The sequence below is a fragment of the Saccoglossus kowalevskii genome, chromosome 18 (assembly GCF_978046115.1).
Source record: "Saccoglossus kowalevskii chromosome 18, keSacKowa6.1, whole genome shotgun sequence".
In the NCBI taxonomy this organism is placed as follows: domain Eukaryota; kingdom Metazoa; phylum Hemichordata; class Enteropneusta; family Harrimaniidae; genus Saccoglossus; species Saccoglossus kowalevskii.
In genome coordinates, this window is record NC_140658.1 from 12,019,975 (window position 1) to 12,092,063 (window position 72,089).

General features: G+C 35.4%; 3 protein-coding genes across 3 annotated transcripts in view; 1 reads left to right on the plus strand and 2 right to left on the minus strand.

Annotated features, from left to right (window-relative positions):
* Nucleotides 1-19,231: 19,231 nt before the first annotated feature.
* On the minus strand, nucleotides 19,232-31,821 carry LOC100368876 (cilia- and flagella-associated protein 95-like). Its single transcript, XM_085493346.1, has 5 exons — nucleotides 31,611-31,821; nucleotides 26,930-27,035; nucleotides 21,632-21,756; nucleotides 21,011-21,131; nucleotides 19,232-19,642 (listed from the first exon to the last, which is right to left on the minus strand). The coding sequence occupies exons 1-5, from the start codon at nucleotides 31,712-31,714 to the stop codon at nucleotides 19,427-19,429; spliced, it is 672 nt and encodes a 223-aa protein (XP_085349472.1). The 5' UTR covers nucleotides 31,715-31,821; the 3' UTR covers nucleotides 19,232-19,426.
* A 443-nt stretch (nucleotides 31,822-32,264) lies between these two features.
* Nucleotides 32,265-50,454, plus strand: LOC100377256 (syntaxin-7-like). Its single transcript, XM_085492839.1, has 10 exons — nucleotides 32,265-32,410; nucleotides 37,256-37,386; nucleotides 37,923-37,985; nucleotides 38,176-38,248; nucleotides 38,570-38,660; nucleotides 38,847-38,921; nucleotides 39,899-39,973; nucleotides 40,996-41,151; nucleotides 46,625-46,780; nucleotides 48,555-50,454. Exons 2-10 carry the CDS (start codon nucleotides 37,269-37,271, stop codon nucleotides 48,648-48,650), a joined length of 903 nt encoding a protein of 300 aa, XP_085348965.1. The 5' UTR covers nucleotides 32,265-32,410; nucleotides 37,256-37,268; the 3' UTR covers nucleotides 48,651-50,454.
* Nucleotides 50,455-67,330: 16,876 nt separating this feature from the next.
* The window catches only part of LOC100377105 (aspartate aminotransferase, mitochondrial-like), an 8,513-nt gene continuing 3,754 nt past the window's right edge, over nucleotides 67,331-72,089 (minus strand). The window contains exons 6-11 of the mRNA XM_002730462.4: nucleotides 71,669-71,737; nucleotides 71,256-71,291; nucleotides 70,700-70,850; nucleotides 70,281-70,446; nucleotides 69,578-69,728; nucleotides 67,331-68,950 (exon numbers count right to left, since the gene is read on the minus strand). Coding sequence (XP_002730508.1) covers nucleotides 68,759-68,950; nucleotides 69,578-69,728; nucleotides 70,281-70,446; nucleotides 70,700-70,850; nucleotides 71,256-71,291; nucleotides 71,669-71,737 — 765 coding nt within the window. The 3' untranslated portion in view covers nucleotides 67,331-68,758. The remainder of the gene's footprint in view (nucleotides 68,951-69,577; nucleotides 69,729-70,280; nucleotides 70,447-70,699; nucleotides 70,851-71,255; nucleotides 71,292-71,668; nucleotides 71,738-72,089) is intronic.

The following is a 72,089-nucleotide window of genomic DNA, read 5'->3' on the forward strand; positions in this document are numbered from 1 at the left end:
TATTGACAATAATGTACCTAAGAGAGCTTAGCTCCTATTATAATAGTGCTAATAAGACAACTTTAATACGACACTGCATCTTAATTTACATCGTTTACAATCATATAAAATCACTGACAATCTTATAACATGGGTGACAATCGTATAACGTCGCCGACACGCGTATACCATCGCTGACAATCTTATAATATCGCCAACGATGTATCATGTGTCGTGTGTAGTCGCCACCATTTGTATAATATCATGGAGACAAACGTACGACATCACAGACATTTAAATGACATATCCCCGATAATTGTATCTGGTCAGCAACATTAGTGTACCCTGGGACATTTGAACAATTTGCCTTTATTAGCATTAATAAACGATTTTTTTCCTCATCAATAGAATTGAATAGTTTCAACAACTTCAGCATTTATGTCTCATTGTGCCTAAAAGATATTGTCTCTGTTGAATTCGCAGGTGCAAGTGTCACTTGAGACAGTCACTGCGATTCAACCAGACCATGTCAAACACAATTCACTGCGATTCAACCACACCAGGTCGAACAAAAGCCACTGTGATTCAAGCAGACCAGGTCGAACACAAGTCACTGCGATTCAACCAGATCAGGTCGAACACAATTCACTGCGATTCAACCACACCAGGTCAAACACAGGCCACTGTGATTCAACCAGACCAGGTCGAACACAATTCACTGCGATTCAACCACACCAGGTCGAACAAAAGCCACTGTGATTCAAGCAGACCAGGTCGAACACAGGCCACTGTGATTCAACCAGACCAGGTCAAACGCAAGCCACTGTGATTCAACTGGTTCAGGTCAAACACAAGTCACTGTGATTCAACCAGACCAGGTCGAACACAAGACACTACGATTCAACCAGACCAGGTCGAACACAAGACACTGCGATTCAACCACACCAGGTCGAACACAAGTCACTGCGATTCAACCAGACCAGGTCAAACGCAAGCCACTGTGATTCAACTGGTTCAGGTCAAACACAAGTCACTGTGATTCAAGCAGACCAGGTCGAACACAAGACACTGCGATTCAACCAGACCAGGTCGAACACAAGTCACTGCGATTCAACCAGACCAGGTCAAACGCAAGCCACTGTGATTCAAGCAGACCAGGTCGAACACAAGACACTGCGATTCAACCAGTTCACGTCGAACACAAGCCACTGTGTTTCAACCAGACCAGGTCGAACACAAGACACTGCGATTCAACCAGACCAGGTCAAACGCAAGCCACTGTGATTCAACTGGTTCAGGTCAAACACAAGCCACTGTGATTCAAGCAGACCAGGTCGAACACAAATCACTGTGATTCAAGCAGACCAGGTCGAACACAGGCCACTGTGTTTCAACCAGACCAGGTCGAACACAAGACACTGTGATTCAACCACATCAGGTCAAACACAAGTCACTGTGTTTCAACCAGACCAGGTCGAACACAAGTCACTGTGATTCAACCAGACCAGGTCGAACACAAATCACTGTGATTCAAGCAGACCAGGTCGAACACAGGCCACTGTGTTTCAACCAGACCAGGTCGAACACAAGACACTGTGATTCAACCACATCAGGTCAAACACAAGTCACTGTGTTTCAACCAGACCAGGTCGAACACAAATCACTGTGATTCAAGCAGACCAGGTCGAACACAGGCCACTGTGTTTCAACCAGACCAGGTCGAACACAGGCCACTGTGATTCAACCACATCAGGTCAAACACAAGTCACTGTGTTTCAACCAGACCAGGTCGAACACAAGACACTGCGATTCAACCACACCAGGTCAAACGCAAGCCACTGTGATTCAACCGGTTCAGGTCAAACACAAGTCACTGCGATTCAACCAGACCAGGTCGAACACAAGTCACTGCGATTCAACCAGAGCAGGTCGAACACAAATCACTGCGATTCAACCAGACCAGGTCGAACACAAGTCACTACGATTCAACCAGACCAGGTCGAACACAAGTCACTGGCGATTCAACCAGACCAGGTCCAATTCAAGTCACTGCAATTCAATCAAACCCGATCGGACACAAGTCAATGCGATTCAATTAGACTAGGTCGACCCCAAACACTAGACAATCCATACTATGCATGTTCATGTTGCAGCATGCTCAAGTACAAGTGTCCCTACTGGGAACACAGCTTCCCCGAATAGTGAATGGATGAATCTCGCGACTGACGCTGGATTTGCCATTGCGTCTCTGGCAGACTCACACACAATATTGGTTTTCAACTCCGTCAAGTATTTCAGCTTGTTTGTGTGGACAACGGACCGATGAAACCAACCTTTCCGTTACTGGCGAACGATATATCCATAAGGTTAATCATTACTTTGCACTGTGTGTTCCCTAATAAATCGTCGACCGTTCATCAATTTGACTGTCCATCGCCGTAGTTTAAAATCAGGCGTAATTGAGTTCTTGATAATTTAACAGTTTATGTACATCTATATTTAAACGCTGTTACTTTACTTGCTTTCTCTGGTGTAAAACGTTCCAATTGCGACTGCGTAGCGGCAGGGGGGAGGGGGGCATTTCGCCGCGTAGACGTTCGATAGCTTATCAGAACGCCGGGAATCAAGGAAAAAAAACAAATAAATTGCGGGAGCTAGAAATCGCACCCCCCAAATTCTGATAGCGATATAACTCGAAACTTGTCTATTGAACGTTTGCGGTCCATGTGAGACAAGTTTAATATCCGATTACGTCATCGACTTATATGTCCAAATATCCAAACTCATGAAGTGCGGCAATGCATTTCATGAATTAAATTTATAGCTGTGATGCGAGGTCATGGTGATTGTAGAAAAAAAACAAGCTACGAACCAGGATTGACAAAATTGACTTTTAATGAAATGCATAATATTGTGACAAAAAAGAAACATTATATACGTCATAAGCCTGTCACGGTTGATCGATAAGATACAAAACAAATTTGAAAAATGTAACCACATTGAAATAAAAAATAGGTAGCACGATATACATGTTAAAGTAGCAACTAAAAACAGGGAAACAAAAATTCACGTCTTTGCTTTAACTTGGAGTGATACCATACAACTTATCGGAATATCGTCGCACGTTAATGGAAATGGACACAAGGCGGATATGTGTCAATAAAGAACACATTAAAAACGATGGTTGGCGAATTATTATTAACTATTTATTAACTGTTTAAGTGCACGACTGATTCTCAAATCAATCGGAGGTGATATTTGAATTCACAAAAAACCCAGCACGACTTTGAGTATTTGCACACAGTGACAATCAGTCGTTAGCGCCTAGTTGTCTTAATTACCCCCATTGATAATAAGTGGTTATTCACAGTTTTTAAGAGATTACCAAGTGTTAATTTATAAACTACATATGTGTTATACTTTTATGTTCAACACTGACAGCTCTCAGTTTCGTAATCGCAGTAATGGAAATCGTATCGCGAATAGTGAATTGAAACACTAAGCGTCGATATGCAAATATTAAACACTGATTATTCTTACTACAATTGTCGATGACACAGTTATTTTGTGTTCTCGTATATAATAAGAGTCCTTTCTATTGCTATTGACAGCATATAAGTCTGTTTTAAAATAATTCAATAACTTTATATATTTATGATTATATTTATTTTGTCTTTCTCGCAATTGTGATTTTCGTAAGCACGATTTTACAGTGTATTGTAATAATATTTCATTAAATTACTATTTTGATTTAACCCAACTTCGTTGCCAGTTCCGGCAGTTCTCTAATTTAATGTACATACGTACATCAATAAATATACGAAAATTGATGTTATCGTCATATAAGCTTCATGGGTTACGTAATAACAGGTTGCACTGATTATTTTTGATTATGATGATGAAAACAAACTACTGAGAAATGTACAATCAATCGAAAGAACAATTATGTGAATAATCAAGCATACATGTAACACGTTTTGGAACATTATTAATATTAAATATAGAATATGTTTTGTAAATCAGGCTAATGCGTTAACATTGAAGGCAAAAATGATTGGCTTGTTGCGTTACTGACGTCAGTCACGGACTGTGTCAAGGTCATACTTTGCTAGTTGAGTGGATTGTGTATAACGTGTTATTAATGTAATATATATCGTGCGCATATCTATTTTATTTTATCTTTATTTTTATTGTTATATAACCATAGAACAACTCACTGTAGTTCGTTTCAGTGTTGAATAAATATATAAATATATATATATTGCAATCGCAGTCACGTGAAACTTACGCGTTGAACCGTCGTTTTTTTTCATCTAAAAATCCATTTCATTATATAAACAAACGTTCTTTTAAGCCATTCGTCATTCGCGGAAACACTTAAGCGTCCGAGTTGACGCTAAATATATCTATACGATTGTGGCAAAGAATTGAAATTGCATATGACGTAAGTCTGTTACGGTTGATTTTGCAGGGCCAAACTAAGAGCATTGTATATACTGAAACAAAATAAGTCAAGGTCAATAAAGGGACTTGTAAAAACGCTGTGAAATACTACATACACATCAGAGACAATGGTTTCGTATATAATAAAGCGTTTACAAAATGATCAAATATAGATGAGATTTAGAACAAACCCAGCATGGTTTTAAAAATTCACACAATCAGTCATTTGTAATCAGACTTGTTTTAATTATCCTAATTAACAACAAAGACTATCGCATTTTAATTAGTTATTCACAGTTTTACGAAAACAATAAGTGTTAATTTATGGAGATACATATTTTGTTTATTTCCGATTTTAGATAAGAATAGATCAGCATTCGACTTGTACACTACACTTACAGTACTTATCAGTAATGTTCGCTTGATTCTAGAAATTGATATTAGTTTAAAGCTGTTCATTATGTGTGATTTTTTTTTTTACTTTTTACTTGTTTAAAATCAATAGCATATATCTCAGTATAATTACATTATGTATGAGAGTCGTTCATAAGAACTCCTGAATTTTGCATAAGCAAAACTCTTTAATATCTAGAATTTGTTTAATGTGAACCCGTTAAGATTTATATAATTTCAAATCTATTTGGGGTAACCCTCGACAAATCTCAAACCAAAACATACACGCACACAACAAGTAGTATATCCACTATTTGGATTACGTAATTCTCATGTCGTGCTGTGCTGATTACTCACAATAAAACACATAATATTACTGTGTATTCATTCATCGGTTACAATGTGAGGTTTATCACATTTCTGATACTGCGCATGCACCCATTCAAGCTGAGTGGCGAACGAACAAGCTTATAAATATTATAAAATGAGATATATATATTTATAAACTTAGACGAAAATGAAGAACATCATTAAAAATAATTTTGAAACTATCCTGGGGCACCGGTTTAGATAGACGAATTAGTAAGTATATGATTAGAGACATGTTAAACAATTAAAAAAAACACGTTTTGAACAATAGTAATAAAATAAGGGTGTCGGCACAAACGGTAATTGATTTTCTCGTTCTCATCCGGGTTTTGTAAGTACTACCTCTAGTGTTCACTTTACTCATCCTCATCAACGTCTGTGCTTACGCAAGTATCCGGTGACATGGCTCGACGGGAATCAATTTCAAGTGCAATACAATATAAACATCACTAAATAGCTAGTATAATTATTATGCATTAGTTATTGTTAACTAACCCAACGCACCTAATACTTACCCAACTTAACCAAACTCAACCTAAATTCAAACCCACTACAACCAGATTCACCAAACCAAACCTATCCTCGTCACGCAGACCCAAATCTACGCCTACTGTCAGCGCTCCGATCCAATCCTATATCTTATCTTATCACCCAAATGCAATCTTCCCATAGTCCCAACACCCACATTCAGTCTCGCCCATACTCCCGAAGCCGACCAATCCGTTCTATTTTTATCCCCGATATCATTCTAAATACCCCGTCCCAATCTCATCAACCAAATCCAGCCCATCTAAATCTCATAACCAAAATCCAACCCATCAACTTGAAAATCTCATAACCAAAATCCAACCCATCAAAATCTCATTTCCCAAATCTTAACACATAGATCCAACCCATCACAATCTCATCATTAAGTTTAATCTGTTCTAGCCTCGTTACCAAGATCCAATCCATCCTAATAATATTAGCCAACTAAATCCGCCATGGTTTACCATTTCAACATTAATTGAATAATATTTATTGCAATACCTTTCTCGCGTTTGTTGCTCAATCTACTCAAAACGTTGAATTCCATCACCATCGAAATTTATGATTAATCACTAACATTATCAATACGCTTGATAATTGGGCAGTTTGCCTACTTACTTAATGACTAATGAACAGAAAATAGGCTACACGGTTCCGGTGCACGCGATATCATCTCCGATCAACTTGCAGCCTCGTTCGCGACTTTTTCATGCAGGGCCACCGTCTAAAAGACACAGACAAATATATTTCTAGCAGTTATTAACATTTTTACGAAATTACTAAGTGTTAATTTGTGGAAAAACATAAGTTTTAGTTGACGATAAATTATTAAATTTTAAGCGCTTATTATCAAATGTAAATACAGAACAAACAGTACTTAGGCGTGCGACCTATTTAAATTAAACCAATAGCTATGTTTTAAAGGATTGATTATTATCTAATTAATAATTTATTAAACCAAACTTCACGTTTTTATATCAGACAATTCAAATAATATAGCCAGATTGTTAGTAACATAAAATATGTGAAAGTTTTTTAAAATAATATTTAGTCAGGTAGCACCCCAAATATAAAAAATGTGAAGTTGTGTTGGTGCATTTTTGTGCTATATACATACATATAAATAACACTTATGTTGTACAACTGATAGTCTAAGTTCAATATTTGGTCGTGTTGGTTATAAAGAAATAACGTAAAAAGTACAGACATTGATGACTGACATTAACTATTGTGGAACAGAGGATCGCGTGTAGAGATTTATTTCAAGTCGCATGTTATTTGTTGTTGTTATTTGTTTAATAGTTGTTTTCGAGTACAGCTCCTTGACACAGGCAAAAAAGTCAAAAACTTTAGCCCTTTCTATGAAAACGTGCAAGAACGCTTAGCACGGGCTAAGAAACGATAAGTACGAATTAAATCCCATCTGTTTTTAAGACCCGGTTCAGATCCTTAGCACGGGCTAACGAAATGTGCGTGAACGCTTAGACATGCCAAGCACCCAAAGCATGATTGTATTCAGTGTTTATTTGGAAGAATTACTATTATATTTATAACTATTCATTTCTGTATGCCATTTCCGACATGACAATCTGTACGAACATACCAAGGGACTTTGTTTTCGAGCGAAAAAAATGAATTGTCTCTGTACTACTTTCATTATGCACTTTCTGAATTTGCATTGGTATTGTTTTACTACTCTGACTGCTTGTACTGTAGAACTAATATGTATACCTTGTGATTGAGTAATCATAGTTAAAATTACTGAAAATGTGTATATTCATAACGAGTTATTCACTATTTGACATATGTCTGTTCTAAATAGAAGGGGGGCAAGGGTTATTTTCGTTCAACGTAATTGCAATATTTTTTTGTTCGTACAACCATGGAACTATAAACCCCAGGAAGAACAACGACTTCGTTTCCTTTGAACTATGATAGTTGCCGCGACGTCGAATGTTTATTTTGACTGTTTATTTTGTCGCATTAAAAAATAAGCCGATTTACGCAAATGAACGTTTATCTCCGACTATCGGTCATTTTCGGAGTCAATCGGGCGACTTCGGGAGATCACGTGATCGAGTTGTTTTGGTTATAGCAAACATGGCGTTCGTTTATAGTTCCATGGTACAACGTAAATTGAAAAAAATAAATTCCGTAATTCTGTAATCCTAGGCTAGACGTACAACGTAATCAATCAAATATTTGTTTTGTACACTGTAAGAATGTGTCATTTTTCTCGGTACGTACAAGAATTTATATCCAAATAAAAAAAGTCGTAAAGAATAATCCAGGGAAATTACATTTTCGAAACTGTAAAACGACTAGATGACACAATTCACTGCAAAATTCAATTTTCACTGTAAATTGTAAAAAGCCCTTTTTATTTCCCGTAAAACTGTACAAGCTATCCCCTTCCCCCCCCCTCTAAATAGCATAGAAACCCGGACGAAAAGAAAAACATATCAGAAGATGCGACAAGGCGGTAATCTGATAATTTTTTTTTCTGGAATAGTACTGCTCATGCGTACATTCAAGTTGGAATTGAGACGCTGATCAAATCTACTTATTATGTAAATGAGAATTAATACATATACTGTATAGTTCAATGAATAATGGAAATTATAATTAGAAAATTACGCAGTGGCCGTCAATTAAATTCTACTCTAGGGCACACAAAAGAGAAATTACCCCCCTCCCCTCCCACGATAACCTGAGATAAGAGTGTTAACACGTGTTAGTAACGATTACATAATCGGTTCATTGAAAACTACAATTGTTAACTTTGTCGTGATTAGAGACATATCACACACAGTATTGTTTATAGTAACATGTTGCCATAGGGGGTGCTAATACAAAGAGTGATTGATTTTTAACGAACCCTTCGAGATAGTGGTATATACCTTGGTGGATACGTTTTATCTCTACGTATTTCGCGATGAAGAATAAAGAGGAATTAGTTGTACGTGAAATACTGAACTAATATTAAGACAAATATGGATTGCGACAAAAAAACAAACTTGCATTAGACATAAAGCATGTTATGATTTTATAATAATAAAGAATAAATTGGAACATTTTATTCGAAGTGGGGCAAAACAATAGATATAACTAAGAGAAGTATGAGATAATAACTAATGTGTTCATCTACGGAAACATGCATAGTACGCCGAATCATTATAATTGGTCACCTGAAGATCGTCGCACGGTGGAGGAAACGAGGTAATGAATGAATGAAATATGGCGGATATGCGTCAATACACAACGTATTAAAAACGATGGTTGCACCATTAATAATAAATCAATAAATTCACAGTCAATTCGCAAATCAATCGGAGGTGTGAGTCGAATTCTAAACAAAACCAGCATGACTTAAAGTGTTCACGTACACTAACAATCGGTCATTAGCGCCGACTTGTTTTAATTACCCTGTTAATAACAAAGAGTGTCACATTTGAAGTGGTTATTCACAGTTTTAGGGGATTAATATGAACCGCGTTTGTGTTAGATTTGCTTGTTCACCACGGGTTTTAATTTTTATAAGATATCGCTCTTAAACCCTGTGAAACGAGACAGTACTATTTTACATAACGATAAATCATATACCTGACCAGTTTTAAGCAGTCAATGCCGAATGCTAGCACCAAACTCCGCTTATTCCATATTACCGTTTAAACAATAACCTATTTATTTTCTTAGCCGCTATTTAAAAATTGTGTGTCATAACAGCACTTTACTTTGATTTTAAACTTTAATAATAATCGCATTATGCTCCGAAAAATACAATATTAATTATTTAAGATATCTTTAATTGTATGTTGATATCTGTGATCAAATAATAATCAAAATATCACTAATTATTAGTTATTTATCATATATTGTCATGACTACGGATTACTAATATTCATATTGTGCCGCACTGTTTATTTCCAAGGCTTGATGATAAAATTGAAAAATACAAACTCCAAAAAAATGCTAAATTCATTAACAGGTCGATTTGTAGAAATACACGGTACTTCAATCGTAGCCAGGAATTTCTCAAATTTTAAGGCGTGTTTTCGGATACGCACTGTACAGATTTGTTATTATCTCGAAATCTACACTAATCTAGAGTAAATTACACGGCTTGTTGTTTATATTATATTTAACAAACATCACGCTATAGCACTTTTTTTTTTAAATACAAAGATGCTCTCCCTGGCGTGGGATATATTATTATCGACACTGACTTCGAATAATTCTCCAAAAAATGTGACAAAAAGCAATATAAAGATTTTACAGGAACAGAATAAATTGAAATATTACACGGAGACAACTACATTCAATAAGAAACTTCAATGTGTAAGAACGCATCTATGAAGTGCGCGTGTGAACCACTAAAGCATTCGACCAAAAAAAAAAAAGGCACGGATACTATAAGATCGCCGTACTGCCAACAATTTAGAAAAAGACACCGGGCGGATATGTATCAATAAACAACACGTTAGAAACAATAGTCACTCAATTAATATTGGCTGTTTAAATTCACGGTCAATTCGCAAATCAATCGGAGGTGTGATTCTAATCAAACCCCGTAATGCTTTCTTGAATGTTCGTGTGCGTGAGCGACAATCAGTCATTAGCACAGAATTGTTTTAATTGGTCTAATTAGCAATAACAATTAACACGATATTTAAAGAAATTATTGACGAGTTTCTGAGATCAATAGGTGTTAATTTCTAGAAATATATGATACTCTTTTTTTGTTTCAGTTTCATTCGTTATCCTGCATGTTTAAGCATTCAGTTTCGAATGCACAACAACTGATATCCATTTTGCCACTTTTAATTTAAACAAAGACAAACTGTTGTTTTTTTTTAGTTTTTTTTTTATAATGCTAAGTATGATGTAATATTTTTCAAAATTCAATACTTTCATACGGTAGTTTTTCCAGGGTTTAGTATTTTAAAATCTTGTATTCGAGACGTGAATTTTTATGATTTTTAAAAAAAAAATGTTTTCTGATCTAAAATATGCAATCAAATAAATACTAAAACCACTGATAGTTATCATATTACCCTGGGTAAAATTTGGATTGCGTAACACACATGTTATGCTATTGTGATTAGTCTCTGGGCGCCATAGCAACCATGGTCGCTAAAAGCTTTAAAACGATAAGGAAAGGGATAACCTATTAAGAAAACGATTTGATGAAGCATCAAGCAATTATTATTGGTGATGTCAAATTACCAATATTTAATTTAGAATGTGTTAAATAAATGAGGTAAAAAATGCAGAAAATTGATTATTCAGGTTCCTGGTGACAAAGAAATGTATTTCGTCTACAATTTCATCTTCCGATTGTCCATGTTTTTGTACACCGCCCTCTGGAGGCAGCGAGCTGGAACAATACAACTTCAACATTGAAAATGGTACTACTTAGCCGGAAGTCGGTACATTGTATTTAGAGAGAATAAATGGTAGGGGTGCACTGGTGTAGCTATTTAAGATTTGTGTCCGAAATCCTAATCTAATAAGCAGGGATTGCCATGGTGACAAATTGAGTGAATTTTGTGGTGAATATCATGTTAGGAATTCTCTGTCAATATTTAAACATACACGAAGTTGTTCTAGAGATTAAATAAAATTTAACTTGAGTTGTTCTATTCTATGGAACTTTGTTATAAAGGAATGATCACATTCTATCCATGAATGTACGCGTATCATATCTATAACTTCAATCCCTAATATTAATAGAAAACATGTTTACAGAATCACGGGACCAGTCACTAATAGTCAATTTCGTTACCTAGGAAACATATCTTGAGTACTGGTAAAATTGACTTCAAACGGAACGGAACGCCAAATAAAAGCTGAACACCAACAAAATCCACTTAAGATGGTTAAATTTATACTCAACTAAATAATCAGATACTAAGTGTTAAATTTAACAAATACAGATTCAATAATATGTTTATTATACTTTAAATGAATTTCCCCGGCCGATGGCTGGCCTTCATCGCGAGATACGTAAATCCGGATGAAATCTAATAAAACGCACTGACTATAGAAGGACACACATGATCTTATGATCCGGATATATAGTTCTTGATTTTCCTGAAGTTGTTATTAATTAATTACCGTTTATGATTGCAGCCCCTGTGGCAAAATCTAACTGTTAGCATCTCTAAGTGTGTGATTTGTCTCTAATTAAGGCTTCACCGCTCAAAACAATTCGTTCAATAAACTGATTACGTAACGCGTTAAAGCACGTTCTCAAATGCTCCGGGCATTTTAGGTGAACTTCCGACGTTTAATTTCGTTTTTTTATATTCCCTCGAGTGGGTTAAAATGATTGGCGGCCACTGAATAAATTGTAATTATAATCTCAATTTCAAGTAATGCGTGTATTTTACCCCCTCTATCTTAATGCATTATTTTGTTTTCTTTTGCCGAAAATTATGGAACGATTTATGGAGATATTAAAATATTATTACCATATATGGCGAGATTAATAAAGTGACAGATTTGGCAATGAACATGGACATGAACATGAACATGGACTCGGAGCTAAACAGCGAACATATAATGTACTTGATATCGAATTTATTTCTTATCGCAAATCATATACTATGCTGCAAAGTCAGATTTCTGGGCAGATTATTTTTTAAATCGAAGGTATTCAATTTCGTTTGATAAAGAAAATGCATTAAAAAAACACAAAAAAACCCGACTGCGCCAGTCTAGCCCTCACCGTCCAGCGAGGTATAACACGTCTCTGACATTATTAAATTGTCAAATAAATTGTCACTATTAAAGAAACTAATTTGTTAAATATTGTTAATTTACTATCACAAATGGTACGTGCATACCCGGTATTTCATGAAATCAGTTCGATAACGGATTGCACCATTTGTCGCTTATCGTTTTTTTAGTCGCCTCGTTTGCTATAACGCCTGGGGTATAATCACTACGACACGTTATGTCTATTACGTAATCCGAATACTGCATAGGAAAATAGGCCAGACTTTTTTTATTCCTTGTTTCGCGAGTTTTTATAAGGCAATTTTTTTGAGGAGGGCGGAAAAAAAATTAAATTAATTCTTTTTTTCCATTAGATTTGTGTGATTCTCAAAGAATTGTAAGTGAGATCATTGTTTGGAGAAAGGAAATGAAATACAATGTTATTCCATGTATAATCTTGTTTCTCATCTGCGCGAGACTTCGGTACTTTGATCATGATACTCCCACGAAAATGCAACTTGGATTTGTTATGCGGCGGGCGGTAAAAAAAATGAAGATAAAAATCATATTTTTTTAGCCTTTTTGTTGCGCTTACAAGTCGGCGGGCGCGAGAAATTACGCTGAAATAAAATTATATTTTTATTTCATATTTCATTTTCGGCTCCTGTTCATTCGGCGGGTTCGCGAAACAAGGGATAATAAAAGTCTGGCCATATGATGAATAAAATTAGTTACATTGCTTGTTGATGTATACACTTTTTAAAGTAAATACTACGCATGCGAAATTCAGAAAATACTACACAATTTAACGTGCGTCGGTCTTCGCGCAGCGCGTGTTCGATTTTCATGGAAACAATGTATTTTACACGCGTTGTATGTAGTACGTCGTTATTGGACCCATTTAGAACAGATTTTCCCACAATCCAATGCGCTAAAGTATGAGGTTCGACCTGGGCGCGACGCTAAACACCTAATAAAATACGTTAAAGCTTGGTAACGTCTCAGTTTGTACTCGTTGATCTGCGCAACAATCAAAGTCGCCATCTTTGTTTATATGAGTCCCATATATCTCGCGCATGCGTGGCGCGACGACTACCGCCCTTTTATTCTAAATATATGTTATGGCTCGTTGTAAATGCAAATTCACGTGCTGGTACCAGCCCCAACTACTGAATAATCTAAACAAAACAAAACAAAACAAAACAAAACACGTGGATCATTGGTTGAGGTTTATCAACTAGTATTAATCATGTTTTAAACAGGTCGGCATGTCCGCAATTCGAATGTTGAGGGCGATATCTAATGAAAGTGTTAGCTGATCAAACATCGAAAAAGAAAATATGTATTTTTGTTAATTTATTCACTCGCTTAGTGATTGACAGCACGAGTAGCCAACGTTTTACTAGTTATTTTAAGCAGTGAAGTCTTAAAGCAGGTGTGATCTTGTCTTCTGAGTAGTCAGTGTCAACATATGATGGAAATTAGAGAACGATTTATAGATGGAACAGTTACGTTGAACTTGCCTAGTACTAGTAAAGCAACCAGCGTATAAGTAACTACGCCCTCACAGTTCCTCTACACTATCACTGGTAATCCTGGCATGCTGTGAATAACTACTGTAAACATACTAGCGTTTTATGAACGTGCAAAGTGGACTCGCGGGGGTGGGGCTAGTAGAGACACATCAACGGGTCTGTAAATTATGTTTTAAATGGGTAAGAGGTTTATTTATTGTATTTTCAAGAGTTAAGGGTTCACTTTTTAAAATTTTCAGGAATGAAAGCTGTGTCGATATATTACCATGATTTCTGATGTTGCACACATATTTAAACAACTTTAAGAGGTGGATTGTCCTTGATTTTTTTTCAAGGGGTGATGAATTTGGCCTACAGGCTGTGATTTTCATCTAAAGTTTGTACATCGCATACCCGTATATAACTAATACAAGTGAGCTACCGAGGATTTCCATGTGTAGTAATATTATGTGTATCTAAAATAAATGTACCGTGACCACATTTTACCATATAAGAACTTACTAGTACACGGAAATAAACAATCTATTCTGCGAATATCAACAATTGTTAAATACGTTTATTAAGCTGTATTGATTAGCTTCATTTTAGGTTAATTAAACAAGTCGGTGCTAATGACAGATTGTCACTGTACACGAATACTTCGTGTCATGCTGGTTTTGTTTAGAATTCGAATCACACGTCCGATTGATCTACGAATTGAACAGTCATTATTAATTGGGCAGCCAGTGTCTATGCTGTGTTGTTTATTGACGCATATTAGTCCGTCACACGTTGTTCATTTCTATTATGTTCGGTGGTTTTCTGTCTACCATAATCAAGACGTGTCACTCCAAAACGCGCCTTTTGTTTTTTGTGTTGTAATTGAATGTAGTACCAGTGAAATGAAACTTCATATTGTTTTACCACGTTTTAATTGAACTTGACTTTTATTGTCCCATTGTGCTTACGATTTATTCTGTCAAAGTCAAAAATAAAAAGTATTAAGTCTTATTAAATGTTCTTTCTTTGTCGTAATCTTAAGTACTTAAAGTCACAATGGCCGCGATTAGGTTAATATACGATTAACGTCGCACCACGACCTTAAAGTGCCTGTAAAATTTCTGCTATTTTCTAGTCTAGAATCATTTATTGGTATCATTAAGTTAAAAATATTTTTTTAAAGTAAAAACATGGGTTTCAAACTTAATCCACGCCAATTTTACTTTGATGTATTTAAAAACGACGGATCAAACTGAAAACAACGGGTGACGTGACCCAGAAGAGCGTGTACCAGAAGTTGTTCACAACAGGCGTATTCGCTGATTGTTGTACAGTGGCCTCTCGCTAAGTCGCGGGTGTCGGGATACAAGCAAAAACCGCGACTTGTCGAGGGTCGCGACTTACCGAGGGCCTCATTTTTTTATATCATTCATTAAAAATATTTTTTCAGAGTAAAAACATGGGTTTCAAACTTAATCTACGCCAATTTTACTTTGATGTATTTTAAAACGATGCTCCCCATTAGCTGAGCCCTGGTGACGTATTTAGGGGTACTTGCTGGTCAGCGTGCATTTGCCGGTAATGTATATACATATATATATCGAGCGCCGGTTCGAATCACGCACGCAGTACGTGTTTACTATTATTTGACGTAGTATTTACCTTGCCGTTTATTCGGTGTTATTTGCTTACTTTACCTTCTATGTCAACAGCAACTATGAGTTTAAAATTATTTCTCAGTACTTATTCACTGTTATAATGCTGTACCATTACTTTCACCATCCTACTACAGCCAGATCTGAAGGCCTTTGCCGCATTCTGGCCACGCTGTGTGGCGCGGATCGCGTGGACGGGTTGCATGTTCTCTGCACGTAATAACTCGGTTATTAAGCATCCTTTATTGGGGATGCCCGGTGGCCGAGGGAAAGACGTGTAGTGGCGTGAAGCTAGGTGATTTGGTGCCGTACGCGAGCGCCGGTTCAAGTCACGCACGCAGTACGTGTTTACTATAATTTGACGTTGTATTAACTTGCCGTTTATTCGGTGTTATTTGATCACTATATCGAGGATTGGTGGGCGTGGCAAAAAACGAAAAATTTACTCGGACGCAAAAAATCATTTAAAAAAAACAAACAATGACTACTATTTCAGAAGAACACAAATTCAAAATAGGATTAGGAAATGTGTTGGTGGGCATTTCACAGACACTATTTAAATGGACGATCAAAAACAACGGGTGACTTGACCCAGAAGAGCGTGTACCAGAAGCTGTTCACAACAGATGTATTCGCTTATTGCTGTCTGTGTCAGCTCGAAAAGTAAACCCGACAAAATAATATATGTATGTAGACATAGACCCTAGGGTCTACGATGCAGACTTGCGTTATCTGGTCATTGACCTTCGATTCATTCTTTTCTGTTTACAATGTCGGTGAGGGCGCTGTTTACGTTTCATAAAAACTACAGGTATTAGTTTTACTTGAAGATCGTTGTACCATGAAACGAATGCTGATGGTTTCAGGCAGATTGATAGGTGATTTTCCGTTGCGTGATCTCGCGTATTACGTGAATGATTTGATTTTGAGTTTTTTTGTTATAGCTCAATATCGCAATGCCGATCTTTGAGAGAGGATTATGTAATAATGGCATTGATATTTCCTTACTTTATGAAAATTTACCATCATTAAATGCAGATAGCACATTAATAAGCAAGGAAATACCCCAAAATTCTTTCGTGTTTGTCAAATCAAATGATTTTTTTTAAACAATGTTAAAAAGGAAAATAAGATAAATACATGGCATTTTGAATAACAAAAATCGATAACTCATTATTTTTTGGAAATACTAATTTAACCTGCATATACATAAATTGAATTAAAATCAATCAACAAATTATTATTGGTATCGACAATTATTTTTTTATTTTATTCCGGTTGTCCAGACAACTATCATAACATGCTTAATCCCTGACCATATTTACACTTAATAACAATTATGTATTTTGAACTGTCAATCACTCACGGTAAAACCATCTTTCACTCGTAAAACTTAATTCTTTATGTTCAGGAGAAACCCTTTCAAAACAGAAACCAAAATAAAATCAGAAAAATGAATTGATGCCCAACAAAATTACTGTGCATAAAAAAAGTATTTTGGTGCATTGAGGTTATGCCCCCCCCAAACTTGTGCTTCTAGCTAGCTTTGTACAAAACTCAATCTCTAGCACATTGTAGAATCTGTTTCACTTTTTTATTCTCCTATCTGTATCAGACATGTATCCTTCATCTACGGTGGCTTGTTAGGGCCATTCACTGTTTTTCGAAGTTCTCACATTTTCACCTGTATTTTTCGGCTTCATTTCAAGGTGTACATATTTACACTGTGGAGCAAATTATTCTCATCGTGGTTTAAATATTTCCATCGAGGTGCAAATATTTACAACGCGGAGAAAATTATTCTCACCGCGGCTTAAATATTTTCACTGAGGTGTAAATTGAAATTGTCGGAAATTCAAAATCAAGCTGAAAAATACAGGTGAAAATATGAGAAATTCGAAAAACCAGCCACCGTATTCATCAGCTATAAATTTTTTAGCCTGATAATTTATCAAATTCTGAATCAATAGAAACTGTATGTACTGTAGAAACTGTATCAATAGAAACTGTAAAGTGTCAAATTTAACGATAACAAATTTCTTCATGATTTGATGAATAAGTTTTCACAAATACAATATTTCTCTGCTTCAGACTTGAGGACCCTTCTATTCACTGCTAATAATATTCTCTGCTTTTTTTAATGCCTTATTAATGTTAAATTTGTTATAGTTTCTTTTACAGAGGTATTCAGTATACAAGGCCATTGAAGCAGGTGAGTCAACTTTTGTTTTAAGGTTGTCATTTGCGAGAACCTTACAGTAAAGTCATGTGATTTGTTTGTGCAAATACAAAAAAAAAAAACATGAGATGGCAGGTATGAGCGTCTCTGGTGAAGAGGACTTTTTTTTTTAGTCCTACCTAAGGTAATGGTCTTTTATTCAAGGAAATCTTGCAAAATCAGATCAGACAGATTTAATTTAGTGTTTGGTATGAACAGATTTTAATGTTAAATTTCTGTAAAATCTCCCAAATACACCGGGATTGTGTATTTATTTCTATTAAGTATACAATTTCCAGCATTCGTTTGATATTTGATTTAGTTTAAACAGGTTTCAATGTATGATATCAGTAATTTCTGTCATCATTTCATAAACTGTTTACATGTACTTATCAAAAGAGCAAGACATCTTTGTGTACATTTTCAATATGGCTTTTTTTTTACTGAAATATTGTGAGGTTCTTGGAAACGTGACATTTTTTTTTAAATGTAATTTTTCTGGCGACAACATGTTTCATGCTTCAACTGTATACACACTTAATTTTCCGACTTAACACTTAGATTTCACCGTTGAAAGCTCAACAAAAAAACAGAATAAGGGGCACAAACATGAATTAAATTTTACAAATTTTATTTTAATATATTTTTATTATAATTAATTTTTATTAATTATTATTACGATTATTTATATTTATTATTCATTTTAATATTTGCCTTTTTTAAAAAAAACAATTCTTGCAGCAAAATAATCGTAATGTCAAAAATAATTAAAATAAACTAAAAAAAAACAAAATAAGCCAACCAAGATCTTATTTTAATCATATTGTAAACTACCCAACTGACAATAAAAGCATGTAATTTGAAGGGAAAAAACCCCATCATTTATGTAAATAAACTATCAGACCGGGCCCACAGATACAATTGAATATTTCTGACAAACCTGGTTTAATTATTACTGAAATAAACTAAGTAGTAATTGTTATATTAACCAAAATTATTGTTCACTGAAAACCATAAAATGATATAAAAGAATCGTCTTTCACTCATAGTCTCTCATGTAATACAAATATTTTCGCTGAATTTGTCAGTCAGTGAGGGGTGAACTAATAACTGATACTGTGGAATATTTTATTTTCACTGGAATTAATTTTCGCTGAAAATTTGTGTATGGAATTTATTTTCACTGATTTTTGATGAGTTTAATGTGAAATATTGAAAAAAAAGTATATTCGCTAGATTTTCTTTTCACGGAATCATTCCTTCAGCAAAAATAAATTCCAAGCAAAAATAAAGTATTCTACAGTATATGCCTGAAAGCCTGTTCTATCTCACAGGTGCAACAGATGGCTACATAGCGCCCTCTATTATTGTGGACTTTTGTTTTTATACCAATTGACACTTATATATTCATATACTGTAACGTCATTTATTATACACCTAATTTCGCTATTTTGAATTTAATCTGCGTGAACATGTTTTGTTTAATTACATACAAGATTCGTTTGTGGTCAACCTATAAGCAGAAATGTACAAGAAAATAATCACCCTCCTAATTGAATACACACATCTTTCTACAGAGAGTACATTTTTGACATTTTTTTTTTAGTTTATTCAAGTTGTGGGGGTATTGTGTTTGTGAGGGGAAATAGTTCATGCTTGAGTTGAGAATTAGCGTAGACTCCGGTTTCGTCCTGCCACGTATTGCGGCCGTATCTCCTATAATCTGCAGTATCTGAAAACTGACTGTGGCATTTTTTGTAGCAATTAGTTCTGGCTTTGTACATGGCAATCTCTTCCTCGGTCGGCTCCGCATTGATTTTCTCCTGCAATGTGAAATGAAACAATAATTTAAAACAAATTCTCCACTTTAACTTTTTAAATGCCAAAGTCAACTTTTCACAAAATAAACATCTATAGTGTTTTCAAAATGTTTTCAACAACTTATAAATAGTAGAAAATAATCAAATTTGGGCATTGTTCCAGATCATCTATGTACTAACTTTCATAAAAATCCAATAAGTGGTTCTTTAGATATCAGTGGAACAGCCAAGGAACAACTAAAAATTAGCTAATTATCATGCAAATTAGGTAATTAATATGCATGGATGTTTACCGAAAACACAATCAAATCTGCACATTAGCTCACATCATCGATGCATCAAGTTTCATCAAAAACAAATATACATGTATGGTTCCTGAGATATCAGTAGAACAGACGGACACACACACATGCAGAGACACTAACGTATAGACTAAAGTACATGTATAAAAAAACAAATGAACAACGGTGTACAGTTAAATTATTTCTAATTCCTGCTTCTACTACTATATATAAATGAGCCATAATTTCCACATTCTGTCACTTGAGGGCTCACTCACACATGACTGCCAATGTAACATGAATAGACCTAATTATACAGGTGATTATACTTAATAAAAACAGTTTGAGCTATATCGTGCACAAACTGATGGTGACTACACAAAAAAATGTTAGGATACTATGACAACAGATAGAAGAGGATCAATTAGATTAAGCTTCTCACCACCAGTTCCCACTTTTTATCACAAATTCACAAAATATAGTCTCCATTTTCCTTCAGAAGATAGAGACACAAAACAATGAAAATTTACCAAAATGTTGCCTATTGGCTCCAAAATTTGGGTTCCTTTCCTGAAATATTGGAAAGTATATAAGAAAAAGGTGCAGACAAATTTGTGCATGGTGAAAAGGGTAAGGCCAGTTTATAGTAAACCCTTTTCATTACAGAACAGTTTTAAACCACAGTCTATGACTGAACAAGCACATCTCAAATTGCCTAAAAGTAATTACATACAATCCTCAGGGGTGGACGTTCCATGTTGTTAAGACGTGCATCACTGTACATGCATTTCTATGGGCTCTGTGCGCGCTGCTGTGGAATGCCGGTCGAGCCAGTGAAAAATCGGGAAAACAACACAAACTCAACTTTGAAGTAATCCCGAACAACCAAACTTATATATGTTACACACGCAGGGCTAATCTTGTTACACTGTTCAGGGGAGTCTCAATAACCATTCCAAGGTACTGTTTTCTGCAAGTTTTTGGCCTTTGTTTTCACTGCGATGGTTGCCAGGCTGTGAAAATGCCCGGATGTCCGCCCCGAGGATTGTATCAACAAATAAATTGAGCACCACCTAGTGGCAGGTCTTACCTCCATAGGTGTATATGGAAATGGTGGTTTATAGTCCACTCGGTGAGTGGTTTCTAGGTGCCTCTTGTCGTGATCTGGATGATGTTCTGGCAACACTGCTCCTGGATTTCCAACCCTATTTCTGATGAATTGAATGAAGAAATACAGAATAAATATACAGCACAGGTAACAATAACAGGGCAATGAAATTCATGGTATGTTTAAATGAAAATAGTTTTATTAATAGCGTATGCACTTAAAGTAGAAGCTCACCCCCGGTACTCATGATTTCAAATAACCTGAATTTAGTAATTTTCTAATTAATTGCGCTTCTAGACAATAGAAGCTTAATTTTTGAGAAAATGATGGTTGTATTTTAGTAGATAGTGGTCATTTTGGCGGTAATGCCTTTACTATATGTTCCTATGGCAGAGATAAAATGCCATATCTCAAATTGTAGGCTGGTGACAAAGATAACAAAATCATATATTGTGAATGATGGGGTATTTTTTGTTTTTGTTTTTCCAATTGTTCTAAAAATATTGATTTTTGAAAAATATTAGGACATGTTTCTCCACTGTAATGTACGTCATACAACATAAAATACCGATAGACGCAAGGACTATAGAACATTGAAACTACCTGTCAATATTAGCATTGCCAACTGTCTCAGCATTTACCATTGGTTTCCTAGTTTCCTGTTCTTCAAAATCTTTCTTTAAAAAAATTTGTTCCGTCGAGTCTTGATACGTTGTTTTCGGGTAGGACTGCAAAACAAAATGAACATTACATGTATATGGCATATATATATATATATATATATTATGTTTTTTTAATCTGTGGCTTTATTGTTTGGAACAGAAATTTGCTGAAACTTTGTTATTCTGAATAATCAGCTGTTTTGAATTCAAATGAAAAAAAATATACATTTTATCTATTTAGTATTTATAAAATTGATGTCTATCAATTCATATTTTATTGTATAATTTAGATGATAATTATCAATAGTTTGAACACATGGCAATTTTTGTTTCAAACGAAATGGCAATCAGAAACTTAAATTTAGTCCCTAAGAACATATTAAACAAGCAGCCTATCGGCTGAGATAGCTCCGCTGTTAGCAATGCACATTTCAATTAAAGAACTGAAGACATCATTAGAAAATGAACAATATGAATAGTATCAAAGCAATCGGACTTACAGTTTTTAACAAGAAGTCGAAAATATCACTTTTTACCAAAAATGACAAAAATATTCACCAAAATTAGAGAATTAAAGATATCATTACAAAATGAACAAATCTGAGAGAGGTCCACATGTAGTACCTATATATGTAATATCAAAGCAACCGGACTTACAGTTTTCAACAAGAAGTATCACTTTTTACCAAAAATGACAAAAATATTCACCAAAATTAGAGAACTGAAGATATCATCACAAAATGAACAAATCTGCGAAAGGTCTACATGTAGTATCTATATATGTAATATCAAAGCAATTGATCTATTGGTTTTTAACAAGAAGTCGAAAATATCACTTTTTACCAAAAATTACAAAAATATTCACCAAAATTAGAGAATTGAAGATATCATTACAAAATGAACAAATCTGAGAGAGGTCCACATGTAGTACCTATATATGTAATATCAAAGCAATCGGACTTGCGGTTTTTAACAAGAAGTCGAAAATATCACTTTTTACCAAAAATGACAAAAATATTCACCAAAATTAGAGAATTGAAGATATCATCACAAAATGAACAAATCTGAGAGAGGTCCACATGTTGTACCTATATATGTAATATCAAAGCAATCGAACTTGCGGTTTTTAACAAGAAGTCGAAAATATCACTTTTTACCAAAAATGACAAAAATATTCACCAAAAATAGAGAATTGAAGATATCATCACGAAATGAACAAATCTGAGAGAGGTCCACATGTAGTACCTATATATGTAGTATCAAAGCAATTGGACATGCGGTTTTTAATAAGAAGTCGAAAATATCACTTTTTACCAAAAATGACAAAAATATTCACCAAAATTAGAGAATTAAAGATATCATTACAAAATGAACAAATCTGAGAGAGGTCCACATGTAGTACCTATATATGTAATATCAAAGCATTTGCACTTGCGGTTTTTAACAAGAAGTCGAAAATATCACTTTTTACCAAAAATGACAAAAATATTCACCAACATTAGAGAATTGAAGATATCAACATGAAATGAACAAATCTGAGAGAGGTCTACCCAAGGTACATATACACCAAGTATCAAAGCATTCAGGCTTGTAGTTTTCAAGAAGAAGTCGAAAAAGTAAAACATTGACACGGACGACGGACAATCACTCATATGATAAGCTCCGCTCGACAAAGTCGACAGCGGAGCTAATAAAAATCAAAGAAAGCTTAGAAAGAACTCCCATGTGCTGAGAGTATTGGAGACACATTAAATATAATTCGAAATTACTTAGCTGAAAACTAATTATGCAAATCAGAAAATTAATATGACCAGATTTGAGTGTAAAACTAATGAGGTCTGCGCAATGTAACAGAAAATCTATGTCTCCAAGTTTAATTGAAATGTGATTAGAACCAAAAAATTATGAATTATTATGCTTATTAGGGAATTAATATGAACAGATTTTTACCCCAAACTAATTAGGTTTGTACATTGTCCTAGAGCATCTTTGTACTAAGTTTCATTGAAATGGAATAATTAGCACCGTGAAAACTCCAAAATTTCGACCCCTCTAAAAATTTGACCGCCTATTTATTTGCCGGGTTTCGGTGTTTTATTTACCTCCAAATTTTCGACTCCACTAAAAATTGCCGACTCATTCTTATTCGAAAATTGCGACCAGTTTTAGTTTTCCCCCAAACGAAAAAAAAAACGATGTGAGCGTTCAAACGGGACCTTCCTCAAAGGCATGAATCCGGGTTTCTGATTGACTGAGAGATTTTTATTTTATTGGTAACGAAAATATATTCTAAATAAACGAAGTTTCAAATAAAAACGAACACAAAAATCTCGGCATGCTGCGTTTCTGAATTGTTGATTATTACTGTACTCAGTAGTGATTATAATAATGTACACAAAATAAATTTGTTGAATGGTTATGAAATAGAAATAAAAGTCAACTTAGTTTCATCGTAAGCGAATGATTCCGGTCTCGTATAAACGTTTGATGCTGTAGGATATCCGCCATGTTCTCTTAGGTCAAATAGGTCAAATCGCTAATTAACCAATCAAAAAGCTGGATGATGCGAAAACGGCATGATTTTTTTTAAATAAAAAAATTAGTTGTTTTTAAAAAATAAACTGGTCATCTGAAGAATAATTTAACATTGTTCACAGTGATAACAGCTCATTCTCGAAAGGAAGCTTACCCGCTCACGCTAGTCACGATAAAAATCATACACGTGTACTCTTGAATAGACAGACGTCAATGACTACGGTAAAACTTAGACTCTATTTTAGCCGGCAGGATTGATTGAAATGTCCGAAAAATGACGCCAAAATACACCTTAAAAGTCCCATTTTATTTTCTTAAATCCCATTATATTTTTTAATCCAAGGGCGAATTTACGGCAGAATTTGGTCCCTCAAATCACCGGTACGGTGCTCAAATAAGGGACACGTGAGCTTTGATTCTAACCGGATACATTGCACTGGGTCGGGGAGATCGTTTGCTAAACTTCCATGTATCTTTTGTCCAATGGGTACCTGTACTTCGAACATTCGCAAGTTTTCCTAGGTAGTGCGAGACAGCTTTGTCTTTTGACCTATTAGTTTTGTGCTGACCTCTTCTGCGCGTCTTGATGTTTTGTTTTGCTTGTCATAATACTCACTGATTGATGACTTTGTTTAGATTTTGAGTTACAACTCGGCCACGACCTTTGCTTTTACCGTGAAACATGAGGAAGTTTACGTCAATTGACGGACATTGCATTTTTTAAAAACTAATGAAGCACACTGTCTATCATCCCCATTTTTTTTTGCTGATTTCTATTCTGAAAAATTCGACCGTCCGAAAATGCACCTTAATTTTGACTCTAAAAACACGTCACATTTCTAACACAAATTATTTAAAACCAGTCGAAATTTTGGAGTTTTTACGGTACTTTAGATATCAGTGTGAAAGCTTAAAATTGGTTAATTATGCAAATTAGGTAATTAATATGTACAGATTTTAACCCACAATTATTCAGGTCTGTCTATTGTCCTACAGCATCCATGTACATTCATTGATATGTGATGTATAGTACCTGAGATATCAGTGTGAAAGTTGGTTAATTATGCAAATTAGGTGATTAATATGCACAAATATTTACCGGAAACTAATTGGGTCTGCATAATTCTAGATTCATTGAAATATGATGATTAGTACTTTAGATATCAGTAGAAAAGCTGAAAATTAATTATGCAAATTAGGTAATTAATATGCACAATTATTTACCCTAAAACTAATCAGGTCTCTGCATAGTCCTAAAGGATCTATGTACCAAGTTTCATTGAAATGCGATGATTAGTACTTGAGATACCCGTGGAAAAGCTGAAAATTAACTAATTATGCAAATTAGGTGATTAATATGCACAAATATTTATCGAAAACAATCAATCTCTGCATAGTCCTTGAGTATGTAAGTACCAAGTTTCATTGAAATGTAATGCTAACTACTTATATCAAATGCTGAAAATTAATTAATTATGCAAATTAGGTAATTAATATGTACTGATATTACCATAAAAACTATCAGGTCTGTGCAGTGTCGTATGACATCTATGTACCAAGTTTCATTGAAATGTGATGATTAGTACTTGAGATATCAGTGGAAAAACCGAAAATTGACTAATCATTATGCAAATTAGGTAATTAGTATCCACGGATTATTACCAAAAACTAATCAAAACCTAGCATTAGTTCAGAGCATCTATGTACCAAGTTTCATCAAAATCCAATGAGTGGTTGTTTAGATATCAGTGGAACAGTCATGGAACCACTAAAAAATAGCTAATTATCATGCAAATTAGGTAATTAATATGCACGGATTTTTACCAAAAATTAATCAAATCTGCGCATATGTTCAGAGCATCTATGTACTAAGTTTCATCAAAATCCAATGAGTGGTTCTTTAGATATCAGTGGAACAGTCATAGAACAGCTAAAAATTAGCTAATTATCATGCAAATTAGGTAATTAACGAGCATGGATTTTTACCAAAACCTAATCAAATCTGCGCATTGGCCCAGAGCATCTATGCACCAAGTTTCATCAAAAACTGATGTATGGTTCTTGAGATAGCAGTGGAACAGTCGGACACACATACACACATACACACATACACACATACACACATACACACATACAGACACACTAACTGCAAAGACTCCCATTTTGTGCTTCGCACATGGGAGTCAAAAATTCTGGTAGGAAAATGTGAATGAAAAATTAAATACCACATTTGCTCTATTAGAAATACGTATTCAATAAAAGCGCATGTAAACCAATAATTACATGCATGCAATCATTCAAATATGACTTTATTTATGAATATAGACACAGCTGTGTTATGCGCACGTCAGGATATTTTCTAGAAAAAAAAACTGCAAGAGGGAGCACTGCAATTCAGCGACGCCACCAAGTGGGGGAGATAGGGTTAAGGTGAAATGGAGCACTCTATGGCTTACTATCAGACAGGTTACAGTTGCAGACTGTTGCCACATGTGATCCCTGGTCAATCAGAACTTTATGGTTGCCAGAGGAGCTTCTCCCCAGGGTAAGGGGGTGCATGGCCATGGCATGAGGGCGCTGCGCTCCTGTTCCCTTGTTTAAAAAAATCCCTGCACATATTATGTACATGTATAAAGCAAATATTGTATTACAAATCAATAGGATAATAATAAAATAAATAAAAATACATGTATATGACACGTACCCCATCGGTAATGTCACCTATCCGCCCATACGTAGCTTTGTGTAAATTTCTCTTCTCGACCTGGTTGATATCGTAATCCTTTGGTTCAGCTTCACGAGATTGGTGCCTGGAATGAATAACAACTTGTTAGGTAATAGCATAGAGAAAAATCAATCATGGAAAAATAAAAACAAACAAAAGACATGGAATAGCTGATTCACTTTTAAGCTGTATGTTGTTTACTGCAGCTGTTAAAATAGTGTCCAGCAAGTGATAATAATATTATAATATTTGATGTTTCAATAATGTTCTTAAAATGTTCTGGGTTGATTTGTTGTACTACATTGTTTATTGTATTTCTATATTCAGTATACATGTATAATTTACAGTCCATAAGATGATGTATTTCATTTTTAACTTCATTGCAGTGAGTACATAGTCTCTGTTCAGTTTGCGTTTTGGTTTTGTATACTGATCTGTTTCTATTGTTAGTTTGTGGTTGCTTGTTCTAAATTTTGCTATTGCTCTGGTATACTCTCTGTTATTAATACAGTGTATACATGTATAATGTTCCATTATGATTCTTGTTTGATCAATTTGTAAAACAGAGGGTGCTGTGTAGTGATGAAATAAAGGGGAAAAAAGATCAGCCTCCACCTTTTTTGAAAATGCACACACAGACCAATAACATTAGGTTTTTTTTTCAGTCATAATGTAATTACTGTGACTCTATAATCATAGACTCTACATACTAGTATCATTAATTACTGTATTTTAGGTTAAGGGGTCCTGTTTAGATTGTTGACTGTCCCCCTGGCCTACTATTACTACGTTCATGTTACGGGGTCTCAGCAATTTTAGACTCTGCAATAGTTTCTTTCGTCTTGGGTGGTCCAACTGGCAGCAACTGATATTTTTTTGAAATTTTTAACGCCAAATAAGTGCCCACCAGCCGTGAAACCGCCCAGGGCATTTTTTTGGGATGGGCAAATTTACGGCAGAAAACGGTATGATGATAATAATAATTGCTATATTGAAATTTATATCATTTGTTGTTATGATATTTATTATGAGTCATTGTTCACATGAACGGCAAAGAAGGTTCGAAAAACAATTATTTTTCATGTCATATTAGCATTCCTAAAAATAGCGGTTGCAGCAGCACATAAATATGCGGCGCTGACGACGGTTTGCATTCCTTTCATACATTACTACAGCATCCGACCATATATATCTGCATTTTCCTTCATCATCATGTCATACTAATATGAATCAGCATATGTTCTTGTAAATTTACCACCGAGGGTGTGATTTCGGCTCATGCCGAGTGTACAGACAGCAAATCTCAGCACATGCTGAGTTTCGGCCCCAAGTATCTATCGGGACCGAGATCAAGTTTTTTTCGGCACATGTCAACTCGGCCTGAGTCTCGACACATGCTGAGATCTCTAACTGGAACACCACTTATGTTTAGTTGTTGACTTTTATATTGCCAGAGGCATTTAACAAACACGTTAAAAATAAGAATAAAACCATTAGGCCAATGGAGGTGTTAAACTTAAACTATTATTTACCTGTAAAATTGTATTGAGATAAACAAAACAGCAGGTTATAGAATACACAATAACTATTACAGACAAGTCACACTGATATAATAGATTCACTGCTCAAAAAAACATAAACTCCCAAGGCACCAACTCAAATGCTACGTGACGAGTTTGTCATACCACTGTGGGTTGAGGTAGCTTCTCTTTTCTACCTCCATGGGTAGCTGTAGCTCTTGGTTTTTTAAGCAACATAAATAAAATCTAGACAGACTTTCTATTGATTTGATAATAGAAACATTGATGATTTGGGACTGGTCTGATAAATTTAATTGGATCAAACTGATTTAAGTTTGGTTGGTAGGGTGTTTTATTTGTATGGGCTTGTAATGACAATAAAGAAATTCAAAGAATTTCACAATAACATAGAATTGAAGTTAGACAAGACATACTAGTTTTTATTTTCAGCTCCATGGGCTAAGCAGCTGTATTTAGGAACATCTGTTTCTAGAAATCTCGACCTAAAATTTTCTCAACCCAATACACTTCGAGCCAAATTGGACATCTCGACCCAGAAACCCTGGACATCTCGAAACATCCACCACAGAGAGCCTGATCGAACCGATCTTTAAAGGCAATCTAGTGCAATGGATCAATCCAAAAATGACGACATTTTCAGGAGTTGCGTGCTGGGAAAAAAATGACCTTATTGAGATCGGGTCAAGGCGGCGGGTCGTCTGAAATAGATGGGTAGAGATGTCTAGGAGTACTGGGCCGGGTGGTCAGTCAGTTCGCCCCAATGCACATTCGCCCCAGACCAGTTCGCCCCAAAGTCAGTTCGCCCCAAAGTCAGTTCGCCCCAAGTTTACTGGTGTTCGTTTTCGCGGTTATGCGTGCAAGGAAATGTGGTTTTGAAATATTTTAAAAATTATACTTAAGTAAAAACCACATCGAAGGAGGCTGATCGCCGCGATTGTAGCATATCGCCCGAAGAGTCGAACCGGTGTCGTGCCATATGCGTCGTGATAGCGATACTTTGCCTTTTTTTGCCATGCGCTGTGATAGCGATTTTTTGCCCCTTTTTCGATTGACTTATCTCCCCTGGCTTGCCTTACAAACATGAATGAACCAACCAATCAATCGGTGTTGTGTGGTTTCGGCGTTCCAGTTTTAACGCACGGATTAAAAATACGGTGCCGCCATCTTGAACGTTACATTCAAAAGGGGGTGGTGTGTGTCACAAGGACTGTGGTCACGCTAAAGGGATAACGAGACTTGTTATAATTATATATACAACGTAGTTATATCAACATTGTACACGTATTATATTTGTTTAGTTTTCAGAAGTGAAGAATTGTTATCAAGGGTTTATAAATGCAAGAACACAGTATTCATTTTGAAAAAATAAAACGTAGTAGTATTCTGTGTGTTTGTTCTCTGCCATTGTTGGCTCTACATTGCGTGATAGTAGTAAACCATGCACACACCATCAAAAAGGTGTGACCGCGACACCTTTTCAGTACCGAATAACACCTATTAAACTGGGCGTCTAGAAGACCCAGTAACGTGGAGCTTTGTGACATGAAGTTGTGGTACAGCAACAACCAATTTATTTGTAGTCCATTGTATATGTGTTTTACATTCATTTTGTGACGTACACCGTTATTCAAGTCCAGGGGAAATGTTGAGAATCATATTTGATTCTCAAAAAAAAACATTACTCTGCAGTTTGTGCACATACCTAGTATATCGCGAAACAATTGACCACACCCACTGTTACATTAAGAACTTCGATGTTATGTATTATCGTAAATTTAAAGAACTTCGATGTTATGTATTTTATAGTCGTTACCTGTTCGTTATTTTAAGAACTTCGATGTTATGTATTTTATAGTCGCTCCCTGTTCGTTATTTTAAGAACTTCGATGTTATGTATTTTATAATCGTTACATTATCGTAAATTTTAGAACTTCGATGTTATGTATTTTATTGTCGTTACCTGTTCGTGATTGTAAGAACTTCGATGTTATGTATTTTATAATCGTTACATTATCGTACACTTAAGAACTTCGATGTTATGTATTCTCGTACTTTCGAACAACCAATAAAGTTAGAACGTAAAAGCACGGTTTGATAGGAACATCATGAAGCTCACTGGTTTCAGATATAATATACTAGCCAAGCCGACACAACCCCTATTGCTCAATAGAATAATCCAAGATGGCGATGTTTGAGAAACGGTTCGTTGAAGATCGATTCGACCTTTCGATAAACTATTCAAAGCTCGTCCAGTTTACGGATCTCATCGAAGCCTGAACGGAAAGATTGCTGGCTGCTTTGACCTGTGAACGCCAATTATAAAATCTATCGGGTCGGAGAGTGTCGTACGGACTAATAGGTCAAACGAGTCTGCGATCATAGCACACGGCACAGCACGGGTTCGGGCGATATGCTACAATCATGAATCGCGGCGATCAGCATCCTTCGATGTGGCTTTACTTTAGTATAATTTTTAAAATATTTCAAAACCACATTTCCTTGCACGCATAACCGCGAAAACGAACACCAGTAAACTTGGGGCGAACCGACTGTGGGGCGAACTGACTGTGGGGCGAACTGACTGTGGGGCGAATGTGCATTGGGGCGAACTGACTGTGAATCCTGGGCCGAGCTGTCCAATGAAAAACAAGTCGAGAATTTTTTGGGTCGAGATGTCCAGTACTCGGCGATAACCTCTGTCATTGAAGTAGCCAGGTATCTTTTGCGATTCATTGTAGTCGTATAGTCGTTACCAGTTTTTTTTTTTTTTTTTTTTTTTTTTTTTTTTTTAGCAGAGAGCCAACAGGGGTCTCAAGAGGGACTGCGGTTTAAAATAGCCAACTACATAACACGTACGTTATCTGGTGGTGTTTAGGGGCGGGACAGTGTACAAGGCAAGGCAAGTATTTGGTTTCCGAAAAAAACAAGAAGTGCACAAGTATGTCAAGGATTATGGTCACACATGAAAACACATTACTCCGAAACGAATAACACATTACTCAACCCTCACATTTGGCCCTAAATCCTATTAGAGTGGAAAACCGAAATTATATTGTCATTTGAAAAACACTTTCAGGACTCAAAGCAAAAACAACGTTCGATTATTCTTTGTAACTCACCAGTTCGAATTTAGCGTTGGTCTTGCATAATTCATGTGATCAGATCGCAAATACAAGGATCCTTTGCGCTCAACAAAGTCGGGCAATGCCATATAATATGTCATCTTGACCGATTATATCGCGTATATTGACGAAATCCTTGTAGAACTGTAAATATCGGCTCAGAGTGTTGTGGCCAAAACACGATCAATGCACACCTTTGTTGTGACGATGCGCTGAGACACATACCCGGAAGTGAAAAGATTCCGCTGCACAAAGAAAATAGTTCCACATTCAAGTGCTATTCTTTTGGCAGAAAATAATTGAAGAATGAAGGAAAAATATTTTTCAACATATACAACTCGTTTAGAATTAATTTATTTCAAAAATTGTTCGACAATTCACGTGAGAGTGATAGCTAAATATATTTAGCAGCAAAGTATTTTAAAATCCATCCGCACAATGGAACGAGTTTGTTGGTGTGTTCGTTGCTTAGCTACAAATTAGTGCAACCTTTGACCCGTCAAAGAAAAAGCTATCGTATTTAACATTTTTATTTTTAGCAAAATAATCACTTACTGTGGACAAACAATTCGAATGGATTTTTTTAATGTGCGTAAAAAATAAAAAAAATAACTTTCAAAATAAAATAATACACATTACCCACGATGCTTTGTGGATCATATGACTTTTAATAATGGCGGACATTGCGAACGAAAATAAGTGAACGGTTTCTATTTCCGCTATTTCAAGGAATTCGATTTTTTGTTCGCAAAGACGTTCGAATCAAAGCTAATATTCTACTTTCAGAGAAACACCAGGTTAGTGAAATGTAGTATGCAACGTTTGTTTGTAATTGGTTTCAAGTTGAGTCTGATAAGCCACTGGTACCATGGAGGTACTGCTTGACAATGACACTCGGGCTCAGCTGGCAGCGCCCCTCTTCGACCGGGCATTTTTTTTTTTTTTTTTTAATTGTGGGAAAGACTTTCCAATGTACCACCACCCCTTAACCTAACTCCAATCCTAACCCCAGCCTCGAAATTCAGTTGTCCTTAAAGGGGAACCTTCCAAGCAGGGTTCTCCCCAGAAAAAATGCATAGCGCCGGGGCAAATTTGCATAATAATTTGCATATCATTTACATATCTTTCCTTCATTAACAGAACTTATTTACAATTATGAATATTAGTGAGCTCAGTCACAGGGCAAATATTTTTTTTAATGGAATCAACACATTATGTTTCACAATTTAGAAGAGTTTGAAACATTCTCGAAATACAAATGCTGCAGACTAAAAACAAACACAAATACATTATTGTTGCAATTTAATTGTTTTGTAAAACGTTGAAGGAAACGCATTCAAAACGTTAAGCCAGATTTATGTTCACGAATCTCATAATTTTATTCACTCCAAAAACATTCTCCTTCAAAAAATCGATCACGTAATTAATTGACGTATTGTTGTAATTTATTATTCGTACCATCAACTTCTAAAACGTTTACAATTACAGTAATGAGCGAACAAATAAAGCTTCAAAATGATCATCAAAGTTACGACGTGACATAACTTACTTGGCCATGTTATACACCAGTTATAGCAATAATTCCTCAACAAATTTTACTTCTTTTTTTTTTTGATATGAAATGTAAGTAAAATCAGACTTATTTTTATCGGGAGCGATTATTTTTGATCACTTGATCGCTTCGGTAAAAAAAAACAGACCCGCCATGATGTTTGTGAAACATTAGCATGTGTCCTTTGACCCGATGGGTCAAGAATTCCATTAACCAATCAAAATGCCGCATGGTAATGCCGGTAGAACCCGAAGTTTTCCGAATGGTAGTGAGCATAAAAATTACATTGCGGAAGTAAAGCGATGTCGTAGCACGATGTGTTGGCATCGATTTCAATTGAAAACTGCATGACAGCTTTCGAAAGAGGTGATTTGCAATTTTTAAAAGGTAAATTAGGTCTTGAAAGAATAGTTTTTACATGATTCGCAATGATAACAGTTCAAATGTATTTTACCAAATCACGCAATAAACACGTTGTTTTTTTCCGATTTGACCATGTTATATCGAGGTGGAATTGATTTTGAAATAATTTTAGCTTTAAATCTAAAGACTGTGTCTATCGCAGAAAGTATTTACTTACAAACAAAGAGGTGCTAATTCCACAAATTTGACTAGCCGCTACGTATCGTGCGACTAGGTCTATTGTTTATAAATTATAATCCACGACTGGCAGGATGCGTGTCGGTCGGTACTTAATTATACCAACAATCAGACAATAGTCCTCGTCGGAAGCATTTCCGTGGTGGTCACTAATTTTGAGTGACGGTCGGGGCCGACCGGCGTGGCGAATAAAGCTTTTTCACATCTGATATTGGCATGTCAAATATGAAATCAAGCGCCGAGGTGGGAACACATAGCGCCGAGGTCCCAAGTGAAGCGCCGAGATTCACAGGTATAGCGCCGCGGACCTCGGCGCTAAAAAGCCCTGGGGAGAACCCTGCTTCCAAGCCCAGGGATTGCACCAAAGAATCATGGGACACTATAGTTTATGTTGTTTACAAAGTTAATCTGTCTTTTGTTATCCATTGTAATTTTAATCCAGAAAGCAAATTTGTTGTGAGATTAGGCTTAACTGGAAGTGCCCCTTTAAGTAGCTGCAGTACTGTAGCTCACTTGGTTTCGCTGTCGGTTATTTTGTTAGTCGTGGTGTTAACGCAAAACCATGGAGCTACAGTTCCATCCTATGCGAGTTACCCTATTTTACCGAGCTGAAATCAGGTTGGGCTGTAACAGCCGTTTTTTTTGCATTATTTTCGCCTCAAGTTTCTACCTTTCTATTGTCGATGGGTCCCAAAACTATTTCATAAATTTTTTTGAGGGCGATGGTCCGAAATTGGTCGATTTCACGATGAAAACCGTGGAAAACTACAGCGAAATCCCTGTGTTTGCCGCCCTCTTGAATAAATATCGTGGCGTCACAGTTTTCCCATTTCACAAGGTTTTCGTCGTGAAATCGAGGCATGGGCTCTTACCCCGATATGTACGGTATATAACAAATACTCAACAGAGCATAACAATAACAGACTTGCCTTATGTATCAACATATAAAAATAAATGAATTATGCAATAGTTCAAAAGTTCCACTTTCACTTATCTTTCTTTTTCATAAGTTCAACCATATTTGATACAATGTGTTGCAAGATGGCAATGACTCATTGGTCACGTGACTCCTTGCAGATTGTTCGTAAGAAATAATTGCGACTTGTTACTCACAGCAAGATAGGCGATTTCCTTGAAACTACAAAACTCAGGTTACTTCAAACTTCAATAAGGCTATATTGCTTCACAAACTTCGGAAACTACATATGTATCTGATTCAATCAACACAAAAATTTTGTCTTCATCTCAAAACTGTGCTTATGACGCAATGCACATTATGCAAAAACCGCAAGTTCGGTGATCACTCAAAATTATCACTGCCTAACAGCGGAACACCTTCAACAATTCAGCATAATTAAGTCCACCATACTCCGATTTGACCTCAAACACTGGCAGACACGACGTAAGTTTCCGATAAACGATCAAAATATGACTATGAGTCCAACAACAACTTTCAAACAGCCGCCATTACTAAATTCTTCCGTTTTTCTCATCCTCTCAAAATCACGCCCTCTATCAGCCATGAACTTTTACTTTGGTTTATGCATTTTTCTATCAAATCAATATGAAATAAATAACTTTACTAAGTCCTAACAGTAAAGCAGATGCTTAATGGTCGAAGATGATAGACCAGAGTCGTTGGCACATGACCCTATTTTTCTTGTCTCATAATTGTGATTAGACATGCCAATCTGACAGACAGTGAAATCCGTGGAATAAAAGTCCAAATTGTGTGCAACAACATCGACAAACTTGAGGACAAAGCTGTAGGGATTTTGTTGGCCGGTGATAGTGACGCCGACTTGAACTTTGAGGGTTTTGACTTTGACGAAGATGGAAATAAACGTGCAAATGGAGATCTGAGAAGTTTATTCAAACTACTGTGTAAATTCATAAATTATTATTCAAATGATTCCTCACTGTGGATTTATATTGTTTCTGGTTTATTTGTCACATTATACAGGGATGAGAATTTTCCGCGGATTTCTAAGCCCCAGGGATCGATTTTCTGAAACATCTAAATCCGAAGAGAAAATTTTAGGTGGGGGGGGGGGTGTAAGAATACAAATCTTGTTCATTCGGAAGTAAACACGCTGTTGGGTCATTGTTGTTGGCTGCAAGAGGCCTGTATCAGTGTATGGTTGAAGGGAGACAACTCGCGGCGTCTCCAATGCAGAATGTTCGCGACTCTTTTCATTCATGCAATCATAAAATCCGAAGTGGTTTCGAAGTGTTCGAAGTAATATATAACGATTAACATGATTGGCTGGGTTTGTTATGACGGGCTAATCAGTGAAGAGCTTTCATTTCTCTTTTCACCAACGGCGCCATTTTATTGTTTCAATTGTTTACAAGTTTCATGCAGTGATAATGGTGAAATTGGTTACAAAAGACAACGAGTCAGCTGTGCGAGAGATCGATAAAGACATTAGGAACAAATTTTGTTGGGCAATGCTTGACAAGGAAGTGACTTTGACCGTGCGAATCGGGAAGAAAGATGAATTGGTAACTGAAAAATTGAGTGACTTCATCAGCAAGTGCAAGGTCCCGGGAAAGGCGCAGTGCCTGTATTGTAACGATTTGATCAACTACGGTTCTCAGTCCCCGGCTACTTTACTTTCAGTGGGTCCTATTAATTACTTTTTGAGACTGCCCGGGGACTGCTCGGGGCAAAAATACTCACTTATACACTTATATATTAAGATATATTAAAATAGCAAGGACCGTGAATGTCACTAACAACAAATACAAGCCAGTAGTCTGGTTGGTGATCGCTCAAAAAGTACAAGGGCCTCGTATACGAAGTTCGCAAAAACATTCAGTCTTTAGAAGTCACTTTACTTTATTACTAGGACGTATTCTGCTGTTATATTTATTATTTCCAGCCGTTTTGAGATAGTATTTTCTAGATTGAATGCAGCATTTACAGTTCATTCAAAGTTCAAAGTTGCGTTGGGATTACGTTGATTCAGTGTAACAATGTCGTCGCCGGAGATCTCTGGTCAGTGCGCAACGTAGCCAAAATAAAAAGCATGATCATTTGAACAATGGTAGGAGGTAATAGAAAGTAGGTAATAAGAGGTAATAAAAAGTATTCAAAAATCAGTTTAATTCCCGTCTTAAATAGTTGAATATCGGTCCCTGGCAGTCCCATTTTGTCCCGGGCAGTAATTAATAGGACCGCTTTCAGCTGAAAATTAAAATTCTCATTCTCATCCCTGATTATAAGCAATAAATTATTTTTGTTATACTTCTAATGTTGCATATTGTTCATTTATTTTCATTGCATGTTTTCATTTGCCAGTCTTTTTCCTGCCACAGTTCAATCTGCGTGTTGTCAATTGTCAGGAGATGTCCAGCCATACGCCCACCCTTTTTTTTGCAATTTTCTATGTTCAGGACCCTGGGTGCTTAATTGGACAACTAAGGTATAAAATAAACTATATAAATTAGATATGATATTTGATGAATTCATCTGTTTTCTATGCAGATAACATTACAGTATGAATCGTGGTGAGTTTGGTTCATATGGTGCTGTAGATAATGATGGCAGCTCTGGCGCTCCTGGCAATATAAATACTTTGTATGGACATGGTGGTGGTGGAAGTTACCAAGGAATAGGTGAGGATACAGGTTTTTGCAATGATAGGGGAATATACAAATGTTGGCAGCACTGCTTGTTAGAGCTGCCGTTAGAGTAACAATGTAATTGCATTGTATCCATCACATGGGGACCCATATTCATTATTCTCCAAATGTAAGTTCAAGTACATTGGTACCACCATCAGTGTTTATGCTTAACAAATTTGTTGATATGATTATTAATATTTATTTAATTATATTGAGAAATAATGCATTCATACATGTATGCTGATTAGTAATATGGAAATAAATTGCCATTCTGCAGCTTCAATCTGGAGAGAACATTAAATGTTGTGATCCTTTGAACAAATTCATGCATAGAATCCAATTGTAACATTGGAAATGTTTACCTTTCCTAACACCTGTAACAAAACATGTGGTGTATATTTACCAGTCTTTTAGTGGTAACTTTAGTGTCAGGATGGACAGCTGTGAGGACCCTCTAAGTGATTGAACTACGGAACTACTCCAGTAAATAACAAACACTCGTGATTTCTATTTATATGTATGTACAGAAGATGATTTTCAAGACCTTGTAGACCAAGCAAGTAGTAATATATATAAAATTAACAATAATGGTGAGTTGTATTACACATTTCTTTGAAGATGATTGTAAACACACATTTGGCTTGTTTTTTGTGAATGTTTGTTTAGTTCTGACACAAAGTGTTCATCAACCCACTCATACTATACTATAATTGTAACATATGAATTAAAGCGCTGAGTATATCACACAGATATTCAAAATTTGACACTTGTCTTTTACAGCATCAGCACTTGAGAAGACTCTCCGACAAATTGGAACCAGTACAACAGATAGTAAAGCACTCCGAGATAAAATGTAAGGTATATGATGAATATAGTGCTTAGATTGATTCAATTTTCTTGCAACTGGATACATTCTATGTTATTGTAAATAAATGGTAAATCAATGCTGCCACATTACATGTAGGTTTATGTTGGTGTATACTGTATATACATATAGCGGTATATGCTGGATTATTGAAATGTGACATATTTTGACAATAGCTATAACTCATTTATATGCAATATTAATGGAGCAGATTTGTTAGTTTGAGCAGAATTCAAGTTTTGTGTCTATTGAACAATGTTAATTTGACAATTCACAAAGATTTAAATAATGCATGCTTTTTCTCTTTAGTCACCACACACAACAAGTAACGAACACTATAGTAAACAAAACATCCAAACTATTGAAAACGCTTGCCAATGCATCAAGAAAGAAAACTAAGGTAACACTACAATTATTACAAATTATAAAAGTTCAAAAAAGGGAACTTATAATTTCACCTCTGTGCATACATCAGTTCTGTGAATGAATATTTTGTGATCCGATTCAAGATTTCCCAATGACTGTCATTTTTGTGTTAAAAATTCATCAAAATCATTCCAGAGGTGGGTGTTTTTGTTCTTTTCAGCAACAAAGGCTGCAAGTTGACAGGCTTGGAAGTGATTTTAAAAGTGCAGTAAGGGGCTACAGTACAACACAAAAGGTGAGTTAAGTCATGCAGAAAAACATGGTGGAAATTGTCTTGCATCAAGAGTTTGCGCACAATCAAACTAAGATATAATGATAAAGATCTTGCCTTTGACTGTTTTCCCAAAGACCCCTATCATTTTTACACTGTAAGTTCAGATGTAAATTGTCTTGTAGTAAAATGTGCAAATTTTTATGAACATGTAATTTTGTTTCTTCATTGTAAAAGTGTTATGGAAATCAATGACATGTATGGTTAATGAAATGTGTAACTTGGATAATTTCACGAGGATGGTAACATGGTTACAATGTTAAGCCAAACCTCTTTTCTGAGTTGGTTTCTCGGGTATATGCTTTCCCCTTACTTTTCTCAATTTCACATGGTGAGGCTCCTGTGACTGGAGAAATGAGGTACTGGTAATTAACTTTTAAAAATAAACTGGGTTTTCAAATTAGTATAAAGTTTAAATTAAACACAAGCTATTTGCAGTAACAATAGTTTTGTAATTGTGTTAACCTCTCTGAAATATATCACAATTTATAAGTATAATCTTACACCATTTACTGACACCACTTTGTGAAAGACAATTTTTTTGGAAATCTGTGAAATTTACTGGGTCCTTGTTGCCTGGTTAACCACAGTACTTTCTCTTGAGATTTTGCTATGTAATACTATCTTCATTAGCCGATTAACGGCACTGTCACTCGTCGTCTGGGAGTAGCAAACTTATCAGAATGTTCAGACTTCAGAAGAGAGAGTGGGTAACCAGTGACTATAGCCTGGTACCTCCTTCTAGAGTCCTCAAAACATCGAGTCATAGTGACTTTCACAAAATATTGAGAGAAGGTAACCTATAGCCTGGTACATTGTTAGAGACCTTAAAACACTGAGTCACTTTATATTGAGAAAATATGTCTCCTTCAACCTGGGACATTTCCCCTTCTAGACACTGTTGTATATAATGTACATTTCTTCTATTTGAATCATTGTAGAAAGTAGCAGAAAAATTGAAGATATCTCCGGAACCACCTGCCATGGAACGACTGCCACCTGATGGTTATGGTGGAGTAAGTATGAACTCATTTTTAGTTATTACTTACTGGTGACCATTCAACAGACAAATACAAAGTTCTCACATGTCAGTGTTAATTTCACTAAGGGAAGTTAATTTTATGACCAGTCTGCAGCATTGTGAATGTTTGGATACATATACCAAGTTTGGTTATTTGGCCTAAATCATCTGTATGTGAAAATAAGAGAAAGATAGTTTTATAGTTTCCAAAAATGTAGCTATCATTCAAAAAGTAATCTGTGTGACAATAAAACAAATTTGGTGCTGAAACTGAAGCAGGTATAAACCTCTATGGATAGGTGGTCAGTTCGAGAATGTGTCCAGCGTCATCTAGAAATAACAATTACCAAAGATTTCTATCTGCATCTGATTTTAATCCAGTTGTGCAAACCTACAAATTCTTATTGTAAACTGTAATTAAAGTAAACTGACAGTTCTCGTTTATGCAAAGACATAATATGTAAACCAATATGCAATAAATTCTATGACTCTTCTATGATTCTTTGAGATAGATATGCAACTAAACCTGATAAGGTCAAGTCTTTTTTGGAGGGTGTGCTGTTCGGCAATATATGTGTGCACTTACAATCTTTATGACATGCAACATACACACCAGTGACTGTGTCCTGACATTTCTGTCTGTGTCATTGCATACATTTTGTTTGGGTAACTTTGGCATGTATCATATAGAAATTTATACAATTGAATGAAGTAATTGAAAGGTAATTCCATCATGATCTTCTATTTATATTCAATGAGTTTGAGTTCCCCACTATTAGTTTGACATCTCCTATTGAGGATGGTTTACCCAACAATCTTGAAACAGTCTTATAAAACCAATCAGCAACTTGACTGACATTGTTGCTGTTTTGCTTTTTGGAACCTTTTACTTTTAAGCTATGTCTTTATATAAACTCAAATGTCAAAACACTTAAATTATGACTGTCATTTACCATGACTTATTACAACTGAGAACCTAACCAAGCAATCTATGGTGTTTTATTGCTTCATATATAGCCAGGTGCTTTTGATGACTATGGAGATGACAAGGCAGCACTTATGGAAGAAGAAAGCAGGCGACAACACTTAGCTCAATTACAAGAGCAAGAACAAGTTATTGAGTTTGACCAAGCATTAATGGAAGAACGAGAAGACAGGATACGACAAATAGAGGTTTGTGTTTTTTTATCTTGGTTAGACAAATCAAAATATAAGATTTCATTAAAACACACAGTACAGTGCTAAACTTGCTTTCAAAACCATCTTCTATCTAAACTGCAGAGTACATGTATATCCACAATACATTGATCAGTAATTGTGAAATAATACGATTAAGTTGTAATTATTGAATAACAGTTTTCAAAAAAAAAAGTAAAACCAGTTGTTAGCTCATACTGACTAAAAACAATAGAATTTGCCATTTTGTGAAAAGCTGTATCATCACTTTTTCCAAAGTGTATCAGCACTCGGCACATTTCCTCTCATATTGTGTAAACTACATCACTAACATTGGCATATTTGAGGTTATTGACGTCACATTGGAACACTTTCCTTTGTTTACATTGAATGTAGAAGTGATATAGCTCGTAATGAAAACAGAATGTAGTCACATTGCAAAAAAATGTTTTCATTGCTCTGTCCGACAAGAAATAAAATGTACAAGGTTGTCACAAGAATACCACTCAGTCTGTCACATGGATCTCATCAATTTCCATTACTTGACTGTTGATATGATTGCAATACTGCTTTTGTGCAGATTTTGCAATATTTTACATCTATCACTGTAACCCCATAAGTTACAGTGTTCAGTAATTTTATGGTATTTTATTTTCATCCTAACATATATGAAATGCAAATTCTAAATATGGAATGATTCCGCGCGTAAGCGTCCAGCTGCGTCCTCTTATAATGAAAACAAGCATGGCTTCCACCAGGGTTTGACCGGACTCCACACAAAGCAGTTCGCTGATTCTGTTTTTGGATTTCAGCATTCCCATGATGTATCATTGGGAGGAAATAATAATAATAATGTATAATAATAAGGTTATTACAAGGATACCTTAAAGTATGCCTGAAGACAATACATCAGGAGTCATCAAATATTTCACATCATACTTACATGACCTGCAATATATTTTTGACTCCCATGTGCGAAGCACAAAATGGGAGTCTTTGCAGTTAGTGTGTCTGTATGTGTGTATGTGTGTATGTGTGTATGTGTGTGTGTATGTGTGTATGTGTGTCCGACTGTTCCACTGCTATCTCAAGAACCATACATCGGTTTTTGATGAAACTTGGTGCATAGATGCTCTGGGCCAATGCGCAGATTTGATTAGGTTTTGGTAAAAATCCATGCTCGTTAATTACCTAATTTGCATGATACATGTAATTAGCTAATTTTTAGCTGTTCTATGACTGTTCCACTGATATCTAAAGAACCACTCATTGGATTTTGATGAAACTTGGTACATGGATGCTCTGAACATATGCGCAGATTTGATTAATTTTTGGTAAAAATCCGTGCATATTAATTACCTAATTTGCATGATAATTAGCTATTTTTTAGTGGTTCCATGACTGTTCCACTGATATCTAAACAACCACTCATTGGATTTTGATGAAACTTGGTACATAGATGCTCTGAACTAATGCTAGGTTTTGATTAGTTTTTGGTAATAATCCGTGGATACTAATTACCTAATTTGCATAATGATTAGTCAATTTTCGGTTTTTCCACTGATATCTCAAGTACTAATCATCACATTTCAATGAAACTTGGTACATAGATGTCATACGACACTGCACAGACCTGATAGTTTTTATGGTAATATCAGTACATATTAATTACCTAATTTGCATAATTAATTAATTTTCAGCATTTGATATAAGTAGTTAGCATTACATTTCAATGAAACTTGGTACTTACATACTCAAGGACTATGCAGAGATTGATTGTTTTCGATAAATATTTGTGCATATTAATCACCTAATTTGCATAATTAGTTAATTTTCAGCTTTTCCACGGGTATCTCAAGTACTAATCATCGCATTTCAATGAAACTTGGTACATAGATCCTTTAGGACTATGCAGAGACCTGATTAGTTTTAGGGTAAATAATTGTGCATATTAATTACCTAATTTGCATAATTAATTTTCAGCTTTTCTACTGATATCTAAAGTACTAATCATCACATTTCAATGAATCTAGAATTATGCAGACCCAATTAGTTTCCGGTAAATATTTGTGCATATTAATCACCTAATTTGCATAATTAACCAACTTTCACACTGATATCTCAGGTACTATACATCACATATCAATGAATGTACATGGATGCTGTAGGACAATAGACAGACCTGAATAATTGTGGGTTAAAATCTGTACATATTAATTACCTAATTTGCATAATTAACCAATTTTAAGCTTTCACACTGATATCTAAAGCACCGTAAAAACTCCAAAATTTCGACCGGTTTTAAATAATTGGTGTTAGAAATGTGACGTGTTTTTAGAGTCAAAATTAAGGTGCATTTTCGGACGGTCGAATTTTTCAGAATAGAAATCAGCAAATGAAAAAATGGGGATGATAGACAGTGTGCTTCATTAGTTTTTAAAAAATGCAATGTCCGTCAATTGACGTAAACTTCCTCATGTTTCACGGTAAAAGCAAAGGTCGTGGCCGAGTTGTAACTCAAAATCTAAACAAAGTCATCAATCAGTGAGTATTATGACAAGCAAAACAAAACATCAAGACGCGGAGAAGAGGTCAGCACAAAACTAATAGGTCAAAAGACAAAGCTGTCTCGCACTACCTAGGAAAACTTGCGAATGTTCGAAGTACAGGTACCCATTGGACAAAAGATACATGGAAGTTTAGCAAACTATCTCCCCGACCCAGTGCAATGTATCCGGTTAGAATCAAAGCTCACGTGTCCCTTACTTGAGGGACCAAATTCTGCCGTAAATTCGCCCTTGGATTAAAAAATAAAATGGGATTTAAGAAAATAAAATGGGACTTTTAAGGTGTATTTTGGCGTCATTTTTCGGACATTTCAATCAATCCTGCCGGCTAAAATAGAGTAAGTTTTACCGTAGTCATTGACGTCTGTCTATTCAAGAGTACACGTGTATGATTTTTATCGTGACTAGCGTGAGCGGGTAAGCTTCCTTTCGAGAATGAGCTGTTATCACTGTGAACAATGTTAAATTATTCTTCAGATGACCAGTTTATTTTTTAAAAACAACTAATTTTTTTATTTAAAAAAAATCGTGCCGTTTTCGTATCAAAATCCAAGCCAAAATATCGTACTACAACATCAATCTTTTCCGCATTGCGTTCAATAACATTAACATATTTAAATAAGCTATGGTAATTTGAACACGTTGGCATCATCCAGCTTTTTGATTGGTTAATTAGCGATTTGACCTATTTGACCTAAGAGAACATGGCGGATATCCTACAGCATCAAACCTTTATACGAGACCGGAATCATTCGCTTACGATGAAACTAAGTTGACTTTTATTTGTATTTCATAACCATTCAACAAATTTATTTTGTGTACATTATTATAATCACTACTGAGTACAGTAATAATCAACAATTCAGAAACGCAGCATGCCGAGATTTTTGTGTTCGTTTTTATTTGAAACTTCGTTTATTTAGAATATATTTTCGTTACCAATAAAATAAAAATCTCTCAGTCAATCAGAAACCCGGATTCATGCCTTCGAGGAAGGTCCCGTTTGAACGCTCACATCGGGTTTTTAGCTCCGCTGTCGACTTTGTCGAGCGGAGCTTATCATATGAGTGATTGTCCGTCGTCGTCCGTGTCAATGTTTTACTTTTTCGACTTCTTCTTGAAAACTACAAGCCTGAATGCTTTGATACTTGGTGTATATGTACCTTGGGTAGACCTCTCTCAGATTTGTTCATTTCATGATGATATCTTCAATTCTCTAATTTTGGTGAATATTTTTGTCATTTTTGGTAAAAAGTGATATTTTCGACTTCTTGTTAAAAACCGCAAGTCCAATTGCTTTGATACTACATATATAGGTTCTACATGTAGACCTCTCTCAGATTTGTTCATTTTGTGACGATATCTTCAAATCTCTAATTTTGGTGAATATTTTTGTAATTTTTGGTAAAAAGTGATATTTTCGAGTTCTTGTTAAAAACCGCAAGTCCAATTGCTTTGATATTACATATATAGGTACTACATGTGGACCTCTCTCAGATTTGTTCATTTTGTGATGATATCTTCAATTCTCTAATTTTGGTGAATATTTTTAGCTCCGCTGTCGACTTTGTCGAGTGGAGCTTATCATATAAGTGATTGTCTGTCGTTGTCGTCCGTCGTCGTCGTCCGTCGTAGTCCGTGTCAATGTTTTACTTTTTCGACTTCTTCTTGAAAACTACAAGCCTGAATGCTTTGATACTTGGTGTATATGTACCTTGGGTAGACCTCTCTCAGATTTGTTCATTTCATGATGATATCTCCAATTCTCTAATTTTGGTGGTGAATATTTTTGTCATTTTTGGTAAAAAGTGATACTTTCGACTTCTTGTTAAAAACCTCAAGTCCAATTGCTTTGATATTACATATATAGGTTCTACATGTAGACCTCTCTCAGATTTGTTCATTTTGTGACGATATCTTCAAATCTCTAATTTTGGTGAATATTTTTGTAATTTTTGGTAAAAAGTGATATTTTCGAGTTCTTGTTAAAAACCGCAAGTCCAATTGCTTTGATATTACATATATAGGTACTACATGTGGACCTCTCTCAGATTTGTTCATTTCATAATGATATCTTTAATTCTCTAATTTTGATGAATATTTTTGTAATTTTTGGTAAAAAGTGATATTTTCGACTTCTTGTTGAAAACCGCAAGTCCAATTGCTTTGATATATTATACATATAGGTACTACATGTGGACCTCTCTCAGATTTGTTCATTTTCTAATGATATCTTCTGTTCTTTAATTGCCATGTGCATTGCTAACAGCGGAGCTATCTCAGCCGACAGGCTGCTTGTTTTTCGTTTGGGGGAAAACTAAAACTGGTCGCAATTTTCGAATAAGAATGAGTCGGCAATTTTTAGTGGAGTCGAAAATTTGGAGGTAAATAAAACACCGAAACCCGGCAAATAAATAGGCGATCGAATTTTTAGAGGGGTCGAAATTTTGGAGTTTTCACGGTACTAATTATTCCATTTCAATGAAACTTAGTACAAAGATGCTCTAGGACAATGTACAAACCTAATTAGTTTGGGGTAAAAATCTGTTCATATTAATTCCCTAATAAGCATAATAATTCATAATTTTTTGGTTCTAATCACATTTCAATTAAACTTGGAGACATAGATTTTCTGTTACATTGCGCAGACCTCATTAGTTTTACACTCAAATCTGGTCATATTAATTTTCTGATTTGCATAATTAGTTTTCAGCTAAGTAATTTCGAATTATATTTAATGTGTTTCCAATACTCTCAGCACATGGGAGTTCTTTCTAAGCTTTCTTTGATTCAGAATGATCTCAAAATGCAATTTGTAAAATATGTCATACATCTCTGTTTATTTGCTATACAAGCTTTTTCTGACCCGTCAGTAACCTGCACTTTTTTTATATTTTTTTCAGGCAGACATTTTAGACGTTAATCAAATTTTTAGAGATTTAGCTTCTTTAGTATATGAACAAGGTGAGATGGTGGATACAATTGAAGCTAATGTTGAAAAGGCATATGATAATGTAGAATCTGGAAATGTACAACTACATCAAGCAAGTCGATATCAGGTAAGTGACATTGACATTATTAATTATGCCTAGAAAACTAAAACTAAGCTGATGTATTGTTTACTGGTAAGTGTGTCTGCTCAACATCAGATGAATGACAGGTTTATCTCTCATGGTTGTCTATCTCAGCAGGGAAAGTATCTCAGTGCAGTATCCTTGTTGTCAGGAGTAGTGGATTGTCTGTTTGCCGCGGATAATTTGAACTTGTCCTCATTCCAGATCTGTAAATGGAATGCCCATTAATTTTTAGCTCCGCTGTCGACTTTGTCGAGCGGAGCTTATCATATGAGTGATTGTCCGTCGTCGTCCGTGTCAATGTTTTACTTTTTCAACTTCTTCTTGAAAACTAAAAGCCTGAATGCTTTGATACTTGGTGTATATGTACCTTGGACAGACCTCTCTTAGGTTTGTTCATTTCATGTTGATATCTTCAATTCTCTAATTTTGGTGAATATTTTTGTCATTTTTGGTAAAAAGTGATATTTTCGACTTCTTGTTAAAAACCGCAAGTCCAATTGCTTTGATACTACATATATAGGTTCTACATGTAGACCTCTCTCAGATTTGTTCATTTTGTGACGATATCTTCAAATCTCTAATTTTGGTGAATATTTTTGTAATTTTTGGTAAAAAGTGATATTTTCGAGTTCTTGTTAAAAACCGCAAGTCCAATTGCTTTGATATTACATATATAGGTACTACATGTGGACCTCTCTCAGATTTGTTCATTTTGTGATGATATCTTCAATTCTCTAATTTTGGTGAATATTTTTAGCTCCGCTGTCGACTTTGTCGAGCGGAGCTTATCATATAAGTGATTGTCTGTCGTTGTCGTCCGTCGTCGTCGTCCGTCGTAGTCCGTGTCAATGTTTTACTTTTTCGACTTCTTCTTGAAAACTACAAGCCTGAATGCTTTGATACTTGGTGTATATGTACCTTGGGTAGACCTCTCTCAGATTTGTTCATTTCATGATGATATCTCCAATTCTCTAATTTTGGTGGTGAATATTTTTGTCATTTTTGGTAAAAAGTGATACTTTCGACTTCTTGTTAAAAACCTCAAGTCCAATTGCTTTGATATTACATATATAGGTACTACATGTGGACCTCTCTCAGATTTGTTCATTTTATGATGATATCTTTAATTCTCTAATTTTGATGAATATTTTTGTCATTTTTGGTAAAAAGTGATATTTTCGACTTCTTGTTGAAAACTGCAAGTCCAATTGCTTTGATATATTATACATATAGGTACTACATGTGGACCTCTCAGATTTGTTCATTTTCTAATGATATCTTCTGTTCTTTAATTGCCATGTGCATTGCTAACAGCGGAGCTATCTCAGCTGACAGGCTGCTTGTTGTAATAAATTTATACATAAATATAAACTGTTTTCACAGGGTGATTAACAGGGCTTAATTTGATATTTTGAATTTTAAGGATAAAACTAATAAACAATGGTATTTGTGGTCATGTGCTGACATCAAGTTATTGAGAATTCTAATTTTCCCAACATTGTTAACCAGAATAAACCTTGGACGTAAACAGACACAAACTCCTATTGAGAGTGAGAAAGCCACAAACAGTGTCCACTGTTCCCCTCACCTGTGTAACCATGGTAATTTAAACAGTGTACTTGACGGTAGAGAATGGAAAATGTTATCAGTGGCAAAAACAATTCTTATAGTTCTCTCACTCTCAACAAGATCTGAAACGCCCGTTTGCATCTAAGGTTAATTATTGTTTGAAGATTCTCGTATTGATTTATTTCAGAAAAAAGCACGAAAAAAGATGTGTATACTGGTGGTGATTCTTGTGGTAGTGGGAGCTGTTATTGGACTTATCATTTATTTGTCAGTTCGCAAGTAATATGTCAAAAGAAAAGTTATTTGTGGAATTGGCTTCATGGTACTATGACTGGACTGGACTTGGCATGGAGTATCTCTGTCATAGATAAGTACTGGACTGACATGGAGTGTCTCTATCATAGACAAGTACTGGACTGACATGGAGTGTCTTCAGTATGGACCAGTACTTAACTGGACTGATGGAGTGTCTCCATTATGGACCAGTTCTACACTGGACTGACATGGAGTGTCTCCATTATGGACCAGTACTACACTGGACTGACAGGGAGTGTCCCCATTATGAGCTAGTACTACACTGGACTGATATGGAGTGTCTCCATTATAGACCAGTGCTACACTGGACTGACATGGAGTGTCTTCAGTATGGACCAGTACTACACTGGACTGACATGGAGTGTCTTCATTATGGACCAGTATTACACTGGACTGACATGGAGTGTCTTCATTATGGACCAGTATTACACTGGACTGACATGGAGTGTCTCGATTATGAGCCAGTACTACACTGGACTGATATGGAGTGTCTCCATTATGGACCAGTACTACACTGGACTGACATGGAGTGTCTCCATTATGGACCAGTACTACACTGGACTGACATGGAGTGTCTTCAGTATGGACCGGTACTGCACTGGACTGACATGTAGTGTCTCCATTATGGACCAGTACTACACTGGACAGACATGGAGTGTCTCCATTATGGACCAGTACTACATGGGACTGACAATATGTTGATATAGAATGCAGAATCATATAAATTTGAACACAAACATAACATTTGTGCAAATTGAAAGTAAATTTACACTTGTGCATTTACTGTGTACCATTTTCATAGCCTTGAGTTATGTTGGAATGTACCCAAACTTACAAGAATAATGTATTTGCTTTATTATAAAAGCATCTCTAATTAAAGCACACAAACCAAACATTACTTTCAAAGTTATTAAGATAATGTATTACTCCTGTCATTTAAGTAAACACAACAACTTTATATTTTGAACAAGAATATTAATCTAATACTTTCACCAGTTTTCAAAGGTACATATGCCATCAATATAATTCTACTGATTTAATCAGAGTAGTCAATATGCTGACTTTCTGTAATAACTTTATAAACTTGTGAAATATGATGTGTAGCAAACAAAGTGTTCTATAAATTAAAAGCTAGTCTTCTGTGCTGTATCAGTGTCAGAGAAGCACTGTTTAGCAACACTGTTTGACATTTTTCTGATGGTGATGCATTTTTTTTTAACTGGAATTCCTGTTGTGAAATCATGTAAATATATTGACCTAATTATTACTATGGTTGAAAATTAAAAGATTGTTAAAGTATGAATATGGTCAAATATTTTATTTATTTTGTTGAAAATTGAAGAGAAACTGTGATGCAAGGTCAGTATACTTAATTGGTCAGTGATTTTAGATGTGATGCTATGGAAATTTATTTAGGTATGCAGTGGCTGATACTAGGGCCATATATCTGAATGTGGTTTGACAGCAGGTTGGAATAATGACATTAGGCCAAATAAAAAAACTTGTGTTGCCCTCAAGTCGTAAAATTAGGTCGGTTGGTCGGTCAGATTCTTTTTTAAAACTTAATATAATAGTTGATCCAGCTTTTGCTGTCGTGCACACAGCAAACGTGTTTGCCATGTTTGCTACTACTGTACACATGTACGTACACACATACACACGTTTTGTTTGTGATGTAAGCGGACGAGAGTTTTAATATAAAATTTCACGTTTTGTAAATTCAATAAAATTTTATGCATTTATGTATTAAAAATTATATTTACTACTACAAACGTATTGTTTTTGATTCAAAATAATGTTTTTACTTAATTAAGAAAATACTTTGATGCAGCGATATTTTTAATATTGTGCGCCAACTATCCGTTGAATCGCAAATGTCAAAATGGCCTGAAATGGGAAAGACGTGTTTGCTCTTCAGACTTCAAAGTATTTGGAACATGTCAGAGAAATGCAGATTAACCCGAGGTTCAAAATCGCCACTCATCCCCCTGGGGATCAAACAAATGATCCGGGATCGTAAATTTTTAAAGGAAACACTTTTTTACTGCTTAAAATTTTTGAGTTTTTTATATTTGAGCCTATTTTTAAAAAAATATTTCATATTTTTGGTCTGTCGCTGAGGGCAACAAAACAATTTTTTTTTGGCCATGCTGTTTAGAAGCAAGAATCGTCCTGTGAAGATAGAGCAGAGAGGATGGATGACTCAAGAAGCATCTCAAATTATGTGTGATGATGCCAGTTTCTTGCAAATGGCATATGTTGTAAACTTAACACCAACTGCATTGAAATGTCAGCAAATGATTTTCCAATCAAATTATTCCCCTGCAATGTTTATAAATTCAGTGTATGAAAAGGATTTTGTGCAAAGTTTCACTGTATTGACTATAAACAGGGCAGTGATGTTAGTTGGCAATTCAGTGTGATGTGCATTAAGGTAGTATAGCAGGTATGGCTGTTGGACGATATGAACATGGCGATATATCAGATTGAATTATGGGATGTAGGCATTATGATTAGTGCAACATGACTTGTTAGACCATGGGGGAAGTAGAAGCTGTATGGTTGTGGTGGGGTGCACGTGGATATATCATGTTTGAATAATGCAAAACTCATGGGTTTGGGTTTGGTGAGAGCCATGTATGGCTATATATGCATGATGTGAGGCCAGAATATCAGGTTGCCATGTGGTTGTGGTGTGAAAGTAGTATACCTTGTTGCGTTTTGGTGTGAGGGCAGTATATCATATTTGGCCACATAGGTAAGATGTGCGGCCGAAATATCTGGTTTCCATGTGGTTGTGGTGTGAAAGTAGTATACCTTGTTGGGTTTTGGTGAGAGGCAATATATCATATTTGGCCACATAGGTAAGATGTGCGGCCTGAATATCTGGTTTCATGTGGTTGTGGTGTGAAAGTAGTATACCTGGTTGGGTTTTGGTGTGAGGGCAGTATATCATATTTGGCCACATAGGTAAGATGTGCGGCCGAAATATCTGATTTCCATGTGGTTTTTGTGTGAAAGGAGTATACCAGGTTGGGTTTTGGTGAGAGGGCAGTATATTATGTTTGGCCATATTGGTATGATGTGAGGCCAGGATATCTGGTTTCCATGTGATTTTTGTTGTGAATGTAGTATACCTGGTTGGGTTTTGGTGAGAGGGCAGTACCGGTATATTATGTTTGGCTATATAGGTATGATATGAGGCCAGGATATCTAGTTTCCATGTGGTTGTGGTGTGAACGTAGTATACCTTGTTTGGTTTTGGTGAGAGGCAATATATCATATTTGGCCACATAGGTAAGATGTGCGGCCGGAATATCTGGTTTCCATATGGTTGTTGTGTGAAAGGAGTATACCAGGTTGGGTTTTGGTGAGAGGGCAGTATAGGTATGATGTGAGGCCAGGATATCTGGTTCCCATGTGGTTTTTGGTGTGAATGTAGTATACCTGGTTGGGTTTTGGTGAGAGGGCAGTACAGGTATATTATGTTTGGCTATATAGGTATGATATGAGGCCAGGATATCTAGTTTCCATGTGGTTGTGGTGTGAACGTAGTATACCTTGTTGGGTTTTGGTGAGAGGGCAGTATATTATGTTTGGCATTATATATATGATGTGTGGCCAGGATATCTGGTTGCCACGTGGTTGTGGTGTGAAAGTGATATACCAGGTTTGGCTTTGGCTATTATGTTTTGCTATATAGGTATGATGTGAGGCCGGAATATCTAGTTTCCATGTGGTTGTGGTGTGAAAGTATTATACCTGGTTTGGTTTTGGTGAGATGGCAGTATATCATGTTTTGCTATATGGGTATTACAATGTGGGCGTGGCAAAGATACTTCAAGCTGACGGGTCATGTCGATTGCCAGGCGAAAATATTTAAACAAGCACAAGCACTTTGTAGTATTGACGAATAACTCGTCCTACTATATGGTACTCCAATGATCTTGGCAATCTTAAAAAAGATGTCCAGAAAATATCCAGGAAATTAAGTTCTGACCCATACAATAATGATTTGAGAAACAACTGCTATAGTCTGAAAAGGAAATACAAGCAAATGGTTAAGAAAACGAAAAGAAACTATAAAAAAAATATACTAAATAAACTTGAAGAGATGGGTAATTCTTCTCCAAAGGAATAATGGAATTTGATCAAGGAGCTTAGAAATGGTCAAATTAATAATGACAGTGAAAACATTGAAGACTAAAAATGGTATGAACATTTCAGACAATTAAATGCAATAAATAATACTGATGAAAGCACTTTAAACGAAGAGATTGCTAAGCTTGAAAATGAAATTAAACCTACTACTGAGCTAGACCAAAATATTTCACAGTTAGAAATACAAACTGCAATTAGCAACTTGAAAAATCAAAAATCTCCAGGCATTGATAATATTAGAAATGAGATGATTAAAACAGGGAGAAATGTGCTCATCAAACCTCTACAAAAAATGTTCAATCTCATCATAACGAGTGGCCACTTCCCTAGCTCTTGGAATTTGGGCATTATCACTCCAATATTTAAAAAAGGGGAAAAATCTGATCCAGGCAACTACAGAGGGATAACTCTCTTAAACAGTCTTAGCAAGCTCTTCACAGCCGTATTGAAACAAAGGTTGACCAAACATGTAAAAAGCAATAATATCATAATTAAAGAGCAAATTGGTTTTCTTCCAAAATTCAGCACAGCGGACCATATCTTTGTTCTCAAACAGCTAATAACAAAATATCTTAATAAAGGAAACTATTTATTTGCATCGACTTTAAGAAGGCGTTTGATTCCATTTGGCACCTCGGTCTTTTATATAAACTTCTCAAAAACAAAATCTCAGGAAATTTTCACAACATAATTAAATCTATTTATCAGAATGCCACTGGCTGTGTTAAACTAAAAGGTGGTTTGATTGCTAGCTTTCCAGTTCAAAGGGGTATCAGACAGGGAGATGGTTTAAGCCCACTCCTTTTCAATTTTTTCATTAATGATATCAAATGCCAGATAGAATCATCCAATAATGAACCTCCTTTACTTTTAAACAATCATTTGTCATGTTTGATGTATGCGGATGACCTCCTCTTTCTATCACAATCTAAAAATGGTCTGCAAAATGCAATACGCACAGTGGAAACATACTGCAAACAATGGAAACTAGATATCAATGTGTCAAAATCAAAAATTATCATTTTTAACAAGCAAGGTAAAATACTAAGCAAGTTCAGATTTCAAATTAATAGCCAAAAATTGGAAAACGTCTCATCATACTCCTACCTTGGTGTTAAAATCAATGCTACTGGTAAACTGAATAGAGCTCAAGAAGACCTTAGTCACAGAGCAATGAAGGCACTTTTTAAACTAAAACAATTACTCTATGCAGACCCAAATTTCCCAATCAAAACACATCTGAAATTGTTTGATGCTATGGTTAAACCAATTTTACTCTACTGTAGTGAAATCTGGGCAAGCGATATTATTAATATGCACTCAACAGACTTGTTTAAACAATCCTTGCCTATGGAAAAATTACATCACAAAATGTGTAAGTACCTACTACAAGTAAACTGTAAAGCCACAAACTTGGCATGTTTACTTGAACTGGGAAGATATCCACTTATCATCTCAAGCATCAAACGTATGATTAATTACTCGCTGAAAATAAAACATATGGATGAAAACACTCTGATCTCTGAGGCCTACAAACTTGGCACCAATTTAGACAAAGAAAACGTCAGTAATTGGACCACAGGCATAAAAAAATTACTGAACCTTTTAGAAATTAGTGATGTTTGCGAAAAAAACTGTATTATCCCATTAGCTACAAAAAAACTAAAAGATATGTTTGAGAAACACTGCACAGAAACAATGCATAATGACAATAAAGGCACTAATCACAAAAATAAACTTCGTACCTACAGACAGCTGAAAACTGATTTTGCACTTGAAAAATACCTTGAAATTATTAAAAACCCATCCACAGATCATATATGACTAAACTGAGGATAAGTGCCCACATACTTCAGATTGAAGTTGGGCGATATCACAACATAGATATCTCAAATAGAACATGCCCTGTCTGTGACTCCAATGAAATTGAAGATGAAGAACACTTTCTCTTCAATTGTAACCTGTACAAATTTGAAAGAGATGCTTTGTTTGAAAACGTAAACTTATCAGGCGCCAATCTAGGTGTCACCGTAGTAAGTAAAGTATTTTTTTTACGCATGTTTTATTGCCACAGACAGTGCGTAGTTTAAATCATTCTAATGTTGGCAATATGTTGACCCGGTTTTATTTTTGTCAGTGGTTGAAACATGTTTTCATCAGCAACATGTCCACAGTATTCAACTACAAAACAGTGTACATTAAACATTTGTGATTTAGCTTTGTGTCCACCATAATTTGGCAATCAGTTGACTTTTTCTGCCCTAGATTTTGTTTACTCTAATGTCAAATTTGACTTGTACTTTACCCCTCCCCCTCACGATGCATTTGAAACCTGAGCAGTAACAGACATTTTAACAGTTTGAATTTGATCGGCTTGAGCTGCCATAGTAGGGTGGAAACGTGAGGTGGGATGGTCACCCTCCCACAATGCATTGCACATATGTGCAGTACTGTACATGCTCAGCAGTGTGAAATTTGAATTCAGCGGAAGCTGGCGTGAAAATCAGAACCATGATAAAATGCCACCTATTTGCCTATCAGCGTTCAACTCGTTTAATAAGCAGTTTATTTGAAACATGATGTATAAGGGCGTAATTCAATTACGTCAGCTATTAGTCTTTTGTGTACCGGTCATTTTGTTTATTGCCAAATATCTGTGACCTGTGGATCTGGGTAACTCTTGATTAAACACTTCAAGACAAGTAGCTTTTCAAAGAATATTGAAGGATGTTTACATCCATTTTGTAGGAGTTTGAGCTGGCCAATATGCGTTTTTTTTTCTGGCGAGAATTCTGTTACATCCATTTGGTTTCACAAATTTAAACAATATTTTGATCTTTGTAACTTTTTGAGTCTGTGCAGTTACCTTATCTGTATGTGTGTGTCTGTCCATTCCACTAATATCTCGAAAACTGTACGCTGGTTTTTAATGAAACTTGGTGTATAGATGCTCTGGGTTAATGCGCAGATTTGATTAGTTTTTGGTTGAAAACCATGCATATTAATCACCTAATTTGCATGATAATTAGCTCATTTTTAGCTGTTTCATGACATTTTCACAGATATCTAAAGAGCCATTCATTGGATTTTGATGAAACTTGTCACATAGATGCTCCAGACTAATACTCATGTATCTTGGGTACTAAGCATCACATTTGAATGAAACATAAATAGATACATAGGACAATGCACAGACAGATACGTGAAATATTAATTACCTAATTTGCATAATTAATCAATTTTCAGCTTTTGATATTTAAAGTACTACATGTATTACTTCATTACTTTTCAATGAAACTTGATACACAGATGTTCTAGAACAATTCAGAGACTTGATTAATTTTGGGTAATAATGTGTGCATAGTAAACTAATTTGCATAATTAGTTAATTTTTGGATTTTACACTGATATCGTAGGTACTAATTATTCCATTTCAATGAATCTTGGTACATAGATGTCCTAGGAAAATCAGTGCATTATATTAATTACCTAATTTGCATAATCAGCTAATTTTCTGCTTTTACACTGACATTACATGTACTAATTAATTCCATTTCATTGAAACTTGATACATTGATGCTCTGGAACACAATGCACATTTCTGCTTAGCTTTGAGTTAAAATCAGATCATATTAATTACCAAATTTGCATAATAATTCATAATTTTTTGGTGCCCTGCAACAATATGCAGACCTAAATCAATGCATAATAATTGCTTAATTTGTATATAATTCATTTGGGTCATTGCAATAACCCACAGACATGATTAGTTTAATGTTGATAAACATGCATATTGATTATCTATTATTAGCCCATTTCTGGTATCTAAAAAAATCAGATTTAAATTGAATTCATCACAGAGGTGCTCTGGAATTAGACTAAAAACCATGGACGTAAATTCAAATGTATTTTTTTGTATGTATTTGTATTTTTTGAATCACATTGTTTTCAATTTGTGCATCTCAGAGCTTGCCAAGCTTCTCATTTGAAAAGCAAATCTTAAATTTTGAATTAATTTCGTGTCTCCAATACTCTCAGCACACGGGAGCTCTTTCTAAACTTTCTTTGATTTTTTGCAAAATTTATCAAAATGCTAACAATATCGTCTATGGAATTTTAATTAGTGGTATGAGCCCCACAATTCATTGTACATATGTGACGTACATTCTCAGTAGTGTAAAAATTTGACAATTTTGAAATTTCAACCACTCGCGTTCTTGGGCTGTGCACTACGCTTGCCACAAATAACACCATACTCACAAATATGCGTCAATGACTACTGAAAACCTAAATTAGACTCTAATTTAGACGTCGGGAAAGATTGACAAATGACGCCTAAATTATAGATGTCACTGAAAATGAATTAACCAGTCCGACATATATAGGCGGGTACGAAATCTGTACTAATGTTTGTCAATTTCAATTTATTAAAAACATTTAAAACACCTCAGTTACACAATAAAGTAAACATGCAGTCACTAACAAATATCAATACAGTATAATACAATATTTACAAAAAAACAATTATAAAATACAGAATCAGACGATATTACGTCACAGATTTTACTTGGCAGTCATAGCCGTGTGAGGGCGTTTTCTAAAACAATAGTGGTGTACGTAGCTATTGGGAAGCATGTAATAAAATCCTTAGATTTCAACACACACACAATTTTTGAACAACAACAAATACATTTAAACAGCACATACACATAATATTGGGCATTGTGTATGTACAACGTTGAGCAAAATAATGTCAATCCTTTAGAGAAAATGACACATCTAGTGTTTGCATCATGTTGAACTTCCACGTCTAACTTTTGTACACTCGCCAAGATACGCACAAAACACAGGTGTTCGTTTTTGTATTTCGTTTATAAATGAAGACATCACAGTATTTGTAGTTTCTGCAAATTTACGAGTACCTTTGTATCAGTATTTCAGAAAATCCAGTGACTTCCAACAACAGATAATTTCAATAACATAATTGTAATTTGTACGAGATATGCGGGTGGGTCACAGTGCCCTCTATTATTGTGGGTGGGCTATCATTTTCCGCCCAGAAGTACACTGCGTTTTAACGTACGAGCTATTGGTAAATATAAATAACTGCAATGGTTCAATCGATAAGATATAACACAGATACTATACTACCAGCTGATTATTTTATTTTCATTGAACATTGCATACTATATACGACAATCTAAAACTATACCCAAACGGAAGTGAATCGCACGTTCAAAATTTACGAACTTCACTGCGCATGTGCAAAGACTTCAAACGTAAGGTTTGGCGTACGGAAGATATTTCGCATGAGACACCGGTACCCGTACGGTATGACCACACTGATCATGGCACCCAAGATTTGTTAATTGTACCTACTTTCTATAACGCTGTTGTTTTTTGCCGTAGCCTGATGACAATTTTAAAGCATAATAATTTTAAATGAATACAAATGTTCACCCGATACACAGGCGTCTAAGTTACCACCCCAGCAGCGAGCTTTTACATTTCTTAAGTTGAAGCCGAACTTTCCCGAATTAACCCGAATAGCCGCCTGGGTCGACTTAACCATTGGTATTGTGAGTCATCCTGATTTTAGGTAACACATGTACACTGTGAACAATTACAATGTTGATATTTACAACACTATTAATGTCGTTGATAACCAAATGTATGTACATTTCACATATTTCAACGTTTGAATACTAGAACATTACCGGGCCATAACAGCTTGTAAAACCGTTAACAAATACCTACACTGTAAGTGTTAATTTTACGCCGTGATGAATACGAGTTGGAATTACCATGGAAGGTACTAACGGAATTACTAGATAATTTAAATTGACCCAACCGTGGAATGCTAGAATTTTGAGAAGGGGTGCGATAAGAATATTGCTTTGTCAGTATTTCTCCTGAACTGTGACTAAGTGTTATGGACAACATTTGCAAACATGTGCAGCCAGGGTACCTGACCACTGTACCCATGGTAACCTACTCTCCACTACCATCTGGAGAAGAAGATCAGTTCCTAATTGGATTGGTTACCTGATCACCATACCATTGGTTATCTACATTGTCGCATACGACTTGTTTACCACTTCCGTGTGACTGAGAATGTTCTAGAACCGTACTGTGTCTGGGTGGAATTTTTAGAAACTGGTTGAATAGGTAATGGAACATTCTAGAAATTTGTAGTAAGTTCCAGACTCATTACAGTATGTATGCTGATGTAATGGTCTATTTATAGACAGTGTGGGTATATATAGGGGAGTTGTTCAGCACTGAGTTCAGATCGGAGATCTCGTTGAATTGTATTGGAGTTTCTAGTTATTGGAGTAGTGGAGTTTTACCGCGTTATTGTACTTGATGTTTGCAGAGTATAATAATACCAGTACCAGTTGAAACCTCATCTGTTGGCTCCGTGTTCGTATCTTATCATCGCCGCCAGGGAAGTCTTTTGTTACTGTTGCCATTTTGGTATTTGAATCATCACACCTGTACTATATCAATTACGGTATTATTACGTTGCGTGTGACATACATGATCTGCTTAGATTTGTTTATTGACCATGTAAATTCACTGCAACATTATGTAAATTGGTAATTCACACATTTGTCACTGTCAGTTGATATAGCACATGGGAAATATGTATAAGATACATCCATAATTTGGAAATTATTTGAGCTTGGACCTCATTTAGTTTAGTTAGTCAAATAATTCCATCATTTATTCAATAAAAATCCAACAATTCCTACTAGAAATTTGCTGCACTTCGGGAACTGTGTCATATATGATAAATAAATAATCTCCCAGTATTCCTCACTCATACTACGTCATCTTAGTAGATACAACTGCTATATATGAAGTTGTCAGTATGACGTCACATCCGTTCAGAATTCTGAGGGATTATATACAAGTATAATTGTAAATGGATAAGGGCATTTATTGTGACATGTGCCACTGTGGACAATCAGCTGTTAACTAATAATCATGTATATGCTTTGTGTACATGTATTGTTGTCAAGAACCATTGATTGGTTCCATTAATTGGTTCTTGAGAAATTCTCAACAAGCCATGCTTCCAACTGTGCCGTGCTTTCGAGGTAACCGTTCATTGTTAGTAAATTGGATCAATTGTGTAGTTTTCTTGATTTATTCTGTAGATATCGGTGAAATATACGTAAAGCTTCGGCGAAATTTGAAAGATCAACTAATAATCTTCAAGCATGTATTCTTTATATAGATTTTATTTTTCATTCTTTTCGTCTGTTTTTCCAGTTTAAAAAATATGGCCTTGCTGGAGCCTTCATCCCTGGTCTATTTCTTACATTAAATACCAACCAATGCCCCCGCTCATGGAGACTGCTTACAGTTGATTATATTTCCTGGGCACCCTGTGGTGAGCCTTACGACCTAGTGCAGGGTAACTTCCTTTATATATTGATAACAAGACAATCATGCTTGATTCATATAAAATACAGTCGGTAATCATGTCCTTACAACAATATGTTCTGTATTTCACGTTATCCAGAAAAAGAAAAAAAATCAGAACATTGAAAAAATTTAGTATAATCTTGAAATAAGAGTAACTTGATTTGATGATGTACGTATTGCAAAATGTGATCGATAAACGACTGGGGTACAGTCTTCGGGGTGCTGTCGTATGCACGATGAGTGCGTGACCACGATTAGACACAGTTTGTTGTTCGGATCTTGTTGCTCGTATTGGACGAGTTAATATCAGGCTAACCTAATAAAGCGGACGAAACAAGTTTAGGATGAATAAACTTGTGGGACGAATCGCGAATCGACTTGGGACAAATGTGATTTGTGATAATCGACCGTAGAGGCCGAATGATCAGCGGAAGGAGGTCAAATTACAGGACTGTACCTAGGGCTAATTGAACATGTACACAGGATGGAATCATGTCATATCACATGGAATTCACGATGTGCTCCCCGAATGTTACTCACTTCAATTAACTGGTAACTGTTGGCTTCCTTAACCATTTATCTAGACATTCAGCTTTTCCATGAATGATTAGAAGACTGGTTATCTTATTTCTTTTCACGGACACTAAAACAACACGTTCATTGATCAGCCATTTATATTCTGACCTCCAAAACAAATGAGAAATTTATACTGGAAAACTAACTGTGGTGGCGCTGTAAACAAAAAACGCCGAATGCACCAATTGATGTATGCACTGAAACTTTATTTTCATGGACATTGGGGGCGTTTTTGTTCACAGACATGCCACTGTTCTAAAATAAAATCACATAAACAAATAAAAAAAATGACGATCTGTTGTTTCTCCTATTCATTGACATAGCATAGAATATATCCAAGATCACAGACCGAATATTGCGTTAAAGCCGTTTTAGGGATTTCTGAATTCCTGAATTTCCTGAGTAAATCTTATTTATTTTATCGCTTGTATTTTTCATTTTTCGTATATATATATATATATTTTTTATTACACACCGTATTTGCTTTATTAGTAATTCATGTCAGAGGAATTTGGATGTAGGTGTACTACTATTGGAGATGCGCTTCTAATAAAGTAAATACGGTATATATGTTATTTATATAATCGCATTTTGGGTTTTTGCGATTATCAAAGCTGTGACCTCTTAAATGTAGAATATTTAGTATATATATATATTAGTATATCGAACCCTATTTTAGCCATTGAGAGAACACTAATGTAAATATTTATGCACATTGCATTATTACTTTTATTCTCTCTTTAGTTCCTACTCAGCTTTCATAATATATTACATGTCTAACATGTTTCATTGCACCAATATAAGGTACAATTATAATATAATATGGTAGTGTTTATTTAACAACGAGCAGCCATAAGCCCTGCCCTCGTTAAACATACCTTATACCTACCTAACCCTACCCTAACCCTACCCTAACCCTAATTTATTGCATATAGTTAATTACTTTATTATTTCATATATGAGTAAAACTATATTATGGTGAACCACTATATCACTACTAGTTTGTTATCCTACGCAATACGTACAATATGCGACATTTTATATGCCCCTCCATGAGATTTATGCTATAATATATTCATCTACGGACCTATCTGTGCCTACTTCCTTTCTCATTAGCGACGACACGCCCACTGCTACAACTAGCACAATCTAGATTCGCGTTAGCTCTGATATTTTTCGTGTATATTCGATCGTAACTTCATCGTTACTTGTGTGAACACGGCGAGATTTTTAATATAGTGACTTACATTAGTCACAACACCATCTACACTCATATCGTTGCGATTTCGCAATTTATTCAATTTATACAGCCGCTAAACGAACGTCCAACTAGCACAATTTGAACCGACTACGCCATCCACTAGCCTGGATGACAGGATAATCGGTGAGTTTGTATCGACCAATCAGATTCACGTATCGTACTCACGTCTAAGCTCCATCCGCTGCTGCCACTAGCACGGATTTGAGATTCGCGATAGCCTCGATATTTTTAATGTATTTTCGATCGTAACTTTAACGTTATTTATGTTAACTTGGCGAGATTTTTAACTTAGTGACTTACTTTAATTACAATACCGTCTAGGCCCTTTTTATTACGTTTTCGTAATTTATATTTTTAATACAATCGCTTTATGAACGTCTTACTAGCACAATTTGTTTTATTCTAATATTCTCATTTTTCTCGCACTTTTTCTTGTATTAACCTCTACTTTGTTGTTCTTTTCCGATTTTTAAACCACGTCCTTTCTTTACTATACATCTCGGACTTATGTTGTATACTCCTTTCTTATTTTTAACGCATCCGTTTTCTTTTTTCGTTGTTTAACCAACTTTCAACTAACACAATACAAGCCATTTTTATTATCGTTATGAAATATTGATGCCTATTTATTGACCAATAGGATCACGACTATCCCATTACATAGTAGCAATGTTTTGCTCTGCCAGCCGATCCTATAAATAAGACCGTCAGAAACATCATTATTCATTCCCGTCATGTCTGCAGCAGAAGATATCAACACTATCGAAGATTTCGACGTGGTGTTTGATACACACATGCTAGACCTGACGACAGACCTATAGATTCTCTACCAACTCCAGCACAGAGACGTTTACCAGACGCTATCTTCTCTGAAATTAAGGGTAAGGTTATCCAAACTTGACCGGACTGAGTCTTCTATTGTCAATCAGATTAAGTCGATTCATAAATTTTCAATATCGGGAAAAATTCCCAAGGGTTTGGTGGTTTCAAAGAAAACCGTTATACCTGGTTTGAAGCCGTCTACGGCATTCCTACAAAAGTGGGAACTCATCTCAAATCAGGCATCGAAACAGTACACTAAACTACTCGATATTTATCTACCGACGCATCTGAAACAATTTCAGGCCGTTCTGGTAAAGGAAGAGAAGGACGCGTTTGAACACATCAAACGCCTGGCTGGAGACGAGCATCAGGCTCTGGCTGTCAATAAACTGAGGCAATTCCTAAAACAAACGAGGAAAAGAGTACAGGGCAGTAAAGGGCAGTAAAGGGCAGGAAACGTACTTCTAGCCTCAAAAAAACTAGTGCTTCGGCACACAAACCAAACGGCCCTTTTTAGGGCCACCACATCCTCCATAAAGAGAACTACCGTTATTACTATGGATTCTGTCCATACAATAAATAACACAAAATGCAATAGACACTTCTTATGTAAGAAACACATTGCAAGATGCAAACGAAATACAATGCTAAAGTGGCTAAAAATAAACGGTTGGTTGATCAAGCTCGGTTGGTCTCAGGTTTTATTCGGTATTTTTCGAGTAGAAATCTGACCCCAACAGAGGTCATTGCCCTTGGCAACGGACTCAAATTTATACCAACCCCACCCAAGCCAACCTATCACACTTTGCTCAATGGCATGTCTGTAGGAGAATGCGTATGAAATATTTAATGCGCAATAAACAATCTCAACAACATCCTTTCAAAATGAAATCAACATGGAACCCACCAGACTCGCATAACAGTAGCCTCGAAAATTACATTGAGGCAACCGAAGTTGAGATATCCAAAATTACTACCAATAAACCCAAACAAAACATGAATTCTGCCGAAAGAGCAGCAATAAATAGATTACATCATGATAACACAATTGTAATAAAACCATTCGACAAAGGTCGTGGCATTGCAATCATGAATACAACTGACTATATATATGAAAGCCTTCGTCAATTAAACAACGAACAATACTACACTAAAACTGGTGGTAACGATACTATAGTCACGTCTAATTTGGTCCATAAGCTCGTCACGAAAATGTACAATCTGGATTTAATCGATTTCGACACGTATAAATATACAGACCCATTTAACTACACAGTTAGAACGCCCCGGTGGTAATGTAAAAATCGTATTTGAGGGCACAGCTTTAATAGAAGCCGCACCCCTAACTTGAGACATTGTTTCAAGTTTTGATCCCAGGAAAAAGTCTGCAATATAAGCCGCACCCCAAACTTTCACAAACCAAACAGCCACCACATATTTCAGAAAAAGATATACCATTTAATTTTAAATTAAGGCATACTTTTTCGAACATTTCAATGATTTCTGACGATTAGATTAAAGTCTAATCACAGTCCCTCCACAAGGAGGAGGGACTGTGGTCTAATTTAGATTTTCCGTAGTCATTGACGCTTATTCCAGAGTACAGGTTTATTGTGGGTTGCGTGAATGGGTAAACTGCGTTTCGATAATGAGCTGTTATTATCGTCAAAAGTGTTAAATTTTCCCCATCAATAAATCTGAGTCTGTTAGTTATAAGTTTGATTGAATCGGTGAGTGAATTCCAACCTTTTATTGCCGAGTATTTCATACTGTGTTGGTTTAATGTAAGATTGACTTTAGAAAGATTGAAGTTTTCACGCCGAGACATGGATCTATAGTGTATTCATATTTGCATATAATTTACATGCGATGAACTCTGGGCAACGTGGCCTACATAGTCGATATATACAAGTGACAACACTTCACTGGACTGCACAATACCCGGATGTTTCTTTCTATTCTACACCAAGCTCTAATCGTTGATCATTAGATCGACAAATTCTACCGAGTCCAGTGATACGGTACGCAAGGAACGTACCATGGTGAGGTATACATTATTCCACGTCATTCGTGGTAATAACTAGCAGCCGATGCCCCAACCAAGGAGACCAAGGATTTACGACAGTAGTTGTAACCTCCAGTTAAAACACAGGGAGTTGGACAAACTTATGTATTTTAATAAATTATTAAATAATAAATTGTTATATAACTTTTCTTTTACCCCCCCCCCGCGTTTCAACCCTTGGGATATTTTACTATAATAGAACGTATCTACATCGCGCGTTAAAATTTGCATATAACATTAGCGCGTAACAAAGTTGTGATAAAGGAAAGAGTGGTATAAACAAAGATCAGTGATTACTTGAAATCGATACCAGGAAGGGTGGGTAAAAGAAAAGTTAAATAACAATTTATTATTTAATAATTTATTAAAATACATAAGTTTGTCCAACTCCCTGTGGTTAAAACTACTGGGAATCGTTTGCAGATTTGATGGGTGAGACAATGCAATGAAATGAAACAATTGTGAGAATTATACTTGGTAACATATTTATGTGATAGACTAGTTGCCATGGTATCAAACTAGAAATACCATATTCGACATTCCACAACACAAACCACGCTCTCTACCATCGAGTTGTAAACCATGTTTCAGGTAACCCAACAGTGACCTCACATATTGTCATTCATGTCTCCACTCTTGATCAAACAATCGGACGTTAACAATGAAACAGGACCCAGCATATTTCCAATGTGACCTAAGGAGCGAGTGTTAATAATACAAAGGGTAACCTACTTAGAGAATACGCGCAGATTTGTCGGTGTACTTAGCATATACAACATATACACCTAACTCACTCTAATTTGTTAATATTATCTTTAACACGTAAGCAGATTCACTTTCAATACACAAATATGGTAGTTTGTTACCTTGCCATTGTTATGCAAATAAGGTGTTTTGTCAGAACTGTGATTGGTAGATCATTGTCAGTAGTTTTATAAAATTGGTTTGAAAGTATATCTGTAACCCTTATTGTATATGCACGTTAAGTTCTATTTGCATATACAGTCATTTATTTCTTAAAAGCATGAAAGTTGTTTTTTTTTCATAAATTTAAAGCAAATGAATATATTTTACATGTATGGCAGTAAATTCGTCAATGATTGAAGAAAATACTCACAGGATTGTGGGTAATGGTGATTATTTGAATGAAACATAAAGGTCAACAGAGGTGAAAGTATTACAGATTTCCATACAAATTATTCATGCCTTTCATATTTTATGAACCTTGTCAATTGAATCTAATCCATGTCAATTGAATCTAATCCATGTCAATTGAATCTAATACATGTCAATTAAATCAAATCCATGTCAATTGAATCTAATCCATGTCAATTGAATCTAATCCATGTCAATTGAATCTAATCCATGTCAATTGAATCTAATCCATGTCAAGTGAATCTAATCCATGTCAATTGAATATAATCCATGTCAATTGAATCTAATACATGTCAATTGAATCTAATCCATGTAATTGAAGAATTTCTGTGTGACCTTTGCCGTGTGAATTCACAAAAAAAGGTACTGTTATAAATTTGCATATAATCTGAACTGGCCCAGCCTCCAATAATGTTGTCACATATTTATGAAAGTTATGTTATAATCAACTACATACATATAGCCTGTAGGCGTGAGTAGGCCCTCGCCGAATTCGCTAAGTTAACGCCTTTTTGCAATGAGTTCAATGAATAAAGCAGTGTTTCCCGGCAAAAATCACAGACTGCTTCCAACAAGATGATAAACATTGGCCAGCACCTTATCACGCATTATATGTCAACAAACAAATAAACTCTGCCAAGAATGGGTACTCTTTGATAGCTGGCACTATCTGAAGTGTCTGCAATTTGATTGGTACCGACAATAATCGTTGTTGAAGTGAAAAACTACACCGTTTTGTGTGTTGGGTTTGGAGCAACGCGGAGAGCGCAACTCACGCGACCTCGTCAAGCTACTACATACATTGCATAAATGAACATATATAATGAAATGAGCAATAAATTAATTAATCATTAATTTGCATATTTAGTTGATGATTTCATTCAATCTAACTACTTAGGTTTGTTTCCTTAGAAATAGTTTCCATTGGTTGATAAAATGTTAGTGATAACACACAATACATATAATAAATATCAGTTATTTTTGATTTCAAATATTGCTTATATGACTATGTTGTGGAAATGATCTGAAATTTAATTTTCCAATTATGAAACATTTTTAGTGGTAAAAATTACCAATTTGTATGAATTGAATTTCAATTTAATTTCAGTTGAATTCCATGATATAATGGATTCACACAAAGCAATGTATGTTTGAAAAACAAACACAAGTATAATTTTTCTCACATAAATGTTTCTTATTTATAACAATAAAACAGACATACATGGTTCAAATAAAGTTTAAAATACAGATTGCTTCATTGTATGTAAATGTCGTTCATTACATAAATATAAATAACGGTATAAAAATAATAACTCATAGTGTCGTCTTTACAGAGTGCAAACAAATAAATAAACTATGTAAGCATATTAATTATCATGTTACAACAGTGTACTTGAAATATAATTTATGCAAAATACCCTAAACTTTTTTTCTTGAAACTGCTGTTCTATCAATAAATATGACAGCTGATTTGAGTAAGTTGATAAAACGAAATATGGATTGAAATATGTAGTTATAATTGTATAATACTTAATAAATAACTTCAACATTAAGTATGCACATTCTCTGGCTTTAATTATTCATTCAGTTGATATGCTAGGGTTCATAAATGCTGCATTTTTAATATTAACATTATTTTAACTACAGAAGCTTACTCAATCAAGGTTTTTTTTTTAATTCTACCAATAATTTCACTGTATATTGCAATCAATGCATTTGTCACGCAGATCATTGGTTTGTTCTGTATTTTCTTGGATAGCAATTGGGTATGTTTTTCTACTGTTAACCAGTTCCCTCTTTTCATCACAAATTCATAAAATAGTTTCGTTTATAGTCTGCACTTTCCTTAAGACGATTGAGACAAAATAAGCCACATTTTTTGAGTAAAAACAGAAAATTTACTCGAATTTTGTTTGTTGGCTCCAAAATTAGGGTTCATTTAGAAGAAGATTGAAGAATATAAGAAAAAATGTGCAGAAAAATTTGGGTCTGAAAGTCTGGTGGTGAAAAGGTTAATCCATCCCAACCATTGAAAATGTCAAACTCAAAGATTAATACCACAAACTATTCTAGATAGAACTATACATATTTGTATGCAAATTACAATACCTTATCATTAGTATGGGCTTTTTTTGTGCCATCACACTTTAACAATGTCAAATCACATTGTATCATTTTAAATGTTTGTAAATTATTGAATGCTTTGTATTGCCGTAGAGGTATCAATGTGATCACAAAGCAGCATGACCATGCAGGATAACACACAATACCTTTACTATCAGGATTTTAGCCAGCCACCTTTTATTTTAGAAAGACACACAATTTGACAGGCTATATTTCTTCAAACCTGTCAATGTGTAGTTGATAATTTTCAGTTTTTACCATAAAACCATAAATAATCAACAAATAATAGTATAAATATGCAGAGCGGCAATTACTATATCTTGCACTTCAATGTAAATTTTGGACTGGCTCTTTTTATTTCCTGGCTATAACCCTGTCTATAACCATGGTTACAAAATTGCATGTATGATGTATGTAGACTTGTAAATTCTTATATCTGTGTCATTTCAGTGGTGTGTTCAGTAAGTCAGTCTATATTTCATTGAGCATGCGCTCTTTCAGGTTCAGTTGACGTGTCACTAAATGGACTGACTGAGGGAACAGTGTCATGTTTTGTTACTTCATGGATAGCGTGGGCAAGATAGTGATTATTCTTGGATGTTATACCAGCCACATTGATTCTTCCGTCTTTTGTGAGGTGTATACCAAACTCCTTTGTGATCCTGTCCACCTGAAAGTTACAAAGTGAGAGTAATGAAATTACCATCATGGTTCAGACAAGTTTACATATTCAAATACCGAATCCATGAAGTTTACATATTCAAATACCGAATCCATGAAGTTTACATATTCAAATACCGAATCCATGAAGTTTACATATTCAAATACCGAATCCATGAAGTTTACATTTTCAAATACTGATTCCATGAAGTTTACATATTCAAATACCGAATCCATGAAGTTTACATATTTTAATACCGAATCCATGAAGTTTACATATTCAAACACCGAATCCATGAAGTTTACATATTCAAATACCAAATCCATAAAGTTTACATATTCAAATACTGATTCCATGAAGTTTACATATTCAAATACCGAATCCATGAAGTTTACATATTTTAATACCGAATCCATGAAGTTTACATATTCAAATACCGAATCCGCAAAGTTTACGTATTCAAATTCATGAAATTTACATATTCAAATTATGAAATTCACATATTCTAATATCGAATCTATGAAGTTTACATTTTTGAAAACCAGGCGCTGATTTCCACTCGACTACAGTACTTTGCGAAGAGATAATTATAGCCAACCAACCACACTATAAGTACACTGTAAATTAGGCTCCTACCTGTTCGATTGTGAGTCCAGTGTAACAGAACATACCGATCTGATCAGTGATGTGCTGCCAATTACGAGTCGACCCTTCTTTCTCCAGGTTGTCTACGAGTTGTTGACGCATTAGCATAATTCTATAAGCCATACCTTTCAGCTCCCTCAACCTGTTAAAGTCAGAGCGTTAAAACAACGTTTGAGTGAAAGAAGTGCACATGAGTATTCAAAATATGTTCTTGTCAGTTGTGTATATATATCTATATACATACCGGGTATACTTACATATATTGTAAGTAAATATGGTTGTATAATGTGCATCTAGTGGAGAAAGTTTGTGTGCATTGTAAAGAGTAATTCACATCTGGATGGCTAGATATTGCACACCACGCCCTAATCCCCAGGCCGTAATAACAAGATCATGTGTTTAACTAAATTGCATATGGCTCGATACGGTTCAATTAATATGTTTAAAAAAAATACAATGGGGATAGTGATACAACCAACAACTGGCTTCTCAGTTCGGGTATATTTGAAATTATGTCTAGAAATGGCTGGAATCATGTAGACTCACTATAAGGTTCCACATCATTATTTAGTCCGAAAGCCCTATTTTTTGAGAGTGAGGGTGGTTGTGAGGTTGTTAATAATAATAATAATAATAATAATAATAATAATAATAATAATAATAATAATAATAATAATAATAATAATAATCTTACCACTGGGTTTTCAGTTCAGGTGTGTTTAAAATGGTTTCCACGATTCTTGGACCACTGAGGGGTGGGGTGGTATACATTGCCCGTACGATGACTTTAAGTTGCGATTCCACGCGTTTCGCTTCTTCCTCGGACTCGCATACCAATGTAAATGCACCAACACGCTCACCTGGTGCCAGAAAACAGAGAAAATCAATGTCAATACATAGTCCCCGTAATGTCTTTTGGCTAAATTTATTAAACATGTTGGTTGGCAAAAATGAAAATATATGACGACCTATAAATACCATACCATCACTACTGTCTGGTACAAAATGTTCAAATTAATTAAACATATGTTCAGGTAGCAGGGATTCCGTATCGTTACTATGTATCTCATCGTAAAAATGTATAGATGGTGAAAAAATGAAATTGCAACTTACCATATAATCCCATATTCTTGGAGAATGACTGTGCTAACGCAAGAAGGTGTCCATCTTCGGCAAATATTCTTACAGCTGCCGCATCCTTGTCGACGTCACCACTCGCAAAGCCTTGATATGCCATGTCAAAGAAAGGCAACAAGTTACGCATCTGTGAATAAAAAGATGAACAGCAACACTTTTAACTAAATAGTATACATCGTGAGAAGCCTTCCTCAGAGTTCGTTGTAGTCCGTGATTTTGCGATTTCTTCAGAGTTAAAAATCAATGCTTATTTCAATAGGTGATTTACCGCTCACTGCCGAGATCTCGCATATTGCGTGAAAGACGCAGGTCGGTCGTATGTTTTCAGAAATGAATATTGCGACGAGATGAACTTAGTTTATCAAAATTGAACATTATTGAGCGTGGAAATGAGAAAAAATGTTTCGCGTTGGTCGAATCCCCCACGATGTTCAGACGTTACTGTGACGCTATGACCTTTGTATTGTTTTTACGTTCGATTTCACGCATAACGCGGGATCTTACAGTGAACGGGAAATGGACTTTTTATTACCTTAACTATCTCTGACATCACTTTCCATTGGTGGGGCTGAAAGATAAATAATAACATTTTAAATGATCTATAACATTGTAGCAAGACATTGCAACCAGCGCGTATAAACGTCATGTTCAAGGCAACTATCTATTCAGGCAAAAATAGAATGTGCAATTATCCCTAAATGTAATATTCTTTCCCGTCATGAAGCTGTAGTTATTCAAACTACTTGTGGTTATACATTACGTATTGTGCATTTAAAGCACTGCAGTTATCGCGCAGCGCGTGTTCGAATGAATGTATTTTACACGCGTTGCGTACGTCGCTGTGGGTCCCAAGTCGACTACGACACAACGCGACGACTGTGGCGCTTTAAAAATGTTTGTATATCAGTTTACACAGAGTCGTTGTGATAAATTATTTTTACATACCGTTGGGTCAACACCAGTTGGGTTGTGTGCACAGGCATGGAACAGAACAATTGAATTCTCTGGAATGGACTGCAAGTATTAGAAAAATATAGTACTGTGAAATACTTTTCGCTGAAAAGACTTTTTGGGTGATTTATATGGAGTTTAATTTCACTGATTGTCGATGAGTTGAATGCAAAACGTAGGAAAAAAAGGTATATTCGTTGAATTTTATTTTCACTGAACCATCACTGAATAAATTACAAGCGAAAATTAATAATTTTACAGTAAACTATAATAATACTACGGACTATATTATTTATATTGTCAGTGCGTAGCCAGCGGGTAATCACTCACGGGTAGGACACGTGACACAGTGCACATAACAAACATAACCACCGGCCAATTTCCAAGGTACTGGCTCCTCTCTCGCGGAGAGAGG

What these genes read in the sequence shown, in the direction of transcription:
- LOC100368876 (XM_085493346.1), bottom strand. Translation starts at nt 31,714, where the DNA reads ATGACATATTATATGGCATTGCCCGACTTTGTTGAGCGCAAAGGATCC. An exon ending in TAGGTGACATTACCGATGGG is followed by an intron (nt 21,757 to 26,929) that starts GTACGTGTCATA and finishes TTTGTTTTGCAG; the next exon opens with TCCTACCCGAAAACAACGTA. An exon ending in GGCAATGCTAATATTGACAG is followed by an intron (nt 21,132 to 21,631) that starts GTAGTTTCAATG and finishes TCAATTCATCAG; the next exon opens with AAATAGGGTTGGAAATCCAG.
- LOC100377256 (XM_085492839.1), top strand. Translation starts at nt 37,269, where the DNA reads ATGAATCGTGGTGAGTTTGGTTCATATGGTGCTGTAGATAATGATGGC. An exon ending in TGGAAGTTACCAAGGAATAG is followed by an intron (nt 37,387 to 37,922) that starts GTGAGGATACAG and finishes ATGTATGTACAG; the next exon opens with AAGATGATTTTCAAGACCTT. An exon ending in ACAGGATACGACAAATAGAG is followed by an intron (nt 41,152 to 46,624) that starts GTTTGTGTTTTT and finishes TATTTTTTTCAG; the next exon opens with GCAGACATTTTAGACGTTAA.